The 72,089-nt window shown below is 35.2% G+C and overlaps 3 protein-coding genes and 1 pseudogene across 3 annotated transcripts; 3 read left to right on the top strand and 1 right to left on the bottom strand.

Moving 5' to 3' along the window:
• The first annotated feature begins 11,389 nt into the window (after positions 1-11,389).
• On the top strand, positions 11,390-12,885 carry LOC137829925 (early nodulin-like protein 9). The gene is made up of 2 exons (XM_068636952.2): positions 11,390-11,647; positions 12,187-12,885. The coding sequence occupies exons 1-2, from the start codon at positions 11,392-11,394 to the stop codon at positions 12,621-12,623; spliced, it is 693 nt and encodes a 230-aa protein (XP_068493053.1). The 5' UTR covers positions 11,390-11,391; the 3' UTR covers positions 12,624-12,885.
• Positions 12,886-14,525: 1,640 nt separating this feature from the next.
• LOC137818482 (protein disulfide-isomerase 5-4) lies at positions 14,526-24,088 on the bottom strand. The gene is made up of 15 exons (XM_068621937.2): positions 23,869-24,088; positions 23,380-23,470; positions 23,089-23,183; positions 21,811-21,868; positions 21,511-21,695; positions 21,349-21,406; positions 20,891-20,931; positions 20,668-20,742; positions 16,947-17,003; positions 16,210-16,276; positions 15,974-16,117; positions 15,466-15,687; positions 15,053-15,205; positions 14,890-14,967; positions 14,526-14,794 (listed from the first exon to the last, which is right to left on the bottom strand). The coding sequence occupies exons 1-15, from the start codon at positions 23,907-23,909 to the stop codon at positions 14,717-14,719; spliced, it is 1,443 nt and encodes a 480-aa protein (XP_068478038.2). The 5' UTR covers positions 23,910-24,088; the 3' UTR covers positions 14,526-14,716.
• A 31,248-nt stretch (positions 24,089-55,336) lies between these two features.
• ETFALPHA (electron transfer flavoprotein alpha) lies at positions 55,337-69,211 on the top strand. The gene is made up of 8 exons (XM_068628411.2): positions 55,337-55,726; positions 55,817-56,002; positions 56,510-56,721; positions 57,994-58,151; positions 67,700-67,855; positions 68,105-68,157; positions 68,486-68,626; positions 68,914-69,211. Exons 1-8 carry the CDS (start codon positions 55,643-55,645, stop codon positions 68,989-68,991), a joined length of 1,068 nt encoding a protein of 355 aa, XP_068484512.1. The 5' UTR covers positions 55,337-55,642; the 3' UTR covers positions 68,992-69,211.
• Positions 58,562-60,495, top strand: LOC150023223 (uncharacterized; annotated as a pseudogene).
• Positions 69,212-72,089: the final 2,878 nt, after the last annotated feature.

The raw sequence follows: 72,089 nt of genomic DNA, 5'->3' as shown, positions 1-72,089 counted from the left end.
ATCTCAGACAGTCAGTGACTTATGCCCTTCCATTCCTTAGGATCACTAGGAGCATAACACAGAAGAAAGGGCCAAGACACCAATTGTTTTCCCTTTTTAGTATTTCTATAAAGTAGGGTTTAAGTGTAATAAATTGGGATCACATTTTACCCAAGAGAGGTACCGTAGCATTAGCTTATAGAAACCCTATCTAAAGGACACACCTAAAGTCACATTTTTCATATTAAACACGTGCTTAAATGTGTAAAATGTGACTTCTTCTAAATCTATTATTATAGGAGCATGATTAAGGAGTTAACTATAATTAGTTTGAATTTGAATTTCCCTCCCCCTCTTAATCACACGACACCTTCTCCTATAAATATAGTGTTTTTCCTCTTGTATGACACTCCTTATATTTTGAGTAAAGAAACTTTGTTTGAGTTCAGTGAGAGTTCTCTAAAAATTCTCTAAGTTTTATCTTAAGTGTGAGCTTCAAGTGGCGTCTCTTCCTCACTCATCTTGAAAGTCTTCCCTCTAAGTGGTGTGGTTCCTCCACCTTAATCTCATTTCACCAAACTCTACTTCCTCCATAAGTCACCTTATATTATTTTCTTTACTTTCTCCTTGCTTCATTTTTTTACTTCCTCTTACTTCATTTCTTTACTTCCTTCCTTGTATCTCTTTCTTTGTAGTTTCTTCTTTGTATTTCCTTTTTCGTCTCATCAATTATAAAGTGTGTGTATCATTTTCTCATTTGCTATTTGAAGAAAACCTTCACACTTATATAACCCCTTGGTTAAATTCATGTCCAATGTCAATCTTCACTAAGTCTCACCTATAATTGAAATTTACAATCTAAATCAAGTGAAACTTAAAAACTCTAGTTATGTGATGTCTAATGCAACTCATATCAACCTAGTGAGTAAAACTTTTTTATATTTTTTATTTTGCTTTATTCATCAAACCCTTAGCTAAGAACGATTGTATTTCAAAGAATACTCAATCTTAGTTAGGAGTAGTTGTGTTCCAAAGAATACTTACTTTTATTTAGGAGTGATTGTGTTCCAAAGAATACTTAGTGTTTGCTAAGAGTGGATGTTGTTCCAAACAATACTCTGGCTTTTTTAGTCAAGAGTGCTTGATTTCCAAACAATACTCAAATTGTCTATCCAAGAATGGGTGAGGTCCAAACAATACTCAAGTTGTCTAGGCAAGAGTCATCGTGTTTCAAATAATACTTGAGTTTTTAGCTAGGAGTGACTGCATGTTCAAATAATACTTAAGTTGTTTAGCCAAAAGTAGTTGAGGTCCAAAGAATAATAAATTTGTATCTTCGCAACATAAGTCTCCTTAATAGAACTTGATCAGTTGATTAAGAGTTGAACATAGCCTGCTTTTACAAATAAACCAATATGAAAATATCAAGGGTAAATATTTCTTTCCTTGAACTAGTTTACTTTGCATGTTATTAAAACTGAATTAACTGAAGAATGAAGGATTTTATTATCTAAGTTTTTTAAGTTCTTTGACAAACCGTTTATCAATTCAAAATCTTGCGTCTGACTAATCTTCATCAAACGATTCATTGCAAAAAAAAATACAAAAGTTTTAATACAAAATTCAATACTCTCTTCTTTTTGTGTATTTCGACTTGTTTTTCACACACTATCAAAGGTTAAATCCTTCTTGCTTTGTAGCACTACAAGAAATTCATTAAATAGTAACTAAATTTAGAGACAAAAAATAATTAGTCATTATATTGACTAAATTAGATAATAATTTAGAGACTAAAAAATTATTCATATATAAAGTGGTTTCTATTATTAATAAAAATTTATAAAATGGTTTCTAAATTGGTATCTAAATTAGCTACCTTAGTTCTAACTACTAATATTTTACATTTTAAATTAGTCTTAAAAAACTAATAGAGACTGATTTAGAATATAAAATAGTAAGTGGTTAAAACCTTGGTAGTTAAGGATTAGATACCAATTTAGAAACCATTTTATAAATTTTTATTAATAATATAAACTACTTTATATACCAATAATTTTTTTAGTTTATAAAATGGTCTCTAATTTAGTCTAATAGTAATTAATTGTTTTGGTCTCTAAAACTAGTTTTTATTTAATTATTTTCTTGTAGTGTCAGTGTCCACAAGTAGGTTCTCTTTTATTACCATCATCATCTTTCATCCTTCACTGTGTGAATATATATTTTATTATTATTACATATGTCTTTTTTTTATGTCATTCTTTATGTCATTTGATTTTTAAATTTGGGTTAAGAACCTTTGAGTTGCTTAGTCTTAAAAATATCTTAGGATACATGTACATCAAACTTATACAATCTCAACATCTTTAATATTGATAGAAAAATCATTAATTAAAAATTTATTTAAATATACAAAAATGTGTTAAGAGACATTATTTAAATTTCTTAAGAATTGATTTTTTTTATTATTGTAATTCAAATTTATTTTTAATTATTTGTGTAGGTTTATATAGTTAAAATTGAATATTTGTACTACCCACCTTTTAATTTAGAGGATTGTCTAATAAAACTTTTATAGAGCAAGAAAGGTGAGAAGTAAGTTATTACAACAAAAAAAGGAATCTTAATAATATGCAAGGGTTGCACACAACAAGTTCTTTGTGGAAGGGTTGCCACGTTTTGTTTGTAGTTTTTTAATTATTGGAAAAAATGAAGGAAGAAAATAAAACAAAATTAAAGAAAGGTGTGCCCACTTATGTTTTGTCATCTTCACATAAAATTGATTATGGCCAAAAGGTCATGCCAAAGGTTAAATTTAAATTTCTTGGGCCAAATTAATTTCAACATTGGGGTGTCAATAAATTCATCATCTGTTTTAAATATTTTGGCGAAAGAAAAAGTTAAAATGATGTTGTAAGTGCTTACTACTACTACAAGATTTGTCATCATATAAATAGCTACTCACAAATTACCTCGTCTATTTTGAAAAATATATTGATTTAGCTTAATTAAGAGGATTTAAAGAATCTTTGTTAACTGTTTCACATGTTATCAATGGAATGACTTCTAGAATTTTCCTGTCTTTTTGTTTAGGGTAGATGTTCTCAATTTCCTCTTTTGTATTTTGGAGGGTCAAATTTATGCTAGGTAGTTGTTGCACTCTGAGATGAGTCATAAAGTAGATGTCATGAATCAATCAATATTTTGTTATGAGATTTTTTTTTTTTATGTAGGTTGAGTACTCTTAATACTCCTATTAATTTTATGTTTTAAAGAAAAAAAAATACATAGGTTTTGATAAAATCTAAAACATAATGTTAAGAAATGGACTTTAAGCTAACTCAACCCCATAAAACCGGCTCGATAAGGTGAGATCTGTACCCATTTATATATTATGAAATGTTCTTATCTCTAGTCGATGTGAGATCTCCAACACACCCCCCTCACGCCGAGAGTGATAGATAGAAGCTCGTGCGTGGGACTATATATTTTGGGTGGTCCGATAGCGGCCCGATAGCGGGTGGTACGATAGGCCCAACACAAACACTCACTAGGATAGGCTCGAAATGGCTCTGATACCATGTTATAGAGTGGACTTTAAGCCTAACTCAACCCCATAAAACCGGCTCGATAAGGTGAGGTCTGCACCCATTTATATATTATGAAATGTCCTTATCTCTAGTCGATGTGGGATCTCCAACACACCCCCCACGCCGAGAGTGATAGATAGAAGCTCGTGCGTGGGACTATATATTATGGGTGGTCCGATAGCGGCCCGATAGCGGGTGGCACGATAGGCCCAACAAATACTCGCTAGGATAGGCTCCTCGAAATGGCTCTGATACCATATTACGAAAGAGTGGACTTTAAGCCTAACTCAACCCCATAAAACCGGCTCGATAAGGTGAGGTCTGCACCCATTTATATATTATGAAATGTCCTTATCTCTAGTCGATGTGGGATCTCCAACACACCCCCCTCACGCCGAGAGTGATAGATAGAAGCTCGTGCGTGGGACTATATATTATGGGTGGTCCGATAGCGACCCGATAGCGGGTGGCACGATAGGCCCAACAAATACTCGCTAGGATAGGCTCCTCGAAATGGCTCTGATACCATATTACGAAAGAGTGGACTTTAAGCCTAACTCAACCCCATAAAACCGGCTCGATTAGGTGAGGTCTGCACCCATTTATATATTATGAAATGTCCTTATCTCTAGTCGATGTGGAATCTCCAACACATAATGTCCTAGATAAATAAAAAATACAAATATATTTTGTAATATATATTTTATGATAAATAATCTCATGTTACATAAAATATCATTTATTAAGTCAAATATTTTATTAATATATAATTATTCATAACAAAATTATTATGTTTCTAATGTTGTGTTTGTTTTTGGGTGATTACTCTTCATTCGAATTCGGATTGATTTGCGGAAAAAAAGTTTTTTTTTTGTTTTTTTTTAATTGGCGCGTAAATGAAAGTGTGGAAATGCAAAAAAGGTGTTGAACATAGTTCTCGCATGTGAAGGTGGAATGGAGAAGGACAATTTTAGCCTTAAAGAAACGGCGTGTGGCATCGTGCAGATTTCATCTCAGAGCCATGCAGATGAAAATTGATTATTCAAGTAATGAACATAGACTTTGAACTGTTTTGGAGAATCAATGTTGGAGAAGTTACATTCAATTCTCGTTTATTTTAGATAATCGATGTTGATCCATGAGAATCGATTCTCTATTTTTTTTATTTTTCCTGGTAATCGATGTTGTGTGTTTGAGAATCGATGTAGAACTAAATTCCATCCAATAATCGATCTTCGTTATCATTTGTGCTTAGTTTAATTCATTTTTTGAAAAAAAAAAATCTTATTTCTTTTCGGGTGTTGTTTATATATACATTTCAAATGTAGGTTTAATATTTGTTATTCAAGATTTTTTTTATTTTAGATTTTTTAAAATAAAAAATTAAATAATTTAGATTTGTATTTATTTTGTATTTTCAATAATTTTGTTTTCAATTTTTTTTAAATTAGGACATTAAATAATTTAAATTCTTATTTATTTAAGATTTTGAACAATTTAAGAATTTTATTTATTTTTTATTTTTATTTAAATATGACATTAAATAATCTAAATTTGTATTTATTTAGAATTTTGAATAATTTAATAATTTTATTTATTTCACTTTTTTATTTAAATAGGACATTAAATAATTTAGGATTTTATTTATTTAAGATTTATAATAATTTTAAAATTTTATTTATTTCAAATTTTTTAAATACAACGTTAAATAATTTAGAATTGTGTTTATTTAGGATTTTAAAAAGTTTAAGAATTTTATTTTATATTTTATTTAAATACTTATATTAAATCATTTAGATTTGTATTTATTTAGAATTTTGAATAATTTAAGAATTTTTTTATTTTAAATTTTTATTTAAGTATGATATTAACTAATTTAAGATTTATATTTATTATTTTTTTAATAATTTAGAAATTTTATTTATGAAAAATATATGTGTCAAAATTTGTACAATACTTTTACATAAATTTTAATTTGTAAAATATTTTTACATAAATTTAAATTATTTTATACATTAAATAATTTAATCATGTTTCATTTTAATTTAGTTTTAACCACGATGGTAAATTTATAATCGTACACTTTTATCTATTTAAAAAAATATTTTATCAATCAAACTTATCGGATAAGTCACTAACTTTCATAAATTTTCTTTTCATTTCTTATCATCTTTTTCTTAATCCAAACAACCTCATTTATATTCGATTTCATCTCAAATCCAATCATTTCAAATCCAAACAAAGCATAATAAGAGAATGTTAGAAAGAATGTTAGAGATAGACTAATACAATGTAACTTGGACTTGTTTATAGAATACATTGAGAACCAAAATTTCTAAATTTGAATTTCATCTTCCTATAATTTTTTATATTTTAATGTTTTTTCTACAAACATTTTGTAAGATTTTCTAGGTTACCCGGGTCATAAACAACTTTAAGACATGGTTTATAAGTAACTACCAATCATAGTTAAACTAAATAAGTAATTAATCTAAATAATCCATCTCTTCAAATAGTTTTTGAATGATTTTTAAAATAATAATTAAAAAAATTCTTGAAGACAATACAGATATGAACATTGAAGAAAGAAGATGTTTGTAATTTTCTTACAGACATTCTCAATCTCTCTCTAATACGTTGTCGTTATTGTCACTACAAGAAAACAAGGATTTAGCGTGGGTCAAAAACGAACGTAAAACGCCAAATAAACGGATGCATATGCGTCGGATTTTCGTTGGCCACAGTTCCGACGAAAAAACCTTGAAAGTAAATGGAAACTAGCGTAGGCTAGCGAGTTGGACACACGTTGCGTGGGCCAAGCCCTCGCAAATCGCATAATCTGAGTGGACGCACAAGCGACACATATGCGTCGGGTTTTGCCGACGAAATTGAAAAAATAAATAAATAAATAAATAAATAATATATATATATATATATATATATATATATATTAGAGTTTGTGTGGGCCTAACCCACGTAAAAGCCAACACATGTTAAAAAAAAAACTAGCATGGGCCAAAGGCCGACGCATAAAGAAAAGGAAAAAAAATAATTTATTTTGTTTTCTAGCCAGTTTACCTGTAAAAAATAAATATCAATCAAATCACATTCAGACAAATTACTATCATTCACAATACATCCACAAACACATCCAAAGTACAAAAAATAATACAAATAGTTAAACAAAGTCTTTGATCCATTCAAATATTCAAAATGATATGAATACATAAAAAAAATATTACAATTAAAATTGTACTTTACAAATTTAACTAAAAGTAGCAAAATGAATCCCATAGTGATGTAATAAACCTGTAAAAAATACAAACAATATAAATAAATAAATTAAATAATTAAAATACTTAGTATATAATAAAATTGTCAAATAGTTAAACTTACAGTATAGGATGCACTTTAAGGAACAGGTTGATCATTATGCTCTAGATCATACTCATGATCGAATTGAGTTGTGCTATTGGAAGCATTTTTGTCATGTTCCATTGAGATAGGTTTATCTTTTATAACCTTTAGCTCATCCTCCAAGTGTGCATACTTCTGACTCCACATACTAAATTCAGCACAAAGCATTTGATTTTCAATCACGTGCTCAGATTGTGAAGTGCCGGAACTAATCTACTTTTTCGTGTTATAATTCAATTATTTTCTATGTAAATTACAAAGCTTACATGTCTATTATTAATTTACATTCATTCTTTTCTTTGTAAAAGAGAAATCATGGCCTTCCCAGCTACTATTGTTATTCTTCCTATAGACATTTTTTTCATTCTTTCTGGCCTAATTGTAAATATTATTCAGGTAACATAACAATATAACATTCACAACTCAATAAAAAATATACCAGCAACCAATATACCAACAACATACCATGCACAGCTCAATAATTGTAAATATTATTCAACCAATATACCAACAACCAATATACCAGCAACCAATATATCATTCACAGCTCAATAATTGTAAATATTATTCAACCAATATAACAACAACCAATATACCATTTCAATAATCCAAATAAAAAATCAGAAAACTCTGAACCTTTAAATGGAGTGACACGGAGGAGGCTAGGGTTAGTTCCGCGGAGGAGGTGGAGACACACGGAGGCAGCAGAGGAGGCGGTGACGGTGACGCCCAGACGGTGACACATAGGCAGCGAGGAGGCGGTGACGGTTATGCCCATACAGTGACACGGAGGCAGCGAGGAGGCGGTGACGGTGACGGTGACGCCCAGACAGTGACTCGGAGGCAGCGGAGGATGCGGTGAGGCACGCAGAGGCACACAAAGGAGGCGGTGAGACGGAGGCACTGACGCGGAGGCACACAGAGGAGGCGGAGGACTCTCTCGGAGCAGTGATGGCCACGGAGCAGAGCTGAAGAAGGGCGAAAAATTTAAGTTTTCTAATTTGGGGCAACTTTTGTGTGTTGGGAAAGCGGGGACACAAAAAATTTTATATATAGTCTCAGCATGCGTCGGTCACGTCCGACGCATACTTTAAAATATTTAATTTTAACTAAATTCAAAATTTAAAAAATAAATTAAAACTTTTTTTATATAACAAAAAAATTAGTTTAATGTATAAAAAAATTTAATTTCATTATACAACAAAAACTTTTTTTAATTTATAAAAAACAATTTAATTTATACAATAAAAAATTAATTTAATTTATAAAAAATATTTAATTTAATTTATACAAAACAATTTAATTTAATTTCTACAACATAAAATAAATTTAATTTGTAAATAAAACTTTATTTAATTTATACAACAATAAAGAAATTTAATTTATACAAAAACTAAATTCAAAATCGAATTCAAAATTTAAAAATTAAATTAAAACTTTTTTTATATAACAAAAAAAATTAATTTAATGTATACAAAAAATTAATTTCATTATACAACAAAAACAAATTAATTTATAAAAAAAAATTAATTTATAAAAAAAAATTAATTTATACAATAAAAAATTTAATTTTATTTATAAAAAAATATTTAATTTAATTTATACAATAAAAATTTACTTTAATTTATACAAAATAATTTAATTTAATTTCTACAACATAAAATTAATTTAATTTGTAAAAAAGACTTTATTTAATTTATAAAATAATAAACAAATTTAATTTATACAAAAACTAAATTAAGTATAATTTGTATGTGACATAACATCTACTACCACAAATATCAATCAACCCTATTATTGAAATTGGTCATGATACCCTCATCATCCCTTCTAACTTATAATCCAAAATCTAATAATCAACTATATTCCATGGTTCTAAGTTAATTCTATATACTATCACGAAATGACTCATATTTCTCAAATTGTTTATGATACTCTCTTTCGGCCTTTAAAATGCACTTCTTAGTTCAACTTACCTTGACAATGGACTAGGGTTATTAACTTATAATCCAAAATGTAATCATGAACTCTATTCCATGATTTTAAGTTCATTCTATATCACACCCAATCGAAATTTACTTATTTATGTTACATTTATTAAGAATTAAGTATACTAAAATTACTATGTCGAAGACCTATTATTTAGTACATTGGGAAACTGTATTAACACACTTATAAGGAATATTGCATATGTGTCATCTCGTCTCTTAAAACTTACTACATTATTATGTGCTTCAGTTGGAAAACATCAATTTCTTTTCGAAATCATACTCAGTAACTATAACAATGACATTTATAGAGCATGTAGTCAACTTTGGAACACTTTGGATATTGTAGCAATCTAACAATTAAGAATAAGTTACTCACGCATTTAGTCTTAATATGTTTGTATCATATACATTTTCGCTAATTCTTTAAGATGATCTTATGCTTCATTTATGAGAAGTAACATCTTTAAAATTACAATGGATATCAAAACAGAATTCCTAGTTCATTCATCCATTGCACACATATAACATTTAAATTTATTTAAGTTACTAATCAAAAGTTTTATCTAACTTTTTTTTCTTAAGCCAAATAAAACATTTTTACATAAAATTGACTCTCTATTTTTAAATACATTCATTACATTTTGCATTAATTAATTACTTCATCTTGAATTTATATTCTTAAATTTATGTATATTTTATATAATATTTACAAAATTTAAATACGCATTTTTTTTACTATTTTTTACTCAATTATTATTTTTCTACATGTTTTTAAATCTTTATAACCTTTTTAAGATAACTTTTTTTAAATAATTTCAAAAATTAAACACTTCATCAATTTAATAAATTTAATTTAATTAATTTATATCATAATTTCAAAAATAAAATATTTATGACAATATATAAATCAAATAAATTTAAAATAAATAATCTTTAAAATAATAAAATATTTTATATAACATTTAAATAATTTAAATACGTCTTTTCTTTTAATCAATTAATTTTAAATCAAACACTTAATTAATTTAATAAATTTAATTTAACTAACTTATATTAAAAATTAAAAATTAAATAATTTATTATAATATTAAAGAAATAATTTTAAAATAAATATAATAAAGAATTAAATATTAAAATATTTCTTATAATGTTATACATTAAATAAATTTAAATAAATAAATTTTAAAAACCTAAAATATAAACATGCGTGGGTCGTGGCCGACGCAAGCCGACGCATACATTAAACTATGAGTGGGCCATGACCGACGCAAAATGAATTTTTTTTAAAAAAATAAATAAATCCGTAGGTGTGTCGATTTTGCGTCAAAATTAAGTTTGCGTGAATTTTCTATCTGTTTGACCGACGATATTTGCGTCCATAGTTAGCCCACGCAAATATTTGACAACTAAATTCTCATTTTCTTGTAATGTGTTTTGTTTTTCCAATAAACATCCAATTTACTACAATTTAAAGTTAATATCTTAAAATTTATATCAATTTATCAGATTAATCAGATACGGATTGTTTAGCTTGTAGGTTAATTTGGACGGATTATTTGAGTTTGATTTATATTGGACCAAATTTTTTAAGAAAAAAATATTTTAATTTTGAATAATAAATGAAATAAATATACTAAAATCTTAATAAAAGAATCACATATATGATTTTAACAATTATTTTTATAATGGACTGTGACTTTATACAGTTTACAGTTAAATTTTATCAAAAAAATATCCTACCAAAAGAAAAATTAAAATATATTTCCGAATTTATAAATATTAAAACATACATACATTCTACTGTGTTTATTCTTCCTTTTTCAACAAATACTATTTCTATACATTTCCACAAAAGTTGTATATCTTTGTAAAGACTTTTGAAGCATCCAAAAATATGCAAAGCCTTTTTGGTTAGTGACAGAAATGAAATCTTTAACTGCAATATTTAATACAGTGAAATTCATTGGTGAAAAAAGTTGACAAAGTTTACCATGGAGGATATTATTAGATGATAAAGGAGACAAGGGTGAAGAGTAAAAGTGGTAGCAGAAGACACAAAAATGGTTGCACTGTTAATCTAGCACGTCTTTTTGGTGAAGTAGTATACACAACACAACACATACTAAAAGCTTCACATTAAAACTGAAGGGTATGGAAGAATATTATATGAAGTTTAGCCTTATGTCACAAGACATGAATATTCTTGATAGCACCGAAGCAAAGCACAAACCCACACACCAAGTTTTTGAGAAAGATTCTAAAACAGCTCATGGTCCAGATAATATAAAACTGAACTTGTGCTTTGCATCAGAATCAAAGTAAACCCTAACAGAAGGGAGAATAATCAAAAGTTTGTAATAGCTTCCCTGCCACAGTTCCATGCAACCTACACCTACATAAACCCTCATCATTCTTCAATGTCAACCATCCCTCTAACATTTCTTCTAGCTTTCAAAAATCTTTGTGATCTTCCCATGGCCACATTCATGTTAAGGTCTAAGAAAGCAGTGCATGCCTTTGCCTGGCTTTGTCTTCTGCTGATGGTGCAGAAAGGTGCTTCCTATGATTTCGTAGTTGGTGGCCAAAAGGGTTGGAGTGTTCCAAATGATCCTAGTTTCAATCCTTTCAATCAATGGGCAGAAAAAAGCCGTTTTCAAATTGGAGACTCCCTTGGTGAGTTCTCATTCAATCTATGCTTCCTACTCACATAGTCTAACGTTTCACTTTAGATCATCTAATTGACATATTTCTACTTGGATTAATGGAAATCATTCTATATTCTTTTTGTCTCAAATTAACCTTCTCTTTTCAATTTATCATTCATATCAAATACTACGAAACCTAAATTAAGAAAAGACCTTTCTTCCTTTTTCCTTGTGCTTAAGAAAATCCTTTCTCTTTGCTCCTAATTGATATTATTGTAACAAGTTTTGGATGCATATTCCAGCACAAAAGTAGTACTTCTTCACAGGGACTTGGAGCTTTGCTGGTTACCCCAGAAGTTCTTTAACTTTTTCGATATATTTATATATATATATATATATATTCGGTGAAAAATCAATTTATAAAATAAGTCTTGCTTTTCACATATTTATGAGTATTGTTCTCACAACTTCAAAGATTTAGAACCCTGAGTAGATTTCATTTTTCTCAGCAAAATCTCATTATCAATGATATCCTAAGAGTTAAACTTTTTCATATGGTGATTGCAGTGTTCAACTACCAATCTGGCCAAGACTCAGTGCTCAATGTAAAGAGTGAAGACTATGCGAGCTGCAACACCGATTCACCTTATGCAAAATTCTCTGATGGCCACACAGTCTTCAAGCTAAACCAATCAGGGCCTCACTTCTTCATAAGTGGAAGCAAAGACAACTGCCTCAAAAATGAGAAGTTAACAGTGATTGTGCTAGCTGAAAGGAGCAAAAACACCAACCAAACCACCAATGCTTCTCCACCCTCACCACAATCATCATCTTCTTCACCATCACCTACTGGCCAAGAGGGTCAATCTCCAACCTCAGACACAAACCAAACACCAAGCCCTGTCAGTGAACCTCCCCCTCCCAGTGCTGCTGCTTCAGCCTTTGTCTCCCTTGCTGCCTCTGCTGGAGCATTCATGGCTTCAGTGCTGGTTTTATCTTTCTAAGCATTAAGAGTGGTTGAGTATTGATTTCATTTTTTTTTTCATACAATTCTTTTATTTTTCATTTTTCTGTTCTTTGTTTCCTATACTTTTAGTTCAGAACTATTATGACTGGTCTTCGGTTCAAAGTTGGGATGGATGTTTGATATTTATTTGTGGAAATGGAATAATAAGCTGACAATGATTTAGCCTTTTGTGTGTTCTACACCTTGATGTATAAATGATGGTATGTGAAATGAAATAAAGCAATTTTTTATTTATTAAAGAGAACAATCGATTATATGTTATCAAATAGTGTATTTTTGTGATTTTATATAATGGTAGAGATATTATATATCTTGTTATCTTTTATATGTAAGTGAATTTATCATAAACCATTTTCCTCAGGTGGCATATATACTCAGGTATACATGCTTGGCTGTTTGCGGAAGTTAATATCTAACAGTATAGCAAAAAAGATAATTGACACCGAAGAAAATTAAAAATATTCCTTTCACAACCTATTATAATAATATAATAAATACATTTAATACTTTTAATTAAAAATGAAATAAATATAATTAAAATATTATTTTATTGTGTTAAACCTGTGTAATTACTGTTTAGAGCGTCAAATATCAATTCTCTCTCTCACTTTTCTTTAGGTTCCTGTTGATATAAAGTATACTTTGAGCAACAAATATTGTCTTGCTTTGTGGAAAGTATGAAAAGGCAGTTTAACAATAATAATAATAATTAATAACAATAATAAGTGTAATAATAAACATTTACTCCATCTCATACTGTTATTCTTATTAATTTAAATGAATAAGTAAATAAGATTTAAGGAAAAAAGAATAAATTTTACAAAAATATAAAAACTAATTAATAATGAAAAATTTAGAATAGTTAAAGTTGGGATCCAAGGAAAAATGAAATCTTAATATATAAAATAAATATCTAAAAATAATTAAAAACTAAAAAATTATAAATAATGCTGTTAATATTTTTTTGCAATAATAATAGTATAATAATAAAATTATTCCATACGGTTTAAGATTGAGAAGTGATTCCTTATATGAAGGTTATTATAGCAACCTTCGTATAAATTTTTTCAATATTTTAAAGTCTGACTAAATCAGGGCAAACCAATAATAAACTAGATTTGACTTGAGTAAATGCGTAATATTACCGTGTTCACTTCATACGCTTACTTGCCATAAATTAATTCAATTTAAGCAAATTATATCTCAATATATACATTATTAATTTTCGGGCTAATTCAATAACAATTAAAGTATAGATTTCAACCAATTAAATCATGAATTAGAAAATACATATCTTCTCTAAAATTTCACTAACAATGGTTTCTAAAGTCTTGCCAACATAATATTTTAATAATAGTTTCTTTTCTAAAGAAGTTTTCTACCAGATGGATTCTTTGTTTTTTAAGATTAAATTGTAGAGTCATATTTGACAGAAGTGTCAAAGAAAAGTAATAGATCTTTCTTTTGCAGCAAAATAGATCTTTTAAATTATTTTTTTATTCAAAATTATAATTTTTTTCGTGTTTTTTCAGTAATATTAACAACCACTTAAAACGTAAATTTTCCTAAACCATATTCATACATTAATCAATTTTTAAAATAGTATTCATCTATGCAGACATTCATATCCAATGTTTGTTCCAAAAGTTATTCAGTTTTGGGGGATAGACAGATTTCTATAAAACCAGTCTCTGCCAGTGAGCAAATGCGGGTCGCATAAAAAGGGGGCACACCAGATTGTCATTTTCGTCTCAAATAACATGGCAAAAAGATGAATTTGCATTCAAATTTATTAGTCATACTACTCACCAATTTCACCCTCTCTACCCTTTAATAAATTAACAGATGTTATTTCCTCAGGTCATAAAAGCAACAAGAATTTAGTGAAGGCAAATATTGGAGGCATTGTGTACCTCGTAATTCTTATCCTTGTAATTATCATTTTACTGAAATAGCAAGAAAATTATATTTGTAAGAACATATAGCATAGTTAATTACCTATAGTACTGCTGAGTGAAAGTGGGTATAACAAAATCTGAGACCCAACGCTATACAATGTTCACCTATCTATCAAAAATTTTTCCCAAGCTCAACTTTTTTCATCATTCTGATAGTGTTGTGCAGAATCGAGTCCAAAATTCCAGCTACCTGAAATTACAAAAGAAAAAAATAACACTTAAAAACAATATAATTTTAAAAAAAAATAACAGAAAGCAACATCTGGAACAATGGCAAATACAAACCGTGAAAATGCCTCCAATAATGGCACAAACATTTGTAATAAAATGTGAAAAAGACCTCTGGTTTTCTGTTATTAAGACCTGCCAACAAAAACATTGTAAACCTTCAATAAATTTTATTAATACGGCACAAATTCAACCAAAATTATGACCTCTGTATGCGAACCTGCATTGGGGAGAGCTCGATATGAAACTTCGCAACAGGAATGTCAACACTGTGTGCCACACTGCTGTGCGCAGTGTACTCGTACTCCTCAATTAATTTATAACCTTTTCTATTCACTACCTCTGTTTTAACTATCTGAATATAATGCTCTATCTGCAGAAACATGAGTGGTAGAACTATAAGAGATTTGGAAGAAAAGGAGAAAAGCAAATAAAAAAACTTCAAGAGGTCCTGGATATTCATGCTGACTCTAGATCTCACTTGCAAATGGAGATCAATATACAAGCAATCACGATATTTCCCATTATTCAACCAAACATTCAAAGTTCCTATACTAACCAAAAAAAGTCAAATGGCAGAGTTGAGACTAAATTAAAAGTTTTTCTGTTTTTCATATAAAATATTGAACTTACAGTAACATTTGCTCCGAAATCACGAGTATTGGAGAATGACCGGCCACTGAGCCTATCATGGCTGCTACCTAAGTATGGTATCAAGAGCTTCACATCACTCATGGCCCTAGGCGTCACTTTCTTTCCAAAAGACAAGTTGTTTACGACATGTGACATGTTCATTTGAGAAGCATCAAAGGAATGGGCGTCAGATCTAGCTGAGATGATCAAATTTCCTGGAACCTGCAAAGTGCAAAACAGCTTTACATTTCTTTCAAGAATTCTCATTTTTATTTTTAGTTTTTGAAATCTTAGAAAAAAAAAGTTATTTTAGAGATTTTATTATTAATAACTGAAGCTTCTAGAAAAAGAAAAACAAAACAAAACAAGGAATCCATTGTATCAGTTACTTCCAGAGAAATGATAGATCTCCTTAATTCATGGATATATATGAACACCGTGGAACAAAATGGGAATTTCTCTATAGATTACTGTTGAAGGTTAGACCTCAACCTTTTGGGTATTTTACCTTTTTCACTCGCACATATCCCTCTATTCTACATCCACCCGCTGATGGTGCTGGCCTTTTTGCATTATCTGTAGCATTAGATTTATCTTCCAGAGCTGGCTTTTGAGATGCTGTTGGGAGAGATGTAACTAAATTCTCCATAAACTGCAGGAAGAAAATAATGTTTAATAACATTAAAAAAAGCATCAAGCCAACTGATTTAAAGTGTGTTAATTTAAAATAAATATAGTGTGAACCTCGACAAGGCTTTCTGTATCACGATCTCCATAATAGGACTCGTGTTCATGATGCCCATGTTCACTTCTGAAATTGGAAACGCATTCAGCAAATTAGATTTAATGAAAAAATTCAAAACATTAGAACTTTAATCAGGAACAAGTATGGTACACAGTAGCCAGGTTGTGTGACATATTATATAGATAAGACAAAAATGAACTGAATTGAAAGACCTCAAAATAAAATGGAGAACTAAATATTATAAAGAAACCCTACAAACTTGATCAAGTTTCTACTAAATTTCTAACTTCCAAACTTCTAAAATAATTTCATATCCCCAATTCCATCATAAACCCTCAATTTGGATAGAAAAATAATACTAAGGATTTTAGGTGAAGGAAAATAGACAAGATGATATAATTTGCCAAATTTAAAAAATAGGGGTCTTGAGAAAATTTAATACAATTGCAAAATTAAGTATATAATACCCTGAAAAGGATAAGCAGATGCCACAAGAGCAAGTGTTCATTATTGCCAAATTAGCCAAGGCAAAGAAAACCAAATATGCATGACCTGTATATTATTAGGTTTGTGCAGGGATAACAATGATATTAATGCTAATAGCATGAAATTAATAATCATAAATAACACGTAACATATAGAGCAAATTACTGTCAATCAAAATACTGAAATAGAGGTAGAAATTTTTCATCAAACACTAGTTGACCAATTGATTTTCCCTAATGGATTTTATTACCTGAGATCACTTCCTTTACGGAAGATTCGAATGGATGGATACCCTTGTATGTGATTCCTGGACAATGATAATGAGATACAAATGAATGGAAAAATAAGTATCAATTGAGAATGACGTGTTCAATAACAATGTCAACGAACCAAGGCAGAAAACAATAAATTATAATGAAGACAAAATAATTCCATGCTCAACATAGCAAATATTGCAGAAAGTTTTTTATGTTTATCTTCTTCAATCTTATGCTAACAAGGTCTACAAAGCCTAGCCTATGAAATCTGTTTATGCAATGCATATTCTAGTATATCCAATTTCAGGTATAAACACGTATTTTATTATCAACTGTTTCAGCTTTCAATTAATGTATCTCTCTTGGAAGACGATTATTTGAAGAGAATATAGTGAAGGAGAAAAACTTGGTTTGGAAGAGGCAAAGATAGAGGGTTTGATTTTATATAGAATGGAAATTATTGGTGAAAGTCACATTCCCTTGTTGCAGAGGAATTATATGAAACATCTATACATCAAAAGTTGCTTTGTGTGTCCATATCTTTTGGATACTTTGGTGAGATGTATTGATGAAGTATATAAGCATTGTCCCTTAATGAATTTAACAAACAAATGAGATTGATACTCTTTCTAGTTGTAATTGTTCAAGAAATATGCTTTAATTTGGACTTTCCCAAATTCCAACTATACATTTATTATATTTTATGAATTTTATTTATACACGTTTGTGTATGTAATATATAATATAATATATATATATATATAAAAATATATCTTACTCATCATATTTGTTGAGTAATGTGTTGTCATAAGTGTTTAGTGTTCTTATATGTGCTGCCCTAGTCACATGCAATGAGATGAGGATCGTAAGGGGATCAAGAATGAGATGAGGATCATAACTTGACTCGTAAAAGTTAGTGGTATATGAAAAATAATATTCAATACATAAGAAAACTAAAAATAGGTTCATAATTCATAAGATAGATGCATAAAACAGTTAATAAATTCCTAAATATTTAATACAAATAAATCTTCCACAGAAATCCATTTGTATTAGTAAACAGTCATCGCTTGATGCCATTATAAAATAAGGCAGCGAGGAGCAGAACAGATCAGAGAAAATAAACAAGGCAGCCATGAGCAGAACAGGAGAAAATAAGCAAGGCAGCAAGGAGCATAACAGATCTGAGAAAATAAACAGATAGAGACAGTGGTGGTGAGAACGAACAGGCACGGCCGTTAGCGACAGCAAACGCAAGCAGTGGCAAGACCGAGCGGTGGCGAGCATAACGGCAGTGAGAGCAAGCAGTGGCAAACACAACAGCGAAGAGTGCAAGCGGTGGTGAGCGAGACAAGTAACAGGATCGAGATGATCGATCCTCCGAGCATCACGCCTACTCGCTATGATCCACGTAGGTGACGATCCGTCGTTCGAGTCACCTCGCCTTCTCCTCCAAATTTGTTGAATTGCATGAGTTTGCAGGTTTACTCGCGATTTTAACAACATTGGTCACATCAGTCACCTTTAGTAGTATTCATGTGACTTTTTTATATTTGTAATTGTTATATCTAAGAGTTATTTTTTCAGTCTATGAATGTACTGTAGAAAGTAAGAAAAACAAACAAAAACAGAAAGTAATTCAATGCGAAATTATCTTCCTTTTGTTCTAAATTTTTTGCACAATTTGCAATAGTTATAGTCATCATAAAACTTAGTTTCTTGAGGGTAAGATACCATCAACACCACTCAAATACCTCCAATAGAGTGGTATCAAAGTTGTAGATCCTTGCAATAAAACAAATTAAAGAACGATGACCAAAAACAACACTTTCACAGCTAACAACACAATTTATTGTAATGTCCAAGTTCCTTTGTTCAAGAGGAATCTTAGAAAGGGGACTATAAGTCTAACCCAACCTTATAAACAAGCTTGTGAGGTAGATTTGCACTCAACTATATATTATAGTTTAGTCATATCTCTAGTCAATGTGTGAATAAAAGGAGGCAGGGGGAGAAGGTTGATAGCAGCTGACACGATGGGCTCAACAAGCCTCGCTACAATAAACTCTAATAAGCTTTTATACCATCTTAGAAGGTGGACTTTAAGCCTAACTCAATCTCATACATCGGTTTGTAAGATGACGTTTGCATTCGTCTATATATTGTAATTATAATTTGGTCATATTTTTAGTCGATGTGAGATCTTCAACAAGGAATATTATGATTTTTGGGATATAAAAGTGGAGACTTTGTTCACCTTTTTTCATGTTTCTGAGTTAATACAAACAGAGCATGAATATGAAGCCTTTACAGTTGTGCAACATGCAACATTGAGGGAAAATAAAACACAGATATTGAAGTTCTTAGGATGATTTAGAGAGGGCAAAAACAACAAAGGAAACATGGGAAACTCTTCAATCAGATTTTAAAGGAAATTCCAAGGTGAGGAAAGTTAAACTTTAATCTCTCAAGTGAGATTCAGAGGATGAAGAAAAAGAAAAGTTTGAATCAATACTTCAATAGATTGTCTAAATTGGTGAGTCAAATAATGTTTCATGGAGATACAATCAGTCATTGAAGAATTGTTAATGAAATTCTTATTAGTTTGAGTAAATAATTTGATCCTACGGTGACTGCCACATAAGAAAATAAGAACTTGTCAACCATGATCGATCAAGGATTGATGGGGTCACTTAGATCCTATCAGCATAAATTGTTACGTCACATTAAAAGTCAGTTGAAAGCATGTTCCAATCCAAACTTACGATATCATCTCAAATAGGTGAATCAACAAATAATGGTTAGTCTTCTAGAGGTAGCAAATTCGGAGAGGAGGAAGAAATCCACATGGAAGAGGAAATACGTAAGAAGAACAACCATGAAGAAAAAGATTGTTGGAATAAAGAAGAGCCACGATGTTATAATTGCAAAAGGTTTGGATATGAGCAAAGGATTGTTACTTTGACAATCAACAACACAATTCATTTTCTAAAGTAGAAAAATGGTGAAGGGAACTTGATCTTCTCTTGTCAAAAAAACAACTTGAGCATAAAAAATATATGGTATTTGGACCGCAGCTGCAGCAATCATATAACAGAAGATTATGAAGCATTTGTTAACATGGATTCTTCATTTGTCTCAAAAGTTAAGTTAGGCAATGGAAAGTGTGTTGAAGTAAAAGGCAAAGACAACAACGGAGTTACAACAAAGGAAAGAGGTAAGGTGGATTCATGGTACTCTTTATCTATAAAAAAATTAGATGAAAATTTGTGAGTATGAAACAACTTTTAGAGCATGGTTATTCTTCGATGTGAGAATTGAGAGTACAAAAAAATTTATTCAAAAGAAATAATTGTCATTATGGTGAAAATGAGAAATAACAGAAGTTTTCCACTTTCACTTAATTATGAGAGAAAAGAGAAACCGAGAAGGCATATAATGAATTATTCTTGTTCATAACAAAGAAGAGATCTAATAATAGGGAATAAAATCAATAATTAATAACGAGGAATGTTTGCTATGATATTTCCCTGACTTGGCAACATTGTCTATAGATATGATTCAAAAGCAAAATCATAAAAATGGTAAAAAGCCAAATTTCATTGAGTAATGGATAAAAAAATTACAAAAAAGAAAAGGAAAACGTGTCAACTGTAAGTAAGAAGCATAATCTTTTAGGGGGAAACAGAAAAGTAAAGAAACTAGCAATAATACCTCCTGCATAAATCTCCTTCTAGAGTGCAATCCACCTTTCCCATAATAATGCGCCCATCCATTTCTGGGTCATATCTATTAAAATTAATCAAATACATATTGGACATTGAATTAGTGAAGTTGTGATAAAAAATAACTCTATATCTACAAAGGATAGGAAAATATCTATCTTCTAAAATGTAATTTCAAGAATTGTGAGAAACAATGAGTCAGAATAAAGTACCTCTCTTTCATAATTTTAGCTGTTTTCTCCCATGAAGGTTTCTGAAAGAAAACAGTAGAAGATAAATTCATGTAAAGTTCAAAATCTATTAATCCACCAAAAAAGTTAAAAATTTATAAACCACGCCATCATTAAAGGAAATAACTTCTGCATAATTCATCAATTGTATCAAAGCACATGGCTAACAATCTTATATGGCTGAAATGCAACCATCCTCATCGTAACATGTTATTCAATATTAAATATTTTTGCATTAGTCACTACTAAAGTGTGACTGATGACATAGCCTTTGCCACTACTACTTAGTACTTAGTGCCTTGTACTGAGAGGGAAATTTCTCTTTTAAGGAATGAGACATTGTTGAAACAGAACCCAATCTATTTATGAAACAACAAAGACATCAGGTGCCAATCTTATTTCCTGATGAAGAGGTACAGAATCATGATAAAAATGATTACCAAACGTTGACACCAGGAACACCAAGGTGCATAAAAATTTACAACTGTAATTGGAAACCTGCAAAAAGGATTATGAAACATAGAGTAAATAATGCATTTTGAAATGAACTTAGCAAAAACAAGGAAAAATCAAATGAAATATTCTCAGAAGTGGCCACTTACTGATGAGCATATTTATCAAAATTATGTGTTGTGAATGAAAATGAACCTTCAACAGATTCTCCGTCTACTTCATCATCATGCTTTACAGCATTTGATACTGCACCTGAATGAAACTCAGCGCCAGTGGGTCTTAAATGTGAATCAATAGAAAACTTCCGAACTGTTTTTGTTATATTGAGCCTGTTCTGAAAACAAGAGGCAAAATATTAAGTACAAGCACTAAAACTTCAAAGAAAGGATGAGGTAAAATATCATAAGCATGTATAAAATGAATAAGAAAAAGGATTAACAGAGACTTACTGTTCCCAGCACATCACTCACATCAACCGATGCAAACTCACATGAGAGTGCAGGAAAACTACAAAATAAGTTGAAGTAATAAGCCAACAACAACAGCGAAAGAGGAAGATAAAGTTTACAAACACCCATTACATTGACTTAATGTACAGACTATAATACTATGACTTGCTAGGGTATCCAAATGAACTGTCAAGGACTTGAAGCTCTTCGAAAAACTGAAGAACTGTGAGAGATGAACACAATGTTTAGGGAAAGCTTTAACCTAATGTCAATTTCACAAGCCATCACTGTACATCAACTACCGATATTAATGATCACTTTCTAAGATCCCCATCCCACTCCCAAATTCAACAACGATATGATATGAAGCTCAACTAGTTTCATGGGAAGGTTTTTCCCTCTTCCTTCTGTAGAAGTGTAATTGGACATAGAGTTTTAAGAGAGAATTCCAATTTTAACGTGAATTTAAAATGGCATATCGAAAGAGTAGTTTGGATCTTAAATCCAAAGAATTTTTAAAATGATCGTAAGTTGATAGGAGATTTGTTTAAAAGTAATATGAAAGGTCGTTCATATAAAGTCAAAAAATGAAAGAATCTGAAAACTCCTACTCTTTCACTGTCTCACTCTCAACTCTCTCTCACCCAAAGCTTTGGTGAGTGCTCCCTATCTTGCACCTCTTCCCCTTTGTCACTTTTGTTTGAGTCTCTCTCTCCCTCTATTCTACTCCTCCCTCTCACTCTCACTCTTTTGCACCTCTGCTTCTATTTCCCTATCTATCTTTGCTCTACATTTTTTTAAATAAATATTTAAAAATGAAATTCTACATACAATGGAAATTAAATTACTTTACGCAATTAAAGAAATTGAAATGCAAGAAATTTAAATTGCTTTTTAAAGAAATTGAAAATGAAAATAATTCAGTTAAAGAAATTAAATTTCCGTGCATTTTAAATTCCTTAAATTTTAAATGCTCTATCCGAACACTACCTAAGTGAATTTCAAGATTCTGGTCAAACTACAAACTGTTTTGTTTAATGAATTAATCAATAGACAGTGAACAAACGTATCAACCCCTAATCAGCCTCAATTTGCAAATAGAAGTAGATTGAAGCTCACATTCCTTGTAACATAACAAGTTCATACCAAAACTGAACAAAAACCACAAACCCAGCAATAAATACATAGTATTAAACAATAGTTAAGACATAAGCATTGACCATCTTTGAAAAACATCCTACTCAACCACAGACAGGAAATGCCCAGATACTGTTCTACCTGATATTGAAATCGATACGTAAATAGTCATGATCAGAACTCTTGTCAACAATCACAGATGTGGAGGTGCTAACAGTCAAATAATTACTTAGTTCCTGAAACAAGGATGCAAGACAAATATCAAAATGAAATTTGAACATCCAATTCAAACTTATAAATTTGACAAAACTAAATAAAAGATGTTCATAATTAGAGGTCTAATAGCAAAGCAGTATAGGACCTAACATCAATCTAAATTACAATTTTTTCGTTCAACAATTCACAAGTCATAAACATGATTCAGCCACTGACCATTCCAAACAGAAACATCATGGAGAGAGCTGCCACTATGGATAATCCCGCTCCCGATAACGACGCCTCAGTCAAATCTCTCGGGATTTTTCTGTTGACACAAGTCAACAACAAGCACTTAACAAAATCATTCCCAATTTTTTTAAAAAAATAACAAAAGAAACCTGCATTCACAAATTACGCGTAAAATTTACATCGCAAGCCGTGACATCCATGACCACAAAACTACTAAAAAAATTCACACCGAAACACTTCCAATCACACAAGAAGACTCGAATCGAGGCAATGGACAAGTTCTTCTTGCGCACAGACACCGAAAAATATTGGTATCCGTGTTTTCTTACAGTGTGGACTTCGGTTTGAACCGTTATACAAAGAGCTTAACAATGAACACAACAAAATCCAACCAAATCTGTAACAGAAAAAAAACGATTCTGCACATTCACAAGCAAATTGAAACTGAAATGAAGAACGGAGAGAAATTCTGACCTGTAAAAATCAACGGATTTGAGCTTAGTTGCAGAAATCATGATGGCAAAAAGGTGGAATCACAGTGAGAGAGAGAGAGAGAGAGAAAGAGAAAGTCTCCGAAACAGAAAGCGCAATAGCTATAGATTGTAGATCGAAGGAGCTTCCCTTTCTGCTGTAGCTTCTTCGTCCCCCACACACTCTCTCGCTCTTCTGGGTGACGAAAATATTGAATATATTCAAAAGAAAAAGTGGAATATTTAATTATTAATTAGATTTTGGGGGAAAATTGAATTTTGCATAGTTGATATACTTAAATAAAAATATATTTAAGTTTTAGGTATGACACTGCTTTATGAATTTAATTTAAGAGTGCATTTTTTAAATTATAACTTTACAATAATTTTGCTAGATTCTATAATAATTATTTAAAAGTTATGTATAGTTGATTATGTACAATTGTACATGAAAATAAATTTTTGTTTTATTATAAAAGGTTCATGGATCCGTTGTAGAAAAAAAAATGACAATTGATTCCTATAACTAATGATTTTAGACAAAGGAGAGGAAGGAAAAAAAATGCAATGAGGGTGTGAATTAAGGTTTTTAATTGGATTTAAATAAATTTTTAATCCATAATTTGACTTTTAATAGTTTCCGTAAAATTAGTTTATTTTTATTGTTTTTGTTACAAAATTTATTTTGATTTTTTTTGTTACAAAAGTTTACTTTGATTATTTTCTTTCCTAAAACATGTCTAGGTGAATTACAACTAGTTGAATGAATTGACTATCACGTAATCTTTTAACATAGTTTATATAATAATAATAATAATAATAATAATAATAATAATAATAATAATAATAATAAAGGGTTAAAGAAATAGTCAGAAATGTTCAAAAGGTCTAAATGATCAATATCAGTTTACAAAATTAAAAAATATATATGGAAACTAAAGGATATTTAAGTCAAAAAAATATATAAATGTCTTTTATAAACAACAACTAAGAGCATTTAATTGAAATTTTGAATATTCGTAAAAGTTAGGTTTAATTATTCATTTAGTGTAGTAAAAATTACATTTAATTCTTGTATTTAAAATTATTAAATTTAGTCTTTATGTGATATTTTTAATCTGTTTTAATTATTATAAATGTATATCTTATGGATTAATGAATTAAAATAAGATTATACGAATTAAATTAAAATAATAATTTTTTAATATATGAATTAAAAGGTCAAATATGTACCACTACGGATGTTAAATTAACAATCAAACCTAAAATTTAGTACAAAAGTATTTATTATCATCCAATCAAGTTGAATTTCACTAGTCAACTCCAACAAAATAATGTAATAATTTTTGTTAAAAAAAAACAACGTCTTCACTGTAAGAAAAACATCACGACAATAAACTGTTTTTTACTAACTAATCCTCCAAATTCTCTTTTTTTCTATAAAAAAAAATCATCCAGATTTTTATGTTAGAATTTGGTTTTTAATTAAAACAATTAACCTTAACCAAATATTGAAAGGATTATTTTATTTTACTGTTTATATATTTTATGTGATGAAGTTTTATATGGGTGATAAAATAGAAAATAGAATTAAATATGAGTTTCTTGGGTCAGAACGAAAATAAAGACAAATAAGAAAGTGGGAGTAATTTTAGAAAGAGAAAGAGATATTCTAAAAAGAGTCACATTTCTATTTTTCTTATTAATAGAGAAAAATATTATTTATTTTTTTCTTCTTCTATCTTCACTTTTATGTTTTGTTTGGAGTAGAAGTCGTGGAGTTGGAAAATTGAGGGTGTGGAGAGTGTAAGTGTGAAGAAAGTTGAAGATGTTTGGAATGAAGGATGTTATAATGGATATGTGAAGAAAATTTATTGAAAAGTGTGAATGATGTGATAGTTGTGGAAATATTTTAATATATTTTGAATAATGTAAATTGTAAGATTACAAATTTACCCTTGTATATAAATAAATAAATAAATGAAATATTAATTAATTTAAAGAACATTTAAGTTATTTAAAATAATTAGTATTATATTATTTAATTTTTATTACATTATGTTATATATAATAATAAAGTATGCTTTTGTCCATGTGTGTAAAAAAATGATTATTAATTTTGTACATAATTTTGATAATTAAAATAATTGTAAGTTTCAATTATAACTTAAAAAATAATTTAAAATTTAAATAAATTAAAAAATAGAATATAGAAATGAAATATGATTTCTTCATTTTTAATTTTATTAATTGAAAAAATTTGTATTAGTTAAATTTTTGTTTGTAGATAATTTTAATATTATTAATGATTATTTAATAAATGTTATGTTATATAAATATATAATTGTTATTAATTATGATTTTGATTACTATTAATAATAACATTAATATAATTTAAGAAAAGATGTCATGAACATTAATTAGTTGCAAAAATATATAAAGTCATTACATTTGATGTAGAGAGAGATAAATACATGTTAATTTGAAATTATGCAAAACTTAAAAACATAATAATGTTAATTAGAAAAAGAAAAGACATCCCCACTAATAACATTAACACTTTTTGTGGAAACCTTCAAACGTGTTTCTAAAAGGCATATCTTATTCCGTTGTCTGATAATGATTGCATCTTTGTTATCGACAACGTCTTCATCCTACCTGGCACTCACTCCCTCACCTTCTCCTTTCTCTTCACTTCTAAAAGCTCTCTCATTTGGCCCAACTTTCCCCTCACCCTCACCCACACCCTCCACCATCAGCGGATCCAAACGGGGGTGACACCCCACATTCGTCTGCGGCTACAGTGCCACCCCAAACCAAACACAGGCTTAAAGATTCATCTTCCCTCAAAATTTATCAATCTTCTATTCTTCTACTCTTTTATGGGTTGATTCTCAAGCTAACTTTTGCAATGTGAAACAATAAATTAAGTTTACAATTAAGTTTTCTAGAGTAAAATTTTGTTTTTTCTTAAAGTTTTTATCTCTTCCACCATGTGTGCATGCAAATGTTTTTTCTTAAAGTTTTCCTCCTATATCTTCCTATAGGCGGGTTCAAGTTAGGTTGTATAAGTTCAAATTAGGTTCTAAGTAACTATGGGTTTTAAGTTGTGTTCAAAATATTGCATGGAAAATATGAGAAGTTAATTTAGCATTCTTGAATTATGAGTAAGTTGAATAACTTGTAAGCATTCATTAGCTACTCATTGTTGTTAGAAATGTTGATTAAGTTCGAGAAGATGTAAATGGAAGGTTTGAAGATTTTTCAATATTTTTGCAAAATTAGTGAATGATTAACTTAGAATCAATTAGTACTTTAAAGAAAATCAAGTTTTAACTACAAGAAATGTTATTTTCAATGTCATTTAATTTTTCATAACTATTCCATATGAATTCAACTCAAATAAGAGATAAGAGAATAATAACAACAATAATTATACTAGTTCACTCTCATAATAGAGTTACATTTGTTGAAGATGGTTGCTGCCCCTTCAAGATTGTGTTTGATGAAGACTTATGTGTAGTGTTTGATGAAGACTTGTATGTACTTTTCACTTGTATTTTTGCTTTGTTTTAAGTATGTCTTAGGTAGTGCTTAGAGGTTGTCTAAGAGTGGGCTTTTTGCTGAGTAACTCACCTCATAACCACTGGCCATGTGTTAAGAACAAGCATAAGTTTTCTTAAACTGTTTTTCACATGTTTTACACAAAAACACGTTTACTGCATAAAAATAAATCTGTTCTTTTCTAAATAAACAGATTCATTTTTTTCACTGATGCCTTGGCTAAGTCTTGTAAAAATTAGATTTTGTGCATCAGGTATTTTGACTAAGTCTTCTTCTTTTCAAAACGACTGAGTTTTAAATAGTTAAACTTTCTCTGCTTTCGTTTTGAAAAATAAATTTGTTCATCTGTAAATGAATAGATTCTTTTTGCCTCTGGTGCCATGTCAAGCTTAAACGTTTTTCAGTTTTATCTCAGCACCAGAATGGTTTACTAAGTCTCCTCACTTAACAAATTCTCTAACTGCTTTTGAAAATAAATCTGTTCATTTTATTTTCAATCTGTTCATTTTATAACAGCTTTAACTGTTTTTCAAAAATCTGTTATAAGTTGGTTTTCTATAAAATGCAAACTTGTTTCTGAGATTAATACCAATTCATACATTTGCAAAAACAAGTTTTGACAGTAGAGAGTTAAGTGTTTACAAAGGATTAGCATTTGTTCTTCAAAGATTTCGAAAATCACAAAGTGTTTGTTCTTGGTTTGGTTCAAAAGCTTGGTGTGAGGTGCAGCTACTGTTCTAGCAATCTTGCCTACTGGTTTAAGGCAGATCTGTGTATCCTCAATCAGGTGTAGTCGTTTCACATCTCTTTCTTGTAATAGTTTGGTTGAACACTCTTCTTGATAGGTGTTCTTGAAGAGTGGGTGTGTGTGTATGCTGAAATAGGTTTTTTTCAGCAAGAGTACCTAAGTTCTTGTAGGTTTCAAGAACAGTGGGAATTGTACTTGGTTGTACTGTGTGTTAGTGATTTCCACCTGTTGTTGGTGAAGACTGGATGTAGCTCAGTTGAGTGAACCAGTATAATTGTTTGTGTTCATTCTCTCTCACTCTCTGCAATTTCGTTTCTGCATAATTGACAAAACAGCAAAGAAATAAATCTGTTCAATTGAAAATAAATCTGTTCTTTCTGGGCACTGTGCATACTGTTCTTGATTTCTGAAAAAGGTGTTTGAATCTGATAAGAACATATATAATCTGCTAAAAACCATTGGAACATATTGACTGTGATAGGCTGCTCAAGAAACTGTCAATGCTATTAATTGAACCTTAAACAAATTGCTTAAAGTTGAAGCTTGCTGTTCTGTGATTCATTGTTCTTAATTTCTGGAAAATTGCTTGACATCAAGAAGAACACTCATAGTCTGTTAAAAGCCACTGGAACAGCTTGTTTGCAAAGGTCACTCAATTAATTAGCATGCTATCAGTTGAACCTTAATCACTTGCTTGAAATTAAAGCTTGCTGTTTTGTGTTTCACTGTTTTTCAAATCTGATATCTGTGTGTGTGCATCTGGAAATTCTCACTGCATAATCTTGTGATTAACCTTGCTGAATTAAAAGCTTTTCAAACAAAAACAGTGCTGAAATAAATCTGTTCATTTTCACATAAATCGATTTATTTTCTGTAAAACTGTGTTAAACATTGTTTCTGCGAGAAAGTTTTAAAAGGTCAATTCACCCCCCCTCTTGAACTTTGGCACTATTAAACCCAACAACATCCACTTATTTAATTATCTTAATTAAGCAAATTCACTAATTTTAAACTTTACATTGAAGCATCATAAAAGAATAAGAAAGTACATGGCACAATGTAAGATCCTAAACTCTACCAGACATTCTACACCACTTATGAAATCTTATCATAAGCAACCCCTATTGGCAATTCTAGTTAAGAACAATATAATATATAAAAGAAAAATTAATGGGAACAAAAGTACTTAGACAAATTTCACCTCATAACATGTATAAAATAAGACATGGTGAATTTCAATGTAAGATTGTCAATATATAATCATAATGTCATTAATTATAGTAGATCAACTTCAATAAGTGTTTCCCTTAGTAGGAAAAGCTTTCTCACAAAATATTTTGTAAACCTCAAACATGAAAATTTTAAGTGAATTTTTCTTTTAAAACCAGCACAACAACACCAAGCACAGCCAAGGCTTCAACATCCTTCAAAGGGTTTGGATTCTTCAAAGCTTGAACACCACTTGGGTCAACAATCTCCCCCTATTTGATGAAGACAAATCTCTGGTGCTTGTGTTTGACCTGATTGAATCTAAAGCAGTACCTGCAAAAAATAACATTTAAACTATCCAATGCTTCTTACAACAGCAGGTTAGACTTTTACATTTTCCAAGCATAAAACATGATAAACAATTGGTTGTTTACACGAAACAATCGGTTGTTTTTATCAGCAGCAGCAGAAAACCTTTTATATCAGAGATTTTAACAGATTATACAGTATCAGATAAAGATATACAAGAACCAATTAGTTCTCCCCATATTTGTCTTCACAAATAGACTTTAGCATGTATCAGAAACAGATTTAGGAGAGATTATTAAGATCAAGGATACCTAACTCATTTCTTAAGAAGAAAAACCTCTCTTTTGGTAAAGGCTTTGTGAAGATGTCAGCTAACTGCAGTTTGGTCTCCACAAACTTCACTTCACAGTTCCCATTGTTTACATGATCCTTGATGAAATGATGTCTTATCTCAATATGTTTGGTCCTTGAGTGCTGAATCTGATTTTTGGTAAGATTGATGGCACTAGTGTTATCACACATCAAAGGAACCTTGCTGATTTGTAAACCAAAATCTGCAAGTTGTTGCTTGAGCCATAGAATCTGTGCACAGCAGCTACCAGCAGCTATATATTCAGCCTCAGCAGTAGAGAGAGCAACACATGCTTGCTTCTTGTTATGCCATGAGATTAGGCTTGAGCCAAGAAGGTGACAAGTGTCACTTATGCTCTTTCTATCTAGCTTGCAACCTGCAAAGTCAGAATCTGAATAACCAATTAAATGAATTGGAGAGTGAGAAGGATACCATAATCCTACAGATGATGTTCCTTTGAGATATTTCAGAATTCTTTTTGCAGCTTTGAAGTGTGACTCTTTAGGATTTGCTTGATATCTTGCACATAGACACACCGCAAACATGATGTCCGACCTACTAGTTGTTAGATAAAGCAAAGATCCAATCAATCCTCTGTATTTTTTTTGATCTACACTCTTTCCAGCAGCATCCGCATCCATGTAGCAGCTTGATGGCATTGGAGTGCTTGCTTCTTTGCAACTCTCCATTTAAAATTTCCTGAGAATCTTCTTGCAATACTTTGATTGACATAAGAAGATCCCATCCTTTGTTTGCTTAACCTGTAATCCAAGAAAGAAAGACAGTTCTCCCATCATAGACATTTCAAACTCACCTTTCATTGCAGCCACAAATTCTTCACACAAACTATCTTGTGTAGCACCAAAGATGATATCATCAACATAGATTTGCACAAGAATTATTTCTGCATTTGATTTCTTGATGAAGAGAGTCTTGTCTACCATTCCTCTTTCGTAACCATGAGATAGCAGAAAGTTGCTAAGCCTCTCATACCACTGTCTTGGAGCTTGTTTCAGTCCATACAAAACTTTCTTCAACTTAAAGACATGGTTGGGATACTTATGATCTTCAAAGCCTGGTGGTTGATCTACATAGACTTCCTCATTGATGTAGCCATTTAAGAAGGCACTCTTGACATCCATTTGGAAGAGCTTAAAACCACTCATACACGCAAAAGCCAGCAGCAACCTCACAGCCTCCAATCTAGCAACAGGAGCAAAGGTTTCACCATAATCTATGCCCTCCTCTTGATTGTAGCCTTTTGCAACTAGCCTTGCTTTGTTCCTTGTGATCACACCATCCTTATCTAGCTTGTTCCTGAAAACCCATTTCGAACCAATAATATTCATTTCATTAGTTTTAGGGACAAGAAACCATACCTCATTCCTTGCAAACTGATTCAGCTCTTAGCTTCAACCCATTTCTCATCCTTGAGAGCTTCCTCAATTGACTTTGGTTCAATTTGAGAGACAAAAGTTGTGTGCCTGCAGAAGTTTGAGATGGAGCTACGTGTGGAGACACCTTCCTTTATCTACCCTATGATGTTATCCACTCCTTGGGCAGCTCACTCTGTTGCAAAATTTCAATCGGTTGTTTCTGCGAATCAACCGGTTGTTTTTCTGCACAGATTTCCAGCTTCTCCAAAATGATGCTCTATTCATCTTCCTCAGCACTGGTCTTTGGGATTTGATTGACTCTGCGATCTACCTCATCAAAGACAACGTGAACTGATTCTTCTACAGTCATCAACCTCTTGTTGTAGACTCTATATGCATGACTTGTGAGTGAATAACCAATGAAGATACCAAGGTCCGCTTTCTCATCAAACTTTCCCAAGTTTTCCTTTCCATTAAAGAGTTCATATGGAGTTTTCTTCAAAATGGGCCTTATAAGCACCCTATTCATCACATAACAGGAGGTGTTCACTACATCTGCCCAAAAAATACTTAGGAAGTGATGATTCACTAAGCATTGTCCTTGCAAGCTCTTCAAGAGACCTGTTCTTCCTCTCTACCACTCCATTCTGCTGTGGTGTTCTTGGAGCAGAGAAATTGTGCAGAATTCCCAATTTCTCACAAAATTTGCTAAACTTCTCATTCTGAAATTCTCCTCCATGATCACTCCTAATAGAACCTATGTTGATGTTCTTTGTATTTTGTAGCCTTCTTGCTAGCTTTTTGAATGCAGAAAAGGCATCACTCTTTGATTCCAAGAAAAGAGTCCAAGTGTACCTAGAAAAGTCATCAACAATAACAAGAGCATAATAATTTCCACCAAGACTCATAGTTCTTGAGGGTCCAAAGAGATCCATGTGAAGAAGTTCAAGAGGTCTCAAGGATGAAACAACATTTTTAATTTTGAAAGAACTTTTCACTTGTTTCCCTTTTTGGCATGCTTCACAAATGTGATCCCTCTCAAACTTGAGTTTTGGCAGCCCAATTACAAGATCCTTTGAAATTAGCTTGTTCAAATGATTCATGTGAATATGAGCAATTCTTCTATGCCAAAGCCAAGATTCATCTTGCTTGGATAGAAGACATCCAATTGAACATGGTGAAGAGATATCTAGAAGATACACATTATTAACTCTCTTACCTACCAACATTACCTCTTTTGTGTTGGGTAGACAAATTTCACATGTGTTTGACTTGAACATCACTTGATATCCCTTGTCACATAGTTGGCTAATGCTCAGCAGATTATGCTTTAGGCCTTCTACATAAAGCACATCATGGATTACCAAGATGTCTTTATCTCTTATGGATCCTCTTCCAAGAATCCTTCCTTTGTTGTTGTCTCCATAGGTGACATGGCCCTCTTGTTTAAAGGAGATACACAGGAAATTTGTTTTGTCCCCTGTCATGTGCTTGGAGCATCCACTATCCAAGTACCACAGTTGCTTGCTCTCCTCCAAGATTTCCTACAAAAGAGATTTTCAAGTACAAAGATTTGGTCCCCTTATGAATGTGGGTCCACTTGGTTTATACTCATCAATTAAAGCTTTATTTCCCTTAGGAATCCACTTCATAAGACCTTTAGGAACAACAAATTTTCTGATTTTACAGAACCTCACAGAATGGCCTCTTTTCATGTAATAGAAGCATGTAACAATCGGTTGATTCGATGGTCCAATCGATTGTTTTTCTGGCATTTTCGAAAATGATTTTGAAAATCTATCTTGTTTGTTTTGTGGATTAAAACCCAATCCAGCTTTTCCAAAAACACAGTTTTGAGATGCTAGAACACTCTCAAAGTTGGATTGACCTTTAGAAAGCTTATCCACTGTTTTAATAAGATAGTGGACCTTCTTTTCAAGATTTTCGCAATTTTCACAAACTAGAGTATCACACTTGCACGAGGAGTTTTTGTAAATGATTTCCAGATTTTCAAAATCTGTTTTTGAATTTTCTAATTCCTCTTCCAGTGTCTTTACTCTGTTTTCAAGCCAACTGTTCTTTTTTTTTAACCGATTGTTCAAGAGAGCCAATCGGTTGGCTTCTTCATGTGTTTCTTGAAAGGCTTGAAGCAATTGACCATAATTTTCAAAGTTTGAGGAGTTTGATGAACTTACACTACTTGAGTCATCCTCCCTTCTGGCCATGAAGCAAAGATTGAGGCTTTTCTTATTTTGCCTTCTTTTCCTTCTTGCTTGACTATTTGTCATTGCTTCCTTTGGTTCATGAGCAGCCTTGAGTGTGTCCCACTTATCCTTAGCAGTTTTGCATTGTGATATCCTAAAAAACTCATTAGTATCTAGTGCAGAAGCTATTATGTTTTGAGCAGTACAATCAAGCTTGGCCAACTTACATTCATCATTGGTCCATTGAGACCAAGGTTTTGTAATGAAAGAACCATTCTTTTTAAACTTTGGAATGTAAGGACCATTCTCAATTGAATCCCAAATTCCTTGATCAATAGAATCCATAAAGATTTTCATTCTTGCTTCCCAATATTTGTAATTCAATCCACAGAATAAAGGTGGTTTGTAGATTGAGGCACCTTTCTCAAAAGATAGTTTTCCAGCCATAGAAAAAGATTTTTGGATCAACTTGAATAACTTTCAAGAACCAAGCTCTGATACCAATTGTTAGAATGGATGGCTTTAAACTAGAGGGGGAGTGAATTGTTTAAAGAGCGTTTTCGCAATCTATTGAACCTTGAATGAAAATACTTCACAAATACCTTGATTTAGAAATCAGTTTTTCAAAACACAAAGCCAAAAGCACAGCACTGAGAAAACAATCGGTTGTTTATACCAGTTATCAAATAACAAAACTGAATTTAAAGAGATAGGGATAGAGAGATTGTACACAGATGTTTATATTGGTTCACTCCAAACTCAGAGCTACATCCACTCTTCTCAGAAACCCTGAGGAAATCCACTAAGCAATCACACCTTGATCACTTATACAACAACCAAGAGAATGACCTTGAACACCTCAAGAAACACACTCTCCTTGGCCAACACACCAACACCAAGATTGTTGATCTTGATCCCCTCAAGAACACACAGCCAATCTTAGCAAACACAGAAACGAAACTTGTTTTACAGAGTACAAGGATTACACTTGTTACAGAAGATAATCTGAAATCAATACAAGCAGAATCCTATTCCACAAAACTTTAATCAATCACAAACTCTTAGCAATCTTAGCTCTTTGAAAAACTCAAAAACTCTTAGTAAAAACTTGTCAAAGATTGATTCTCAAATTTGTTATTCTGAATTTATTCAAAGATGTAGTTTGTTATCAAATCTTAACAAACTCTTAAATTGCATTAAAATATTGATCAAAGCATTTAATGACTGGAGCGTAAACAGTTAAATCATTTAAAGCTCAGTCAAAGATAAAACAGTTATTCTGTTATGGTCCCAAAACAAACAATCGGTTGTTTCCTCGAATCAATCGGTTGTTTTGGTTCTTAATAGTTCAACCATTTGAAAAACAGTTTTCAATCTTTTTCTCAAAACACCTAAGTATAAACAATCAGTTGTTTCGACAAAACAATCGGTTGTTTTAACTTAGTTTGAAAACATTTTACTTTCACAAAGATTGAGAATGCCTATGCTTTAGATTTAATCAAAGGGTGGACTACAACACTCAAACTACCCCAGAGCTATACTAAACCAGCACAACAACACCAAGCACAGCCAAGGCTTCAACATCCTTCAAAGGGTTTGGATTCTTCAAAGCTTGAACACCACTTGGTTCAACAGTTCAAAGAGGTTTAAGGCAAGATATTGTGTACTAAACAATTAGTTCATCGTATATCTAGTCATACTGCAAAGTTTTGTGCCTTATTAAGAACATGAGACTTAATAACAAGTCATCGTATGAGAACCAATCTACAATAAAAGCTGTTCCTACAGGATCTGACCCTGCAGAACACTTCTTCTGATGATGTCTTGTGTTGTTCTTCTCGTCTTGTCGGTCTTCCGGTTGGTCTTCTTCCAGCTGGATCTTCGGCTTGGACACGATGGGGGGAGTACCTGCGAAGACACTCCGACGATCAAGTCAGACCGAGAGCTAAGTACTAGAAGAGTGGGGAGTGAATAGTTACCTTGGGTGATGTGCCTCTTCTGCTATTTATACTGCTCTAGGTGGGCTATGGCCGCTGTGGGCCTGCTTTAGGGTCCAAACGAAGGCCCAATTGAGTCTTAACCGTGCTTATCATTTAAGTTGGGTTGTTTATGCTTAATTACGCGTTTAGCTTCGCCTGTTGTCGTCTAGTCGGTTTTGTCGTCTATCCGGTCTAGTCGGCCTTACGGCCATCTGGTAGTACATATGCCCCCCAGGCTCAAGTGAGTTGGCTAAAATGTAACGTAGAGTCGAATTGCCGTGAGCCTTCAGTTTGTTTTGGTTGAGTACATTGGCTTGTACTCGAGGCGCGTGCGCGTGGTACTGTGGGATGTGACCGCTGGGTGGGATCTCACGCGTTCATTGCATGTGGATCCAACGGTGGGCATTCGTTGTGACGCTTCGCCTTCTCGTTTTTCTCACCTATAAATAGGAGTGGCAGTGGGCTCCGATTTCTTCACGTGATTCATGAACTAGCTCCGAGAGTCCGACAGTCGAGTGATATTCCTGCGTTCCTTGTGTATTGGTTGAAGAGTTTCCTGGAGGTAACAATGTCTTTTCTTTCGACTGCTGCCTCATGTCCTTCTGTGTCTAGGGGGTCTGATAGGGAGAGGCCATTGGCTGACGATATCCATGTCATAGATGCCGAGAATGCCGAAGGCTCTTCTCGGGCTGTCGGCCCTTTGAGTCGGGAAAGTGAACAACCCGCAGAGTCGTTGTCATTGAGTGGGTACGCAGGGGAGGAAACCCGAGAGGCCGAGTATAGATTGGTACATAGTAGTGTTCTTGAGTTCTTCTCTGTCTTTACCAAAGTTTCGTTGCTCCAGGATTTTGTAGATAGCGTAGATATTGTGTTAGATGGTGTGCCTAGTGGTGCTTTCGCTCTTCTCAGGTGTCGAGAGTTTGAGACTGTTTGTTTGGGCAGAGGGGAAGGGCGAAAGGATTTTTTCTATTTCTATTCTTGTTTGTTTTCGGATATGCATATCCGTCTTCCTCTTGATAGTTTCACCATGGAAGTGCTGCATGTTTTAAATGTAGCCCCCACGTAACTGCATCCGAATAGCTGGGCCGCAATCCAGGCTTTTCGGTTGCTTTGCGACGTGTTGAGTCTTAGGCCGACAGCTAGGTCTTTTTTGCATTTCTTTGGCACTAGGCCGGGTGACCGATTATCTTGGTTATCCCTTGTCGGCCAAACAAAAAATAGCCTTTTCGCTCCTTATACGACATCCTACAAGAACTTTAAGACAGGTTTCTTTAAGGTTGTCATTGAGGAGGGAGGACGGCAATTTTTCTTTGATGGTGAGACACCTAAATTTCCTTTTTATTGGACGAAGGATCCGGCACGTTTCAATTTATGGCCGAGGTCCCTGATGACCGATGACGACTTGGAAGTGTTATCGGTGTTGGACCACCTTCCTCGCAAGATTCCAACCCGGTCCCTCGTCCGTGCCTACTTGTCCCCTGATAGATGTGTTGATGTTGACGGTATGTGTCTTTACTTGTCTTATTGTGCGCTTTACCATGACTAATTTTGCTTTCGTCCTTCAGGTATAATGGCAAGTTTGGTGCCGCCAGGTGGAAAGAAAGACTATTTCCGAGAGCTTCGCCTGAAGCGACAAGCACAGATGGCCGCGAGGGGGGATACGCCGGGAGGATCGGGTACACTGGATGCCGAGGCTGCTATCCCCATTACCATAGTGCCGGCTGTCGAATCCGATCGTCTGACCAACCCAAGGAAACGGAAAGAAGACCATGGCAAGGATCGTGGCAAGTCTTCTCGGCGCCATGGGGAGCGCTCTTCATCTGGAAAGTCTCCTAAGAGGGGCCGATTGCCCGGGGGACCGGGTTCGAGCGGGCCTGACTTTCTCGGGCACGATCTTAATGTGGCCGAGAAGGTGAACATCATGCTGAATCCTTACCAGCAAGATGCGTATTTGTCGGCACGCCCTTCGCAAGTTCATGACGCCTTCATGGAGTTGTGCTCTAGGACCTTGGTACTCGGCAAACGGATGGCATCCGATTTGATGAAGAGGGACAAAAATGCAGCCGAGGTGGAGGGACTCCGGGCTAAGCTGAACGAGTCGTCGGCCAGCTTGAAAACAAAGCTGACCGAAAATGCTACACTTGTGGCTCAGAAGGAAGCCCTAGAGGCCGAGGCGGTGAGGTGGAAAGAGAAGTTCGAACTGGCCGAGAGAGCTGGTAGAGAGGTTGCCGAGAAGGCTGACAACGAAGTGAAGGGCTTAAAGGAAAGCCTCTCGGACATGGCCCTTACCAACCACCAAGCCGAAGAGAAGATAGGGAAGTTGCTGAAGGAACTAGAGGTGGCCGAAGATAGCGTCATGGAGGAACATGAACTTGGCTTTAAGAAAGCCCTTCGGCAAGCGGCCTTCTTCTATAATGTTCCCTTGGATGAAGGGAAATTCGATGTCGACAAGGATTTCTACGAAGGCCAACTCATGCCGATAGACCAAATTCCAAGCTCAACTCAAGTTCTAGCTCCCCCGACAGCTCCTGAGGTCGAACACCTAGAGTCCGATAGCTAGGTTGCTTCTCCATGCATGGGTCGCTTTTAATTGTTATTTTTTGTAAAGTCGTGGCCCCCTTCTTTTTGTGTAACCGATACGGCGTAGCCGGTTTCTTTTGAATATAATGAATGAGTTGTTTTTAATTGGAATGTCGTCTTTTGCTTACTTGTATACGCGTTTATTGTTGTACGGTTGATTGTTTCTTTGAGACTCTCTTGGCCGAGAGGTATTTTGTTGCACTCTCGGCAGGGATTCACTTGGGTGAATTCTTCCTTGGCCGAGAGGTTTATCTTGAACCCTCTTGGTCGAGAGGTTTTTATTGCACTCTCGGTCGGCAGGGATTCACTTGAGTGAATTTTTCCTTGGCCGAGAGGTTTTTCTTTTGAACTCTCTTGGCCGAGAGGTTTTTATTGCACGCTCGGTCGGCAGGGATTCACTTGGGTGAATTCTTCCTTGGCCGAGAGGTTTTTCTTTTGAACTCCCTTGGCCGAGAGGTTTTTATTGCACGCTCGGTCGGCAGGGATTCACTTGAGTGAATTCTTCCTTGGCCGAGAGGTTGTTCTTTTGAACTCTCTTGGCCGAGAGGTTTTTATTGCACGCTCGGTCGGCAGGGATTCACTTGAGTGAATTCTTCCTTGGCCGAGAGGTTGTTCTTTTGAACTCTCTTGGCCGAGAGGTTTTTATTGCACGGTCGGTCGGCAGGGATTCACTTGAGTGAATTCTTCCTTGGCCGAGAGGTTGTTCTTTTGAACTCTCTTGGCCGAGAGGTTTTTATTGCACTCTCGGTCGGCAGGGATTCACTTGGGTGAATTCTTCCTTGGCCGAGAGGTTTTTCTTGTACTCTCGGCAGGGATTCACTTGGGTGAATTCTTCCTTGGCCGAGAGGTTTTTCTTGTACTCTCGGCAGGGATTCACTTGGGTGAATTCTTCCTTGGCCGAGAGGTTTTTATTGCACTCTCGGTCGACAGGGATTCACTTGAGTGAATTCTTCCTTGGCCGAGAGGTTTTTCTTGTACTCTCGGCAGGGATTCACTTGGGTGAATTCTTCCTTGGCCGAGAGGTTTTTCTTGTACTCTCGGCAGGGATTCACTTGGGTGAATTCTTCCTTGGCCGAGAGGTTTTTATTGCACTCTCGGTCGGCAGGGATTCACTTGAGTGAATTCTTCCTTGGCCGAGAGGTTTTTCTTGTACTCTCGGCAGGGATTCACTTGGGTGAATTCTTCCTTGGCCGAGAGGTTTTTATTGCACTCTCGGCAGGGATTCACTTGGGTGAATTCTTCCTTGGCCGAGAGGTATTTTATTGTACTCTCGGCAGGGATTCACTTGGGTGAATTCTTCCTTGGCCGAGAGGTTTATCTTGAACTCTCTTGGCCGAGAGGTATGTTGTTGCACTCTCGGCAGGGATTCACTTGGGTGAATTCTTCCTTGGCCGAGAGGTTTATCTTGAACTCTCTTGGCCGAGAGGTTTTTTGTTGTACTCTCGGCAGGGATTCACTTGGGTGAATTCTTCCTTGGCCGAGAGGTATTATTTTTTCTTGTATTAATGATTTGCCAGAGAATTTTGAGTGATAAACATGATTTCATTGATTGTGGTGCCTCGTTAAAACCTTCTTCAATCAAAAACCCTCGGGATAGCCCTCTGGGAAAAAAGATCGAAGGTAGGAAAGAGTACACCTATAATACATGTTAACTGAAATACATTTTCAAATGGCTCGCGTTCCACGTCCTGGGAACTTCTCTGCCATCCAAGTGTTCCAGGCGATATGCGCCGTTCTGGAGATTTTCTCTGACCTTGAAGGGACCCTCCCAGTTTGCATTGAACTTTCCTTCTGCTGGGATCCTGCGAGCTTCTCCTTTCATTCTCCAGACCAGGTCTCCTTCTTGGAAGGCTCTTGGTTTAGTCTTTGAATTATATCTTCTCGCGGCCATTTGCTTGCAAGCTTGTTCTCTTATCTTGGCCCTGTCGCGTGCTTCCTGGAGCAAATCCAACTCCGCTCTTAGACACTCTTCATTCATCTTCAAACTGTGGAGTTCTCTTCGGATTGTCGGCTCTCCAACCTCAACCGGCAGCATGGCGTCTGTGCCGTAGGTGAGATTGTACGGGGTTTCCCCAGTTGCCGAGTGGGGGGTACACCGGTATGCCCAGAGAACTTCTACGAGCTCCTCTACCCACTTACCTTTGGCACTGCCAAGTCTTTTCTTTAGTTCGTTCAGGATGACTTTGTTAGCAGATTCGGCTTGGCCATTGGTTTGCGGGTGCTCCACTGAACTTGTCTTGTGCTGGACGCCCAGGCTTTCATAGAATTCGGCCAACTTGCGATCAGTAAATTGTCTCCCATTGTCCGTGATGATGGTGTGCGGGATTCCGAACCTGCAGATGATGTCTTTCCATACAAAGTTCTGGACTTGCCTAGCTGTGATGTTTGCAAGGGGTTCCGCCTCAATCCACTTTGTAAAGTAATCCACTGCGACCAGTAGAAACTTCCTTTGCCCGGTTGCCTGGGGGAAGGGACCTATTATGTCCATCCCCCACAGGGCAAAAGGCCAGGGAGAATTGATGCTTTGCAGGTTGTGAGGGTGTGGGTGGATTAGCGGACCATGCTCTTGACAACTTACACATTTTTTCACAAAGTTGGTGCAATCTGTTCTTAGCGTAGGCCAATAGTATCCGGCCCTCAGGACTCTCGTCGCCATTGTTCGGGCCCCAGAATGTAACCCGCACGCCCCTTGGTGTAATTCTTGCAGAATATATTCAGCTTTTACTTTCGACACACATTTGAGTAAAGGGGTTGAGAATCCTCGCTTGTATAAGTCTTCTCCTATTATAACAAACCGTGACGCTTTCCTGGATAGGTGTAAGTCATGGCCGTCCTTCCCTTCTTCACGGTCCTTGACAACTTTCTTCATGTCGGACACCCAGTCGTCTTCTCCCTTTTCGGTGACCATGCATTCCCCGATGGGGACCGACGGAGCCGATAAGATCTGCTGAATGACAGAGGCGTGTCGGCCTTTCGTCCTAGCGGTTGCCAGTTTGGACAGGGTGTCGACCCTCAGGTTTTCTTGTCGTTTCACATGATTTATCTTGACGTTTTGAAACTGACTGATTATGTTAACCACTCTGTGGTAGTATTTCAGGAGCAGAGGATCTTTGATTTGGTAGTTCCCATTGACATGCTCGACCATGAGTTGTGAGTCCGTATGACATTCCACCTTCTGAGCTCCCACATCTTTTGCCAGCAACAGTCTGGCTATGAGCGCTTCATATTCTGCTTGATTGTTCGAAGTAGGGAAACCAAAACGCAAAGATTGCTCAATCTGTATATTTTTTGGCCCTTCCAGAACAATTCCGGCTCCCCCACCCTTCTTACTTGAGGAGCCATCGACATGCAAGACCCATATGGTTTCAGGTTCTTGGCATTGCTGTAACTCTGAAGTGAAGTCTGCCAAGCATTGGGACTTGATAGGTCCTTGTGGTTCGTATTTAATGCTGAATTCGGACAACTCGACTGACCAGCCAATCATTCTTCCGGCCAACTCGGGTTTTTGCAAAATCTTATTGATGGGGAAGTCGGTTCGCACTATAACCTCGTGACTTTGGAAATATTGTCGTAGCCTTCTGGAGGCATGGACGAGGGCTAGAGCTACCTTCTCGATCATTTGATACCGGGTTTCCGCATCCTGTAGTACTCGGCTAATGAAGTAGACTGGTTTTTGTTCTGTCTTGCCTTGTACTATGGCGGCACTTACGGCTTCCGGCGACACGGCCAGGTAGACCAGTAGAGGGATCCCATGGACGGGTTTGCTTAGAATAGGCGGTTCGGCCAACGCCTTTTTTACCGTTTGAAAAGCTTCTTCGCAAACTTCACTCCATGTGAACTTCTCTGCTTTCTTCATGAGCCTCAAGATTGGTCTGATCTTATCCGCTAATCTAGGCATAAATCTGGACAAGGACGTTAGTCTTCCCACCAGCCGCTGAACTTCTTTCAGGTTTTCCGGGCTTCCCATGGTTTCCAAGGCCCGACACTTGTCCGGATTCGCCTCGATTCCTCGGCTTGTCAGCATAAAGCCTAGGAACTTGCCTCCTTCAACTCCAAATACGCATTTCTCTGGGTTAAGGCGCATGTTATACTTTCTTATCTGCTGGAAGACCTCGGCCAAGTCGTTGGCGTGTTGTTCCACGCTATCGGATTTTACAATTATGTCGTCAACATATACTTCCATGGTCCTTCCTATCTGATCTCGGAACATCTGGTCCATGAGCCTCTGATAGGTGGCTCCAGCATTCTTGAGGCCGAAAGGCATGACCTCATAGCAAAAATTGGCTTTGTCGGTAATGAAGGCTGTCTTCTCTCGGTCTGCCGGATTCATGCGTATTTGGTTGTACCCAGAGTATGCATCAAGAAAACTTAACACTTTGTGACCGGCTGCGCCATCTACCAGCCGGTCAATGCTTGGCAATGGATATGCATCTTTTGGACATGCCCTATTAAGATGGGTGTAATCAGTACACATTCGCCACTTTCCATTGTTCTTCTGCACCAGGACGATGTTTGCCAACCACGTGGTGTAATGCACTTCTCGGATAAACCTAGCATCCAGTAGTTTCCTGGTTTCCTCTTCGACTATCCGTCCTTTTTCTCCCACGAACTTTCTCTTCTTCTGGGCTACCGGCCTAGCCTCCTTACAGACTGATAGTTTGTGCGAGATTATGCGAGGATCTATTCCCGGCATGTCGGCTGCCGACCATGCGAACAAGTCCGTGTTTTTGTATAGGACAGCTGTGATAATGTTCTTTCCCTCTTCTCCTAAGGTTGATCCCAAACGTGTATTCTGACCTGCTCGGCCCACTCGGCATGGCACCACCTCTTCCTTGGGTTCCACTTGGGGTTCGTCATTAGGTCTTGGATCCAAGTCATCACTCAAGGATATATGATGAACCTCGGCCCTCCGGGTGGGTGTTCGCGGTGGCAGAATCTTCAAACTTGCCGCGTAACATTCTCTAGCAGTTTTTTGGTCGGCATGGAGAGTGACCACCTCTCGACCCCTACTCGGGTTGTCGGCTGGGAACTTCATGGCCAGGTGAGGTGTCGAGACTATAGCTCCCAATTTGTTGAGAGAGGATCGCCCGATCAAAATATTGTAAGACGTTTCGGCGTCGACAAGCAGGTATCTGATTTTGATCGTCCGACAGTCTCGATTTCCTTCTCCAAATTTGGTGTCCAGGTCAATGTATCCTCTGGTGTTGACTCTCTGCCCCGCGAAGCCAATGATTTGTTCATCATACTGGACAATGTCGTCGTCAGATATGCCCATCTTTCGGAAGGTCTTCCAATACAAGATATCCACAGAGCTCCCTTGATCTATCAGAGTTTTCATGATGACAAAGTTGGCTACCTCGATGGTGACTACCATAGGGTCATCGTGCTTCGGGTTTATGTTTCTGAAGTCCGAATCCGTGAAAAGCATGGGAGGCAGGCTTCTCCTGTTGCTTCTGCTGATGGAGTACACCGAACTGACCGCCCGGAGGTGTCTTTTTCGGGAGGATGATGTAGTTCCTCCTCCCGCAAAACCTCCGGCGATTGTGTTTATGACTCCCCGTACCGGCATGGTTCTTCGATGATCTCTTGCTCCTCGTCCTTCTCGGCCGTCCCGACCTCTTCGGCCTCTCTGCTCGTTTGCCTGCGTGTCCCTACGCCCTTCTCTCTTTTCCAGATCAACTTCGTTTTTCCTCTCCTCTCGGCTTGTCTGGACAAAGCGTCGCAGATGACCAGCTTGGATGAGCTCTTCAATTTTATCCTTCAGTGCCCAACAATCTTCCGTTGTGTGCCCAAAATTGCGGTGGTATCGACAATGCTTGGTTTGGTCGGCACTCAACGGAGTAGGAGTCCTGCTTGGTGCCTTCAGGAGATCTGCATTGAGAGCTTCCTCTAAGACCTTTGACCTTTCAGCAGTCAAGGGGGTGTAACGGTTGAAACGTGGTCCCCTGGGTAAGTCTCTGGGCTTCCCAAAATGTGTTGGCCTGCTTCTGTCTCTCCTCCTCTCAGGTTCGTCGGGCGCCTGAGCTCTACTCCGAAACTCTTTCAATTCCTCCAGCTGCATGTATTTGGTGGCTCTTTGGCGCAACTCATCCAATGTTGCGGCCGGTTGCATGCATAAACTGTCCGAGAATGGTCCCGGCTTCAGCGCAGTCACCATGTGGTGCATCGCCACTTCGGGACTTAGGTTTCGTATGTCTAACGCTGTTTTGCTGAATCTGTTCATGAAGGCCCTCAAGGTCTCCGACTTCTCTTGCCGAATATTCACTAAGGCGATCGAGGTGAGGTGGTGTGGTCGGCTGGTAGTGAACTGTGCTCCAAACTTAGCCGCAAGCGTGTCGAAGCAATCTATAGATTGAGCTGGCAGTCGAGTAAACCAGCTCAAGGCTGCCCCCTTAAGTGAGGTGGGGAATATTCGGCACCACAACGCGTCTTCCGCGGTATGCAAGCCGACCTGTGTCAGGTACGCATTTACATGCTCATCCGGATCCGTGGACCCATCATACTTGTCCAACGTGGGGTTGTTCCAGGTTCCCGGCAAGGGGACTTCAAGGATGGTTTCAGTGAAGGGGCTTCTTCTAGGCGTCGTGTTTAGCGCATTATTTGAGGTCGGCCTTACGTTTTCTTGATACGAGCTCCCGGCCTCATGTGTATCCGTGTTCGCATGATCTCTTGAGGGGATATTATCCATAGCTTCCGGTATTTCCGGCTTCTTAGCAAGCTTTTCTTTCATCTGAGCATTCTTCTTCCTCAAAGCTTCCATTTCCTGCTGCATCTTCAAGATTAACGTCATAGGGTCTGGACGGCTGGTTTCTTCTTGTGCATTCCTATCGTTACCCGTCATGTTCCTCGTAGTCACCATGCGGATAATTCGTGGGATTAGTCTTCTCGGCCCCACGGTGGGCGCCAAAATGTTCCTACAGGATCTGACCCTGCAGAACACTTCTTCTGATGATGTCTTGTGTTGTTCTTCTCGTCTTGTCGGTCTTCCGGTTGGTCTTCTTCCAGCTGGATCTTCGGCTTGGACACGATGGGGGGAGTACCTGCGAAGACACTCCGACGATCAAGTCAGACCGAGAGCTAAGTACCAGAAGAGTGGGGAGTGAATAGTTACCTTGGGTGATGTGCCTCTTCTGCTATTTATACTGCTCTAGGTGGGCTATGGCCGCTGTGGGCCTGCTTTAGGGTCCAAACGAAGGCCCAATTGAGTCTTAACCGTGCTTATCATTTAAGTTGGGTTGTTTATGCTTAATTACGCGTTTAGCTTCGCCTGTTGTCGTCTAGTCGGTTTTGTCGTCTATCCGGTCTAGTCGGCCTTACGGCCATCTAGTAGTACAAAAGCATTTAACATGCGGATTTTAGAAGTTGGAGATGGTCTTATAAGAAATTCAACAAAGGTGAGAAATGGTTAGAAATTCTTACAAGATCTCTTAAGAAAAAATTATTTAACATTAATATGTTTGTTTCTTTCGTGCAGGATGTGGTTCTTAGACAATTTTATATTTGAATTATTGTCACAAAAAGGGAAAGTAGCTTATTTCCTGCTTAAAACCAACAAATTCAAGAATTATATGTAACCATACAATTAGTTATTGCCATAAATTCAACTTTTAAAGTAGATAAAGCTACATTGGGTTGCTTTTTAATTACCATAAATTTGTACAAATTCCTATTATAAAAACATAATCATATGTGCTTCTTTTATCATTAGGATCCCTAATATAGTCATTGTTCTGAAGCCAATTAATTTTGAACTTTCATCTTTCTTATAAAATAGACAATAGTCAGTTGTACCTTACAAGTATCTAATAATGCATTTGCAGCCAAGAGATGCTTTTCATTTGGACTCTCCATGAACCTACTGAAAACGTAAGAAATTTCAAAATGAGCTTTTATTTATAGATTTGTAAGGACGAGGGAACGAAATGTTCACTGTTAGATTCATTTCAATCCAATGGGTCACAACGTTTGATGGCAACCGTCTAGCCTCGAAACTTTCGACCAAAAAGATAGGTGAAGATTGAGCTTTAATGAAGAGTTTGTATAGACATTTTCTTCTTCTTAGCCTTGTAAGAATTGTATAGAGTAGTTAGGAAGTTTGGTCCTTGTATTTTAGGACAAAGTAGAGAATGATGTAAATAGAAAAGAAAGTAAAATGTAAAATAGTAAAAGAGGGGTGCGAATAGAAATGTAGGCAAGGAAGGTACGAGGCTCAACATGTCTTCTCCTCAATGGAGAGGATTTGCACCAATAAGGTGGTGACACTTGTCACACTCTCATTTGAGAGGTTTTGATAGACTTTCTCCTATAAAAAGGAGTCTCTTGTACATGTATTTTCAACTTGGAATTAGTAATGAAATGTTGCCAATTTTTGGCCATTCTACTTGTTCTTAAGTTCTCCCTATGTTAGTCTCCTTTAAGACTTGGCCTAGACTCTTTCCTAGTGAGTTGGCCTCACCTCTCACTCTCATAAATTCCTAACTCCACTTCAATCCATGGAAACTCCTCTTTAGTTTCTTTAATGCTCCCGCTCCTCCTTCATCATCCATCCAAAGAAGAAATTACAAAGATCACTACTAGAAGAAGAATGTTTTTCTATCAACTCTTGCACTCGAATTGACATGGTCAGGTGGACTGTTAGATCTCTTGATCAAATAAAGTGAAACTCGAACGTCATATGTCTCATCAGTAACACAGTGCATTTAATGCGTAACAATCACTTCGAAGTACCAAACAGTCACATCTAGACTCTTTTGAATAATGTTTTATCGTGTCTGGAGGCAAATGTACCGGTCGAAGCCGAATGAGCCACGTCACTCGACATCAGTGACCGACCGACCGAGTGGCTAACTACATTAATGAGCAAAAAAAGGATAAGTATGATAACATCCTACAAATCAGAGTAACACCCCTATAAATCCAGACTGCACCCCGATAAATTCGGGAGCTATGAGATAAATAAGATAAGACTGTTTATTGAAGATACATGCCAAATATGGAGCATGAATAAAGTAGCCCACTACTAAACACTATAAATAAGCCTTCTACACAAGAGTAAGGTACGCTTTTATCAATACATAACACACTTATATAAAGCACTTACTTAATCATTGGAGAACCTTTCACAGGTTAACTCTTGGCCGAGCACCAAGGAGTGAGCACATGAAGAGTAGAGGAGCACAAGAGGAACGAAGGAGGAACAATCGAGCATGAAGGAGCGAGTACAAGAAGAACGAAAGAGGAGCGACCGAGAGATCAAAAACAATTGTTACAACCAATTCCAAGTATTATCTATACCCTATCAGTCTATACAAGTACAAAATATAATAAATATTATTTGGTGAAAATAATTATATATTATTTAAGTAAATGATATCAACAATATTTCCATTTTACAGCTATAAAACAAATATTTTTCTAATATTGTGAAAAGTCGACAAATAACAAAAAATTGTAATTATATTATAATTTAGTTTTAAATTTTTTTCAATAAATATCAGTTGTATCTTATATTATTTGGTGTTTTTATAGTATTATTATCTTACATACAAACTATATAATCATATTTTACACTTAATTATTTTAAAATACTAATTAAAAATTTTAAGTGTTTAATTATTGCCTTAATAAGTTTCTACAATATAAAATTTTAGTATTTTAATCTTTCTTTATGTCTTGACAAGAATGTAGTAAACAAAGTATGATATGTGTTAACTCACAACGAGAAATTTTGTTTATCCCATTCTCATTTAAAAAGATTGAGCAAAGATCAAAACAATAATATTTTATAAAAAAAATAAAAAAAAACATTTAGAAAAAGAAGAAAATGAAAAGTATATTAAGAAAATCACTATTCTATTTAAACCTTAAATTATACTCATATATGAAATTTCTATAACTCAATTTTAACTTAGGTAGATTATTTTTTTTTTCACTATGCTAAATTTGTTTGTCTAAAAATTTACCTAATTATATTTTAAAGGTGTTTATTTTAGGGATGACAAGGTGGGTCGGTTTTGATGGCCAACTTATGAGCCCGCCATCATTTAGACGGGACAATCAACCTTTTGAACCCGTAAGCTCATATTAACCCGATCAGCCTAACTCGTCATTCTGACCACGTGCTGGTGGATCGACCTTCTTTGTTTTTGACACTCTTAAAGAGGAATCTCATGCTTTTAGAATTAAAATTGGTGATGATTAATATTTTTCTATAGAACATTAATTACATTAAATTCTTTATACATCATTTGATTCATTAAAGTACTTTTGATATTTTCTTTATTTTGTTAGGCATTAACCCTTAATTGATTAGAATATTAAAATTTGATCCAATTTTATGACTCTTCCTTCCATTTTTGTTGTCCAAAAAAATGATATCAATGACTACAACGAAATAAATAGATACAAAACAGAAAAAAATTGGAATTTTTTTTGAAAAGTGGTGAGCTGGTCCTTCAACCCACACTATGACGGACGAGTTACCAATTTCAGTCTGTATAACCTTGACGGGATAACTTGTCCTTTCTGCATACATAGTGAAAGATAACGTTGCACCATGAGTAAGGGTGCCCACATAGACAAAATGTTTCCCTGCTGTTAGTGCCTAAGATGGTGCCCTGTTGGCAGGTGGTTGTTTTGTTGTTATTTTATGCTCTCGTTAGAGATAAGATTCTTTTCTGTTGTAGCACCTCTAGAGAAGACACCCATAAATATAATGTTTTTCTGTTACATATGCTTTCGATTGAGATTGGATTCTCATGATAGAAAGTTGTTACAAGAGATACACTATAAAAGAGGGCTTGAGACCCAAGTAAAGGGACGTTGTTTCTAAGTCTGAAACGAATTACTTCTTCAATTTAAGTAAGATCTTACTGATTTGATCGTCGGAGTGTGATCAACAATTAGGGCCCCCTCTATTTCAATAGAGCCACGTTCCAGTACAACAAGACGTAGAACAGATTCCAAAGGAGACAGACCGGAGTTAGAGCTTGTCACCAGAGTCAACCGTGAGAAAGTTAATCACTGAGAACAATAACATTCTTAGAATCATCGTATCGGTCGTCGTCAACAAGGATGCCATGGAAGTATGCCGTTTGGCAAAGCCCTTGGTTAAATCTCTCTTTGTCAATGTGAAGGAGGAATGATTGATAATGCTCTAATTCGTCTTCCAAGACTTTATGCTTGGTCATCAACTCCTCGTGCGCCTTGGTCGCTTCAGTTCAACCTTGTTCACAAAGTTGCATCTCGGCCTCCAATGTGGCATTCCAAGCCCTTACGCTGTCAAGATCAACCTTGACTCGATGCGACTCCTCTTCCAGGGCACCCATCGCCTCTAGGGTCGCCTTTAGGGAACTTTATGACTTGGCCATCTCCACCTTCATTTTTTTCCATGGCAGCAACTGAGTCCTTTTGTACCTCAGTCCCAAGCGCCTGACCAAGGACGAGCGACCTGATCATCATCTCCACCATTGAGAACACCATGTCTTCGACATGTGCAACAATGATGATATCTTCTTCCTCGGGGTACATGTTGCACGCTCCGAGCAAGATGAAGTCTCTCGTGTAACAGGGAGGACAACCCAACTTCCAGTGATGGTTGGGGAGTAGTACGAAAAGGAGATTGCTCGGATCTCCCCCTCTTTTTCGACTTCCTCAGTCGTTTGTCACCACTTGAAGGTGGCACCAAGTCAATGATGGGCCTGAACGAACCCCCACCAACCATTTCGAGCGATCCCTTCTATTGCTTGGTGACGTAGTTATTTCAACATGTTAGCAACATCAGGGTCGGTCTGCGTCATTACTCCTACAAACAAACAAAAAATTAAGCACGGTCAACAAAGTGAATAAAATACTAACAATTTAAACGCTACATATCGAAAAAATTCACTCAATCACTAGTGCAAAAAGAAGAAAAGGATACACTTTATTTAGTGCGGCTTTGCGCTACCCGCTTTCGTAAAAAACGCGGTGGCATTTTTGAAATTATTTTGATTTACGAATGCGGTTATTTGAATAGCTGCATTCGTAAATCGAAGCACTTGATTTACGAATGCGGCTATTTGTATAACCGCATTCGTAAATCAAAGCGCTTGATTTACGAATGCGGTTATTTGAATAACCGCATTCGTAAATCAAAATTTTTTGATTTACGAATGCGGTTTTACCTTTAACCGCATTCGTAAATCCTTTTTTACCCTAAATTTTGAAGCGCGCCACACACAATTTCAAACTTTATTTCTCGTCTTTGCCTTCGTTTCGCGTTCGCACTCTGAGTTCGTCTCCTTCTGCTGCATCTGCATTCCATTTGTGCAATGTAAGTTTCTTGAACTCTCTTTCTTCCTCTTCATCTTCACAAATATATGCATAAATGTTTTTCGTTTTTCTTATATATGTTTTTTTCCTTGCATTGGTGGTCTCGAAGCACTGTTTCGTTGGCTGACATTCGTTTTTCTTACATTGTTTGGTTTCTCGCATTGCTCAATACTCTTTCATTGTCTTCGTGGTTTCTTGTGGATTTTTTGGTTTGCTTCGTTGCTGTTTCCCTGTTCGCCGTCGCTTCTGCTGCCGCCACCGCTGTTGGCGCTCCCATGACTCTTCATCAACGTTGGCTTCACACAAGATTGACGATGTTTTAAAATTTTTATTTTTTTTAATGATTTGGCATATACAAGTGCGGTTAAAGCAAATAACCGCACTTGTAAATGGTATTTATAAATGCGGCTATATAGCCGCATTTATATTTCTTGATTTACAAGTGCGTGTTGGTCAAATGCGGCTATAAAGCCGCATTTATAAATTCGAAATAGCCGCATTTGTTTTATGTTTTTGCACTAGTGAATGGTGGGGCGATTGGTATACAACCAAAATTCTCTGAGTAAGGAGTCTATTCAGAAGTTGGTCAAATACATGAAAAATCTCTTTATCTAGAGGGGTCATGGATGATATTGGCCACGACTTATAGGGGGTGGGCGATCGAGTCTAGTGAAAAGGAAACTTTTGGCTTACCCTCGAAATCATAAAAATAGGGCTTGTCATCTGGCTCAATAAATTTTTTGAAAAATCTATCTTTACAATTTTTGTACGAAGAAGTATAGGGTGCAAAAAGAATGCTACTCGAACAACTAGACAAAGAAAGTCAGCCCACGGGTGGGCCGACCGAGAATTGTAATAAAACAAAAAAAGGTTGTAGGGACGACCTCAGACCAAAAACATCGTAGATAAGCCTAAAGGCTTGGAGGGCCACCCACGAGTTAGGATGAAGTTGTGTGGGAGCTACATTGAGGATCCTAAGGACACCCATTGTGAATTCATCAAAAGGCAAAGTCACATGCAAACCAGTAAAAAGACAGGTATATACATGGAAAAAGTTCTAAGGACCATTTTCTTGATCGTGACAGACCCGATCGATATGACTACAACTATCGATTGCAATCATGTCCGGTGAGGAGTCATGTTTTAACTTTGAAACTCTAGAAATGAATCCATCCATGGCAGATGAACCACGAAAATTGGTCGAAATATCAAGGACGCGTGGGTCAACCCATCATAACTAGAATGACGAGGCGATCGACTAGCAAGGTCGACCGCCTGACTCAAACAAGCCACATTCCTAACCTCATTAGGGTTGGATTCTGTTCATTCAGAATACGTAGATCATGAAGGAATGCGCAGAGACTCAGAAGAAGCCATCACTAACCTCTTGAAGACAAGATTGGAAACTCAATACGAAGCTCGACACTTGAAAATTCCTCTTGCACTCAGACTCGGAGCAAGCAAGTGAAAACGTAAGAAATTTCAAAATGAGCTTCTATTTGTAGTTTTTAAGGACGAGGGAACGAAACGTTCACCGTTAAATTCATTTAAATCCAATAGGTCAGAATGTTTGTTGGCAACCGTCTAGCCTCGAAACTTTCGACCAAAAAGATAGGCGAAAATCGAGTTTTAATGAAGAGTTTGTAGAGTCTTTTTCTTCTTCTTAGCCTTGTAAAAAACGTATAGAGTAGTTAGGAAGTTTGGTCCTTGTATTTTAGGCCAAAGTAGAGAACAATATAAATAGAAAAGAAATTAAAATGTAAAATAGTAAAAGAGGGGTGAAAATAGAAATGTAGGCAAGGAAGGCATGAGACTCCATATGTCTTCTCCTTAACGGAGAGGATTTGCACCAATAAGGTGGTGACACTTGTCACACTTTCATTTGAGAGGTTTTGAGAGACTTTCTCCTATAAAAAGGAGTCTCTTATATATGTATTTTCAACTTGGAATTAGTAATGAAATGCTGCCTATTTTTGGCCATTATACTTGTTTTTAAGTTCTCCCTAGGTTAGTCTCCTTCAAGACTTAGCCTAGACTCTTTCCTAGTGAGTTGGCCCCAGCCACCTCTCACTCTCACAAATTTCTAACTCCACTTCAATCCACGGAAACTCCTATTTAGTTTCTTTAATTCTCCCGCTCCTCCTTTGTCATCCATCCAAAGAAGAAATTACAAAGATCACTACTAGAAGAAGAGTGTTTTTCTATCAACGTTTGCCCTCAAATCGACATAGTCAAGTGGACTGTTAGATCTCTTGATCAAATAAAGTGAAACTCGAACGATGTGTTGAATGACACATGTCTCATATCTGACACAATGCATTTAATGCGTAACAGTCACTTCATACCTCGAAGTACCAAGCAAGCACATCTTGACTCTTCTGAATAATGTTTCATCGAGCCTGGGGTCAAAATGTACAGGTTGAAGCCGAACGAGCCACGTCACTCGACATTGCTGACCCGACCGATTGGGTGACTAACTACATTAAATAGCAAAACAAAGGATAAGTATGATAACATCCTACAAATCAAAGTAACACCCCTATAAATTCGGACTGCACCCCGATAAATTCGGGAGCTATGAGATAAATAAGATAAGACTGTTTTATTGAAGATACACGCCAAATATGGGGCATGAATAAAGTAGCCCACTACTAAACACTATAAATAAGCCTTCTACAGAAGAATAAGGTACGCTTTTATCAATACATAATACATTTATACAGAGCACTTACTTAATTGTTAGAGAACCTTTCACAGGTTAACTCCTAACTGAGCACCAAGGAGTGAGCACATGAAGAGTGGAGGAGCACAAGAGGAACGAAGGAGGAACGACCGAGCATGAAGGAGCGAGTACAAGAAGAACGAAAGAGGAGCGACCGAGGGATCAAAGACAATTGTTACAACCAATTCCAAGTACTATCTAAACCCTATCAGCGTATACAAGTAAAAAATAAATAGTTATTATTTGGTGAAAATAATTTTATATTATTTAAGTAAAGGATCTCAACAATATTTCCATTTTACAACTATAAAAAAAATATTTTTCTAATATTGTGAAAAACCGACAAATAAAAAAAATGTAATTATATTATAATTTAATTTTTAAATTTTTTCAATAAATATCAGTCGTATCTTATATGATTAGTCGTATCTTATATGATTTTTGTTTTTATAGTATTATTATCTTACATACAAACTATATAATCATATTTTACACTTAATTATTTTAAAATACTAATTAAAATTTTGAAGTGTTGAATTATTGCCTTAATAAGTTTCTACAATATAAAAATTTTAGTATTTTAAATTTTTTTCATGCCTTGACAAGAAAGTAGTAAACAAAGTATAAAGTATGATATGTGTTAACTCAACGTCAAATTTTCGTTTATCACATTCTCATTTAAAAAGATTGTGTAAAGATCAAAACAATAATATTTTATACAAGAAAAAAAAATACATTTAGAAAAATAAAAACTGAAAAGTATATTAAGAAAATCACAATTGTATTTAAACCTTAAATTATGAAATTTCTATAAATCAATTTTAACTTAGGTAGATTATTATTATTTTTTATTTCACTATGCTAAATTTGTTTGTCTAAAAATTTACCTAATTATATTTTAAAGGTGTTTATTTTAGGGATGACAAGGTGGGTCGGATTTGACGGACCAACTTACGAGCCCACCATCATTTAGGCGGAGTAGTCAACCTTTTGAACCCGTCAGTCCGTGTTAACTCGATCAGCCTAATTTGTCATTCTGACCACATGCTGGTGGATCGACCTTCTTTTGTTTTTGACACTCTTAAAGAGGTATCTCATGCTTTTAAAAGTGGTGAGTTGGTTCGCCAACCCTATGACGGACGAGTTACCAATTTCAATCCGTATAACCTTGACGGATAACCCGTCCTTTCTACTTTTGGCAAACCAGAGCCAGGTCAAAATATATTGGACTAACCAATTTTGTTACCCCTAATTTATTTAGAAATTTATCTAATTATAAATATGAATAATATCTAACTTTTTAAATTATGAAGAAAGATTACAATATATATTTACACATTAAGTTTGTTTATGTTCTCATCCTTATTTTTATTTTAAATTATTAAAATACTTTTAATTGATTAAGTATAATAAAAAATTACATTAACTTTTAATTAATCCTTAATTTATAATTTTTATAAAGATGTTTTTGATTATTTTTTATTTTTCTACAATTATTTGACGCTTATTCGATATTTATATAACTATAATTTTTTTAAAAAAGAGAACTTTTTATTTATTTTTTATTTAAATTAATTAATATTTAAAAGTAGAGATCGGATACTCTTTAGTTTTGGACATGAGATGGAGATGGGAAAGTCATCCCTAACCCTTAATCTCAACTTAAAAAAAAAGTACGATTGAACCTAAAATTCATGAGCTATTACTTTCTGCACGATATTATTGCACCCGATTCTAGCGTAAAAGACGAAAATGTCTTAAAAAAATAGGTGCATATAAAAATACCTTATGAATTCTTTCTCTGGAATATGTGTTTTGGAACGAATTTTTTATATTACGAATTTTTTTTATTCGGTATAGGCTTTTCATTTTTATTTTTAGATTTTTATTTTCAGAACAAGATAATTTCTCTTATGGATCTCATTTTCTAGAATGTATTATTTTTAATTTCGGATTTTTTTTCCAGAATAAAATTTTGATTTTTTTTCGAATTTTTATTTCTAAACTTAATAACCTCTTTCGAATTTATTTTTCTGAAATATATTTTTATTTTCGGAATAAAGAAATTTTTTGGAAATTAAAAAAATATTTTGAGTGGAGGTTAAAAATGATTGCCTGTACGAAGCATTTGCCAAATTCATTTTCTTCACCACCCTCTCTGTTAGGCAACGTTTTCCCTACCCCAACCAAAGGGCGAGAACCTCCATTCCTCAAGCACATTGCATGCTACCAGTTATTGAACAAACATTTTAAAACACAACAACACGTCAGCACCATCCTTATACTTATCATCATCATCATCTTCATCGTCATCATCATCTTACAACTCTCCCACCTCAACACGACACCGTTTCTTTCCCTTCACCATCAGCCGCAACCCAAAGCAATTGTCAGCGCCACCCGCACCCTTCCGTTAAGAATCAATGGCCACTCGCGCCTTGCTCGGAGTGATCAAGAAACGCGCCGTTTCGTGCCCCGCATTCGCTGGCCACTCCATTTTTCGACACGTAACGATTCATCCCCCAAAAAAAGAAAGCTATTTTGGTTCATTTCTTCTTCTGTGTGTTATGCTATTCACTGTGGTGGTGGTGTTGTAGGGTAGCACGCTCGTTGTGGCGGAACACGAAGGTGGCGTTCTCAAACCCCCTTCTCTCTCTGCACTTGCCGCTGCCACGTGTCTTCCCGACCCTGACTCTTCCGTTGCGGTGCTCTTGGCCGGTTCCGGTCCTTCTCTTCATCAAGCTGCTTCGCACGCTGCTTCGTCCTACCCTTCGATCTCCAAGGTAACCCAAACGTTCATTTAAAAAAAAAAAAATGTAATTATGATTTTTTTTATTCAAATTAATTCTTAAAGTAACTACCAGCTCCAAGTGGTTCTAAGTTAACCAATGGTTTCGATTACAAGTTTTTCTTTTTGTTTGAAAGTAAAAAAAAAATACAACTGTTTTAAAGAGAGTTTTGCAGTCAACAATGGTTTTAATTAAATTGGACAAGTTTGCCTGTGAAAGAAAGATATTAGTGATTATAAAGAAAAGAATGAATCCATGGGTTTATATATTTAAGGGGTGTTCGGGAAAACTTATTTTTTAGATTATGAAGGGCTGTTTGGATGAGCTTTTCCCTGTTAAAACTTTTAGGACAATAAAATATAAAGAAAAAATAAATTAACTTCTTATGCATAAGCTAATTTTAGGGTTTTGTGGGTTATGTTTGTGAAGATATGTATTGGAAAGGAAGATTGAATTTCAGGATTTTTGATGGTTGGTGTGGGTGTGCTGCTTGTGGTGTAGGTGCTCGTGGCAGATTCTGATAAATTCAAGAACCCTCTGGCAGAGCCTTGGGCTAAACTAGTTCATTTGGTTCAGCAGAGTGGTGGTTACTCTCACATATTTGCTGCTGCAAATTCTTTTGGGAAAAATGTAATGCCACGGGCCGCTGCTCTTTTAGATGTTTCTCCAATTACCGATGTTACTGGAATTTCTGATTCCAATACTTTTGTTAGGTATGATATTCTGTGTTTTCTTTTTTGTGTTTTAATAACTGGAACCTGGTTGTTTGCTGCAAATTGTGATGCTGGTCACCTACTATGAAATCTATCATGGATGGGTTGGGTTGTACTGCTAGCTTTTATCTTGTACTTTTTGGTAGCATGAAATTGTTGTTTTTATTGTGTAAATTCCATGCTATTGGTTGTTTGCTAGTTAACCAAGATTCCCTGTTTGGTATTGTCATTGTGCGAGTTATTGACTGTTTAAGCTATTGTAATGATGGGGCCATGCTACTGCTATTCTAGCCTTTGCCATGCATTACTCATGTTCATATCATGGATTTCATGGAAGATCTCCCTGATTTTGGACTGTATCTAAAAAGAAACCTCTGTACCATCTAGTCCACTCCAATGTACATCTGGCTTCTAAACTTTTAAGGCTTTTAAAGTAATGATAAAATTACCACAGATGCATCATATTCTTAATCTTCACTACTGTTTAATATTATGAATTATTGGAAAGATTATTTGCGCAACAATATTAAAAATCTCAGCCTGGAAAGATTAACTTTTGGTGCCTTAGCTATGAACCTCAGCATGTTTCACTTCATCCCAGTTTTAGTATGGTCAGCTTTTCTTCTGCTCAGTAATCAATGCTGTTGATAGTTTTCTCATTCTTTCTTTTTTTATGATTATAAAAACATTTTGTAAACAAAGCATTGACTGCTTAGAGATCTTATCTTATACTAAGTTGAAGTCCAGAGAGAGAGTAGACAACTGAAAAACCTGTATTATCTTGGGACTTTTGAATTCTGGGAAGGTATTGCAATCAGAGCATGTATGCTATAGATAACTTCTGGCTCTGGATAATAAGACATCATAATAGATATGAACTAGTGATAATCCGACTCGTAGGTGGTACTGAAGTGATACATTATGGATGGTGGTTCATATATAGGGAATTTTTTTCTGCGCTTTCTTAAGGCTACCTAAATAAAGAGTAGAAAAAGTGAACAAATGAAGGTTCCTTCTTTTTCTGAAATGGACCTCTACTGCAATTATCTTAGTTTTAGAAATTTAAAATAAATGAGTTTGCATGTGGTAAGGCATGTTTATAGTTGAAGAGATAGGTATGCATCTTTTTTTCCTTTTTGTGGTTTTTGCAGCTGATTGTGCAGCACCCCTATTGTATTTGAGCAATTCATTATGATCCTGCTTCTATTTCTAGTATGAATACATGATGGGTTCTTTGTCTAACTAAATGTGAGACTGTGATTTCTTGTATAGGCCAATATATGCTGGAAATGCACTTTGTACTGTTCGATATACTGGTGCCAATCCTTGTATATTAACAATTAGATCCACATCTTTTCCTGTTCCTCAAAACTCAGTTGACTCTAATAAGGCTTCAATATCTCAGGTTGACCTTTCAACCTTGGACGAAGGTTTGTTATTTTGTTTCTGGTGCATGGACTTTTTATTTTGTGGAAAATTGAAAGAGAAAAAAAGTACACTTTTGTTGTGAATAGGGGATTATTATGATAAAAATATCCTGATATATTGTAGTTATTAGGAAAATTATCCCTAGAATCTACACATTCATTTCAGTTGATTTTATTTCCTTTTTTAGGAGAGTGTGATTGTTATAAATAGAGGAGTTGAGAATGTAATTATCATGATTTTAATTAATAAAATATTTCTCTCCTCTCTTGCATTATTAAAGTTAGCATCAGAGCTCTTGATCTTGGGGTATCTGTTTTTGTTGCCACCGCCACAATCATGCTTCGTTGTCTTCATAGATCTTAATAATCTTCAAAATGGGTCATTACCGGTTTGATGGCCAAAATTATTTGCAATGGAGCTAGTACCTAAGGAGGATTCTAGAAAGACAATCAAGGAGGACCAAGGTTAAATACCCTCTTTTTGAGATTTGAGATAATGAAGATTCATTGATCATGATTTGGATGTAACATTCCATGGTCCCCTAGATAAATTGAAATTGTTCTATTCTTCTGCTATAAAGAAATTTGGGATGACCTAAATAACATCTTTTTAATGAAAAAGGATTTTTCTGCTTGTTATGACAATTAAAATAGACTATTTAATACCAAACAAGGTTCTCTCTCATTATCAGAATATTACAAATTGTTGAATGAGTTGTGGATCGAACTAGATAAGTACCGAAATTTGAAGATACGCAAAGGAGATGTTGTCGTACATGTTGTTGAAGCCATTGAAAGATGAAGAAGAATCTTTAAATATCTATGTTGAAGCCATTGTCGTACAAGCTTTGCCATGACAATAGGAAAAAGGTGTTGAATCGATTGTTTACCATTTGGTCAAAAGTTATAGCTCATAGTCAGAGTGCAACTCTTTGTACAAAAGTGCATAACAATCCAAGCACCATGATTTAATTATGACTTGGCCCACCTGGGACAATTGATGTCATTTGCAAAATCTGACATTCAACAATTATCCCACTAGGAATCAAACTTTCGATTGTGACTTGGTCCACTTGGGCCTTCATCGTGAGACAACTAATGCAACCTGCAACAATCTCTCCCTTAACATATGTTCTACTGGGAATCAAACTTATGACCTTAGCTTTGACACCAATTGTTAGATCGAGCGTTACCACTTGATCAAAAGTTATAGTTCATAGTCAGAGTGCAACTTTTTCTACTTAAGATTCAATTGTGACTTGACTCACTTGACCAATGCCACGGGACAATCGAGGCCACTTGCAACAAAGAAGTCATTATGGGATCTAACACTGAAGGTTAATGGATCAAACATTGGAGGAAAGCCTACTACAAAAGGCAACCATGGAGAATACTACTCATACTGTAAATGATCTAGGCATACTAAAGAAACTTGCTTTAAACTCCTGCGAGAGACAAAGTACTAGAATGCATCGGAAACAACAAAGGAACCTCACAAAAATGGACAAGCAATACTATCTCAAAACACAAAGAAACAAATCAACCCAGTGTTCCTTCTCAACTAGATCTTGATATGAAAGCCTATAGGAAGGAACTTGATCGTCTCAGAACAACAATCAAATCAATGAGTAAGTCTTTTGGATTGTGTACCTTGTCCATAGAGGTAAGAGTTCATTCAATACAGTTGGACATGTATCTCATGATGTTTGGATTCTTGATTTAGGAGTAACATATCGTATGACTCCGTTCCTATGTTTTTTAATTCATATGTTAAAATGAATAAAGAACAATTCATCACAGTTACAAATGGCGATAGTATACCTATAAGTGGATCTGGGAATATAATGTTAGAATCATCAATTGAATTAAAGGATGTTTTATATGTCCCACAACTGGTCAATAGTGTTATCTTTATACAAAAACTTACGAAAGACTTGAATTGTTCAATAACGTTTCTCTCCTTTTATTGCATCTTTTATGACCTTGCCATGAGGAAGATGGTTTTAATTGCCAAGGTACAAAGTGAGTTGTATGTGTTGGAGTCCAAGGACCCCAAAACAAGTGAACTCATAAGACAAAGAGCAACAACAAAAACATTGGCAAATTCTGAAATATGGCTTCCTCATAGACGATTTGGACATCCCTCATTTAGTCTTATCAAATCTTCGTTCTTTCGTCGGTTTACCAAAGAATCTGCTGAGTCTTTCAAATGTGATATTTGTTAATTGTCAAAGCATTGTCGTACATCATATCCCAGTAGCAATAAAAAGAGTAATTTTCCTTTTGATTTAATTTACTTTAATTTTGAAGCAAGAACAATTGTTTGACTCAGAGGTGTGAAATCTTGAAGGTAACAGTGACGAGGTAAGTGTTACTCAAAATTTACCAATTACATTGAGAAAGGAAAAAAGATTGTGTTAAATATCCTGTATCTGATTATGTTTGCACCGACAATCACTTTAATAAACATCGAAGCTTTATTATTATCATTGATGCCATTAAGATTCATATCTCAATTCAAAAAGCCATGAGAAGGAATCATTGGACTCAAGCCATGAGAGAGGAGATGGATGCATTTGAAAGAAACTCAACATATGAGATTATTGACAAACCAAAAGATAAAAGAGTCGTAGGGTGCAAATGGGTTAGTAGACATGTATAGAGCTAGAGTGGTTGTAAAGGGGTACACTCAAACTTATGGAATTGACTATGAGGAGACTTTTTCTCCTATAGTAGAGAAGATGAACACAATTCAAGTTGTTTTTGCTCTAGCTGCTTATTTTGGATGAGACTTGCACCAATTGAATGTCAAGAATATCTTTCTTCATGGAGCTTTAGAAGTGTACTTGGAGATTCTTCCCGAATTTGAAACTGATAGTGGAAGGAATAACATAAGCCTCATAAAGAAGATCCTATATGGTCTTAAACAATCTCCAAGAGTATGGTTTGGGAGATTTACAAAAGCCATAACTTCCTTAGAATACAAGCAAATTCAAGGAGATTCATATTGTATTCATAAAGCACTCCGTTACAAGTAAGCTTACACTATGATTGGTCTATTTGAATAACATGATTATTTTAGGAGAGAAAAACACATGTAATCAGGACAAAATTCTTCAATCCTTGAAGTCAAGCCCAAGAAAGGGATTAGTATTTTGGAAGAAAGACACTCTGACCTTGAAAGTATATATTGGTAGAAAATCTACCTTTGGGTACTATATTTTCTTGGGAGAAAGTTTGGTCACCTGGAGAAGCAATAGAAAATAAGATAAAATATCTCGTTCAAGTGTAGAATCTGAATTTCAAACCCTTGCTCAAGGTGTGTGTGAAGGATTGATAGGTTCCCAAAAAGAAAAACCAAGAGTCTCTCAAAGAACACAGTTAAAAGAAAGAATAACTCTATTTTTATTCCAACACTGTTACAAAACTCTCAAAAGAATTACAAAGGAAAATAGTTCCTTTCACACAGGTATTATCCTGTCAACACTTTACTCATACAAATCAGCTAACCTCTCCCATACCAGGTTGGTCTTTATTTAAAGACCCCATGTAACTAACTTACTAACCCCCTTATCCTTTATTTTTAAATTTACTTCTATGATACACCCTCCATATACGATACTTATTTTCTTGCCTAACATTACTCCCTTTTGTCAAAACAACCATGTCCTCAAGGTTGAAATCTGGAAATTGCTCCTTGATGGTTGCCACATTCTCCCATGTAGCAATATCTTTCCAGTTCTATTTAACAGCTCCATTTGACCATCCGTTTTTGGATGATACGCCGTGCTCATCCTCAGCGTCGTCCCCTGCAATTTGAATAATTCCTTCCAAAAAAGACTTAGAAGCGTTGAGTCTCTATCACTGACAATGGAAGCTAGAATGCCATGCAATCTCACCACCTCTTTAACAAACACCTGTGCGACTGATCTAGCTAAATACGGATGTTTAAAAGGAATGAAATGACCATACTTACTACCATCAAAATTGCATCCTTCTCGCATGATTTAGGAAGTCTAACAATGAAATCCATACTTATCTCTTCTCAAATTGCTTTTGGAATCGCAACGGTTGAAGCAATCCTTCGCTTGATACTTGTTCTGCTGGAACACCGCACAGGCATGGACATATTCAGTGATGGTCTTCTTCATGCCCATCCAATGCAAGGATTGAGTTATTCTTCTATAGGTGTGAAAAATTCCTAAATGTCCTCCCATAGGAGTAGTATGGTATTCCTAGAGTAGTTTGGGAATCCAACTCGAAGATGATGATAAGACCATCCTGCCCTTGTAATGGAGTCTTCCATTTTCCAGGGTATAATTCCTATGTGACTCTGGACTGATCCTTAGTTCCTCCATGATTTTCTTTAAAGTTAGATCTTGCTGATTCTCTGCTTCTACTAACTCAATGTCCCGCCAATAACGTTTGGATAGAACATTGATCTCCACAACCCCTTCATCTTCCTCCTCCAGTCTTCGTGATAACGCGTCTGCCACCTTATTAGATGCTCCCGTTTAGTACACAATGTCAAATTCATAACCCAACAATTTTGCTAACCAGTACTGTTGGTTCTGGGTGGTGATTCTTTGCTCCAGTAAGTACCTTAGACTCTTCTGATCCGTGTATACCGTAAATTTCCGTCCTAGCCGTAAGGCCTCCAATGTTGAATTGCTAATACCAAGGCCATTAATTCCTTCTCATATATAGACTTTGTCAGAGAAGTCTCTGCCAAAGCCTTGCTGGAAAAAGCAATAGGTTTTTTATTTTGGGACAACACCACTCCCAAACCTGTGCCTGAAGCATCGCATTCAATGCAAAAAGATTGGCTGAAATCTGGCATCATTAACACCGGAGCATTAGTGACCGCATTCTTTAACTGCTGCATGACTTTTGTACTCTCTTCCGTCCACGCAAAATTCCCCTTTTTCAACAACTATGTTAAAGGTCTCACCATTCTTCCATAGTTATAGATGAATTTTCTATAGTAACCCGTGAGGCTAAAAACCCTCTCAAAGCTTTCAAGGATTTGGGAGTTGCCATTGCATGATAACTGAAATCTTATGATCCATCTGAACTCCCTCTCCCGAAATTACATGCCCCAGATACCGTACTTCGTGTTTACCAAACTCATTTTTTGTGATTTGCGTAATTTGGTGCTGTTTGAGAGTTTTTAAAACCTGTTTCAAATGTGTAAAAAACCTGTTTCAAATGTGTAATATGCTCCTCCCACGTGCTGTTGTACATCAGAATATCATAAAAAAAACAACACAAACTTCCTCAAGTAAGAATGACGAATGTTATTCATGGTGCACTGAAAAGTAGCAGGTGCATTAGTTAGCCCAAACGGCATAACTAGCGATTCATAATGTCCATGGTGAGTACGAAAAACAGTCTTCTGTATGTCAGATTCATGCATACGAATCTGGTGATAGCTAGCCTGCTAATCCACCTTGGAGAAATAATGTGCCCTAAACAATTCGTCCAACAATTCCTCTATTACTGGAATCGGAAATTTATTCGGAATGGTTGCCTTATTCAAGGCCCTATAGTCCACACAAAACCTCCAACTGCCATCCTTCTCTTTGACTAGAATCACAAGGCTTGAATAAGGGTTGTTGCTGGGTCTGATTATCCCTGCCTTCAGCATTTCTTCAACCTGTTTCTCTATCTTTGTCTTCAGCAAATGTGGGTATCTATAAGGTCTCACATTAATTGGGATCTTATGATTAATCTCCCTGTTGGGTGGCAAATGTTTGGTTTCTTCAAAACCCCCCTCACATTCCTTCAAAACATCATTCAATTCTGTTGTCTGCTTCAAAGTTAGCCCAACGATCTCCTTGTCACTCCCAGGTTGATCTGTACTTGGCTGGTCAACACTCTCTGTTCCCCATATCAGGAACACCGCTTCGATCTCCTTATCCTTTTTTTAAAGCTTTAGGAGTCACCAAAGTCTAGATAACTTATGGTCTCTTCTAATTTGCACCTTTTGACCTTTAATGCAGAAATTCATTGTCAATGTTTTCCAATTGACTTTCACATTGCCCGAAGTTGCCAACCATGCTACTCCGAATATCACATCCACCCCTCGTAGCTCAAATAGGAAAAAGGCCTCCTTAAGCATATAATTTCCCAGGTTCACCTCCACATCTGGACAACACCCACTCACTCTTTTCTTATGGTCATCACCTAACCTCATGTTATACGATGGTGTGGGCTCAACTGGTAATCCCAATTGGCTAACCAACTCGGCAGATATGAAGTTGTGACTAGCCCCACTATTAATCAACACCAACGCTATTCTTCCTTTCACTTTCCCTTGTAACTTCATGGTGTTGGGTTGTGTTAGACCCCCAATAGAAAAAATGGATAAATTCATCTGTTGACACTCCCTCTCCTCTTCTTCATCCTCCAAACTCTCCTCAATCTGCCCCAGTATACCTTGATTTACCTCTGCAGGGACTCCCTCATCTTTTACGCAAATGATTGCCCGCAAATACTTTTCAGGACAACGGTGCCCTGGACCATATGCCCCTCCACAGTGGAAACATCTTCCCTCTTCCCTTCGTCGCACATATTCAGGATAGGGAAGGGTCCTAGACCCCTTGTTTCTTGAACCTTCTTTTGCAACTCCTCCTGATCGAACCTCTCTACTTGAGTTGAAGGACTTCTTTCTTGCATTGCTAGCCAAGCTAGACGAAACCTGCCCACTATTTCCCCTATACACTTCTGTGCGGGCTGTTATTCCCGTACCTCCTTGATAACGTCCATAGGAAGCGTTATTCCTATACCCATTGTTGCCCCCTTTTTCTTCCTTGAAGGATTCCTCCACATCCAGCGCAATTTCCATGGCTCTCATTAATTCCTTGGGATCATGGGGTCTAATTTGGTTCGAATCTTGGACTGTAACCCAACAAAGAAATATCCCAACAGCTGTTCATCTCCTGTTTGCGGTGCTTGTTCAAACTTCTGAATGTATTCATCTACTTTTGTACCCCTTTTTGTTGGGGGCATAACCGATGAAGACACATTTGATGGCGCGAGGATCTAACTTACCCCGATAAGGACTATGAACATGGACAAAAGCAGGACAACCAAAGACACGATTCTGAAGACTATTCAACATGGGAATAGAAGGATAGACTGTGGTCATAACCTGAATATCTAAAACCAAAGAGGGTAATCTATTAATCAAATAAGTGGCAGTCAGGACGGCTTCCCCCAGTAAGATCTAGGAACAAATGTTTGGAAAAGTAAAGCTCGAGTAACCCCAAGGAGATGACGATTTTTCCTATTAGCAACCCCATTTTGTTGAGGAGTGTCCACACAGGTTAATTCATGAACAACTTGGAAAGGTTTTGGTTCACATATTCTCTTCCATTATCAGAAAGCAATCTCTTAATTGGACTTTCAAATTGTGTTTGAATCATTCTGTAAAACTTTACAAATAAGTGAAAAACTTCAGACTTATCTTTCATGAGGAATATCCAAGTAACCCGAGTACAATCATCAATAAATGAAACAAACCATTTTGCACCCGAGATATTAGGAATAGGTGAAGGTCCCCATACATCTGAATAAATAAGATCAAAAGGTTTAGAACTTTTATTACCATTGGGAGGAAAAGTTGTCCGATGGTGTTTAGCAAACTGACAAACATCACAATGAAATGACTCAGCAGACACTTTTGTAAATAAAACAGGAAATAAGGACTTTAGGGTACTAAATGGAGGATGACCAAGACGTCTGTGTTGAAGCCATATTTGAGAGGATGACCAAGATTCACAACCTTGCTGAAGATTATAAGTGTGTGCCTGTAGTCTAGCACACTTTTACTTTCTTCATGCTGTAAATAATATAACCTGCCATGCTCTTTAGCAATTCCAATAGTCTTCCCCGTGGCAAGATCCTGAAAAACACAATGGGAAGGGAAAAATACCACTACACAATTTAAATCTTGGGTAATCTTTTGAATAGACAAGAGGTTATTGGATAGTTTGGGAACATGAAGCACATTTTTTAAAGGAAATGAAGGTTGAAGGTGAATGTTACCACGGCCATTAATGGGGGTAGTGGAACCATTAGCAACAGTAATATATGGGTTACCGGATAAAGCAGTGTAGGATGAAAAAGAAGAGGAATGAGGTGTCATATGATCAGTAGCACCAGAGTTTATAATCCAGATATTTTCAGTACTAGAAGCATTAAAGGATAAAAAACTAGTACTCTTACCACTCATAGTAAAGGAACAATAGCTAGATGGCTTACTAAGGGAGTCCATGAGAGCTCAAAACCAACTGAGTTTTTCAGATTGGCAAAATTTGATCTTGTTCACAAAAAAAAAATCTGCCGGAAAAATTTTTCGGTGGCGGTTTCCGGCGGCCGGCGGCAGTTTCCGGGGAGCAGTGGCAGTTCTGGCGAGCGGTGCAGTTTCCGGCGAGCGACGGAGGTTGTGGTCGGTGGTGGTGGTCGGCGACGGTCAATGGTGGTGGCAGTAACGGTCAATGGTGCAAGGTGGTGGTGGCGGTCAATGGAGAAAAGATAAGGAAAATAGAAAGTTGCAGCAATCAAGGCTCTCAAAAAAAAAAAAAATTGCAGCAATGAAGGCTGCCAAGGAAAATGATTATAGTAATGAAGGCTGTCAAGGAAAATATTACAGCAATGAAGACTGTCAAGGAAAATGATTACAACAATGAAGGCTGCTAAAAAAAATAGATCAAGCAGAGTCTCCCAGATCAGGAGCTCTGATACCAAGTGGAAAGAAATAGATGAAATATATTTCTGAGATATCTTACAAATGTGATTATAGTCTCTATTTATAGACGGTTTTACAACCTAATTAAGGAAAGAAATAATAGGCAATGAAAGCCAGAAATAATGGGTGTTTAAAGCTGTACAAATCAAATAAAATCAAATTACTAACAAATTTGTCCTAATAAATATAAAATGGAATCTGCACTTAATTATAACATAATTCTCCTGATTATGCAACACATCCAGTACAACATGAAAAAACCAAATATATTGAAATTGACAAGCAATTCATCGAAAATAGTCTTAATAGAGGTCTGAACCCATGTTCCTACATGACTTCAATTAGCAAGCATCTTCACTGAGGGACTTCCTCAGGGAAGATTAAAATCTTGTAGGCAAGTTGGGAATGGCCAATATTCATTCATCAACTTGAGGGAGAGTGTTGTGAATAGGGGATTACTAGGTTAAAATTATCCTAATATCTCTATAGTAATTGGGAAAAATGTCCCTAAAATCTACACATTCTTTTGAGCTGATTTTTATTTTCTTTTTTAGGAGTGTGGTTGTTATAAATAGAGAAGTTGAGAATGTAATTATATGGTTTATAATTAATAAAATATTTATTTTCTGTGTCTAATATAAATCCTGCTTGGATGCTTGAAGAGCAATAGGTTAACAATTCACATATAATTAGTCTCCCTCATTTACATCAATTTGATCGATTACTACCCTGTCAGACTTGGATACTTGAACCTCCATTATGATGAAAGAATTTTAAATTGTTCTCTTTCTTTGGGCAGATCTGGGCAAGTCTACATATGTATCTCAAACTGCTCAGGATAATGAACGACCAGATCTTGGGAATGCACGGATTGTAGTTACTGGTGGCCGAGCACTAAAGAGTGCTGAGAACTTTAAATTGATAGAAGATCTAGCCAAGAAACTTGGTGCTGCTGGTATTATTTCTATAAATGCTATTATGGGACTTATTTTAATGGCTAGAGACTTGTTATTTCTGTTTTTGCAGAATTCATGTGCTCCCTGATTTAAATTCCTAGGTTATTGATAGGATGGAAAATCTTAGTATCTAAATCCTTGTCTTCTTGAGACACTATGGCTGGTTCCATTGTCATCAGTTTTTACATTTTATTCTTTGTTATACGAATTAAGTAGAATCTGCTAACTTCGTTCTCACCCTTGCATAGTTGGTGCCACTCGTGCTGCCGTTGATGCAGGATATGTTGCTAATGATCTCCAGGTGACACCTTTACTTCCTTTCTAGATTACCATCCTACCACACATTCTTGCACATACAAAATCAAAGCTGAACGAGCAAAAAAGAATGAAGTCTCATATTCTTCTTTTTACAACCTTGGCTCCCCTAATTATGCTGCTAATGCAACAGAGACAGAATTTTAGATAGAGTTCACATACCAACTGAATGCATTGCAAGATGAACACACACTTTTTTGTCTTGTATATATGCATGTAATGGGCGTTGTATTGAATCTGAGTGAGCACTTTAACTTCTATTCATGGCATAATATAGTGTTCTCATGTCCATGTTTCCTTTGGAAATTTGATAGGTAGGGCAAACTGGAAAGATAGTTGCCCCTGAGCTCTATTTGGCTTTCGGTGTATCTGGAGCTATTCAGCACTTAGCAGGGATGAGGGATTCCAAAGTCATTGTTGCTGTGAACAATGATGCCGATGCTCCTATATTTCAGGTAATGCCTCTCTTTTAAAGGGATCAAGCTACTCTCCATTTCAAAGTAATTGACACTTGAGAAGTTTTACTCTGTTTCTAATTATTTCTTGCGTTAAAAAACATAAGACGTATGCAATGAATGAGAGAGGGCATTAATGGAGTGTAAAAACTAACATACTGAAATTTGGAGTATCTGATGACTTTCTTAAGCAAAATTTTAAATGAAAAGCAAACATTAAGATAGAGTATTTAAGTAGTGAACGAAAACCCTTTTGACTAATTTATGTGATGTGTGTTAAATTGCAGGTCGCCGATTATGGACTTGTTGGAGATCTGTTTGAGGTGATACCAGAGTTACTGGAGAAGCTTCCTGAGAAAAAGTAAAGTCCCACATGCATCTGTATATGTACTATATATGGTTGCAGAACGTATCATTCTTGGAACCTCAAAATTACATTTGTTCAAATAAGAAGAAAATGAGGTTTATACAAACAGTGCCAGATCACTTCACGCCTTTACATTGGACCAAAAGGAACATAAAATACACTTTAACTTTCACTTTTAGTTCAAAAAAATGTTATCCAAGTATCACGTATTAACTTTACTCAGGTCTATGAAGTCTTGATATGAATTTGAGAGAAAACAGAGTACAAAGAATTTCAAATTCTTTTTTTTTAAAATAAAATTTAAAGTTCTTTAATTTAAAGTAATTATTTTTTTATAAATTTTTAGAGATAATTTTGGTGGAGAATTTTTATTTTTTGATGAAAATAAATTGTTATAAATATATTTACATCAAAATAGAAGGCATAATTTCTAGAGATAATATTATATTCCGTATTTTTAGCAATTATGGTGATTTTGAAAAGTTAATTTTTTTAATCATCAATGTAATTAAGGGAGTTGGTGTAAGAGACAATGAGTTTATTTTAATCGTGACAAGTTTGAACTAATATACCTTAAACCTTAATTAAAGAGTTAAAGGTGAAATTACACTTGTATTGGGTTGAGCTCTTAAATTGTGTGTATGAAAATTGGATTGGGTAATACGTTAATAAGGTTAAAAAAATAAAAATAATATCAATTATAGGAACCATGGAATCAATAATCATATGATTCATTGATGTTATTTATTTACTGTATATATACTTTGATTTTGTTTTAAAAATAATCATTATTCTAAATTTTTAATTTATTTTTTTAAATCTTTAGAATATATATATATATATATATATATATATATATATATATATATATATATATATATATATACTATTCAACCTAATTACTTGACCAAATTAAGATCGGATTAGGTTGAAAAGAAGAAGATAAATCCAACTATATAACATGAAAGATAATAATAATAATTTAAGCTGACTATTATTTATTTATTGTTTAAGACACTTTTATTAAGTTCTAAAAATAGTTATTCCTGTCTCTCTTTTTTTCAGAATATATTTTTAATTTTTTAACCTGATTACTTCATCAAATCAAGATTGGGTTGGGTTGCTTGAAAAACAATATAAATTAAATCCAATCATTGAATTGAAATGAAACTAAGTTCAATTTAATCAAAACTATTTCCATCATAAATATTTAAAATGAATTTTAACTCTTTTTACACATATAATTTTCATGTATCTTTAGAATTTGTAGCTTCAAAACTATTTTTTATACTTATAATAAGGTAAGATATGATAGCAGTTAGATTAATGATATTTCAATGTAATCTCTATGATTTCCATATAACTTTTGCTTTCTATACTTACGATAACCAATTCTCTCAAACAATTTCAAACGTTTCATCTATAATTAATAACTTTAAAGTATACTAACATCTGAAAGCGCATCTGGTGTAGTGGTATCATAGTACCCTCCCACGGTACTGACGGGGATTCGATTCCCCGTCACTTAGATATATATCTTTATTTAGTTAAAAATATTTTTTTTAAATGTTATAAAGATTTCAAATCAATAAACTATTTATCTTTCTAATTTATTAATATTATCAATATTAACGGAAATACAAGTGTGAGCTGGGTATAAATTTATAATTTATTTTAATAACTACGAATACACACGAGACGCTACATAAATTATATAAGTACACCTAGTGATATATTGTGATTGAAAACATAGTAGTTATATATTGTAAATTTATAAATATCATGCAAAATTATAACATATATTTCTATATACACATGTTCTAAAGAAGAAAGTACTAATTTACAATGTCGTGGTTTTGCAATAATAAATTCTTAGACACCAAATAAAGATTGGTATTCAGTATGCCTTTCATTTTTCATGTCATTCAAAAGAAGTAAAGTTTTTGTTAGTGAATATATTTATTATTAAATTATAATAATAATTGAGTAAATGTATAGAACACGTCATCCATAAATTTGTAAAGAAAGAACTGGTTCTCGCCAATTCACTCTCTCGTCGGTTGACTTGGGTGGAAAGCTCCGCTTTTAACCTGTCTCCTCTAGATTCTGTTCTACGTCTTCTCGTTGCACTGGAACGTGGCTCCATTGGGACAGAGGGGACTCTACCTATTGATCACACTCCGACGATCAAGTTAGTGAGAGCATACAAAATAATATAAGTATTTAGTTTAAGTTTAGTATTCAGAAACACCATATCTTTACCGGGGGTCTCAAGCCCCTTTTATAGTTATTCCTCTAAATATTTTAACTCACGAGATTATAATCTCTACTGAAAGCATAAAATAATAACAGAAAACCACCTGCTCACCCGCACCTTTCATGTTTGGGTGCTAACAACAGGAAAATATCTGTCCACATGCACCTTTACTCACGGTGCTAACAAAAAAAGAGAATCTCGTGCACCTTTATTCTTGGGTGCTCTCCACTTATTTAACAACTTTATGTATTCAATTAACAACTCTATGTATATTCACATATATTATATTCTAACAGCTTTAATATATATTTTCTAACAACTTTAATATATATTGACATATATACTTAACTAACAACTTTATATTAATATATGACCAAACTTATTATTTTCTCTATTTTAATTATTCTCCCTCGGGCTTACCAACGAAACTGGGCCGAACCCATGACTCGCCTTTGGGACCAAGGTCGAGTCGACCATACCCAAACCGAGGTACCGAGCACACGATCACTCCTATCCAGTACCCAAGCTTGAGCATGGCTTTCTAGTGCTTTGGAGCTGACAGGACGATTTCTCTAGCGGGTAGGCGAGGCACGGTACACGAAGCGTTTCTGAGGTGACATCTCACCACACTCAATCCAAAATGTACACATGGCATCCTCATCAATGGTAGGAAAGCGTTACCACTTGGCATTCCCAACGTTCAAAAACTTATTTTCATTTTACTGTTTCATTTCTCTTAAACATCTAAACCCTTTCATACTTCTCAGCGTTTTCTCCACGCTTCCTCTTCCTCACTCCAGAAACTCTCACGCACCTAAGATCTTCCGTAGCAAAGAAAC

This window comes from Phaseolus vulgaris, chromosome 11 (genome assembly GCF_051622355.1).
Source record: "Phaseolus vulgaris cultivar YP4 chromosome 11, ASM5162235v1, whole genome shotgun sequence".
Lineage (NCBI taxonomy): Eukaryota > Viridiplantae > Streptophyta > Magnoliopsida > Fabales > Fabaceae > Phaseolus > Phaseolus vulgaris.
The sequence above is the reverse complement of the archived record's forward strand: the minus strand, read 5'-3'. Positions and strand labels throughout refer to the sequence as shown.

Excerpts from the sequence above, each read along its gene's own strand:
- LOC137829925 (XM_068636952.2), top strand. The coding sequence starts at position 11,392 with ATGTCAACCATCCCTCTAACATTTCTTCTAGCTTTCAAAAATCTTTGT. Across the intron at positions 11,648-12,186 it reads TCAAATTGGAGACTCCCTTG|TGTTCAACTACCAATCTGGC; the intron begins GTGAGTTCTCAT and ends TGGTGATTGCAG.
- ETFALPHA (XM_068628411.2), top strand. The coding sequence starts at position 55,643 with ATGGCCACTCGCGCCTTGCTCGGAGTGATCAAGAAACGCGCCGTTTCG. Across the intron at positions 55,727-55,816 it reads GCCACTCCATTTTTCGACAC|GGTAGCACGCTCGTTGTGGC; the intron begins GTAACGATTCAT and ends GTGGTGTTGTAG. Across the intron at positions 56,003-56,509 it reads CCTACCCTTCGATCTCCAAG|GTGCTCGTGGCAGATTCTGA; the intron begins GTAACCCAAACG and ends CTTGTGGTGTAG.
- LOC137818482 (XM_068621937.2), bottom strand. The coding sequence starts at position 23,909 with ATGATTTCTGCAACTAAGCTCAAATCCGTTGATTTTTACAG. Across the intron at positions 23,471-23,868 it reads AAATCCGTTGATTTTTACAG|AAAAATCCCGAGAGATTTGA; the intron begins GTCAGAATTTCT and ends TTGTGTCAACAG. Across the intron at positions 16,118-16,209 it reads ATACAGAAAGCCTTGTCGAG|TTTATGGAGAATTTAGTTAC; the intron begins GTTCACACTATA and ends TTCTTCCTGCAG.